At 52.2% G+C, this 69,116-nt stretch overlaps 4 protein-coding genes across 5 annotated transcripts; all 4 read left to right on the top strand.

Moving 5' to 3' along the window:
* Positions 1–10,646: 10,646 nt before the first annotated feature.
* PHEX (phosphate regulating endopeptidase X-linked) lies at positions 10,647–36,760 on the top strand. Its single transcript, XM_061549670.1, has 23 exons — positions 10,647–10,723; positions 17,985–18,053; positions 18,518–18,679; positions 19,335–19,421; positions 20,185–20,465; positions 20,709–20,777; positions 21,389–21,505; positions 21,764–21,847; positions 22,140–22,288; positions 23,107–23,200; positions 23,367–23,495; positions 23,606–23,707; positions 24,542–24,619; positions 25,950–26,053; positions 27,409–27,467; positions 28,666–28,720; positions 29,832–29,899; positions 31,162–31,292; positions 31,656–31,721; positions 32,589–32,693; positions 32,957–33,033; positions 33,763–33,923; positions 36,161–36,760. Exons 1-22 carry the CDS (start codon positions 10,693–10,695, stop codon positions 33,863–33,865), a joined length of 2,220 nt encoding a protein of 739 aa, XP_061405654.1. The 5' UTR covers positions 10,647–10,692; the 3' UTR covers positions 33,866–33,923; positions 36,161–36,760.
* A 479-nt stretch (positions 36,761–37,239) lies between these two features.
* LOC133341210 (AP-4 complex subunit sigma-1-like) lies at positions 37,240–43,498 on the top strand. Of its 2 annotated transcripts, none has more exons than XM_061549668.1 (5): positions 37,240–37,823; positions 41,174–41,260; positions 42,031–42,099; positions 42,734–42,745; positions 43,348–43,498. In XM_061549668.1, the coding sequence occupies exons 1-5, from the start codon at positions 37,683–37,685 to the stop codon at positions 43,477–43,479; spliced, it is 441 nt and encodes a 146-aa protein (XP_061405652.1). In that variant the 5' UTR covers positions 37,240–37,682; the 3' UTR covers positions 43,480–43,498. The 2 variants fall into 2 exon arrangements, with proteins under 2 accessions (XP_061405652.1, XP_061405653.1); XM_061549669.1 differs by having other exon boundaries at positions 42,734–42,792; positions 43,348–43,481.
* A 555-nt stretch (positions 43,499–44,053) lies between these two features.
* On the top strand, positions 44,054–51,274 carry LOC133341209 (ribitol 5-phosphate transferase FKRP-like). The gene is made up of 6 exons (XM_061549667.1): positions 44,054–44,487; positions 45,161–45,399; positions 46,468–46,566; positions 47,353–47,565; positions 47,976–48,294; positions 49,361–51,274. Exons 1-6 carry the CDS (start codon positions 44,064–44,066, stop codon positions 49,708–49,710), a joined length of 1,644 nt encoding a protein of 547 aa, XP_061405651.1. The 5' UTR covers positions 44,054–44,063; the 3' UTR covers positions 49,711–51,274.
* Positions 51,275–52,220: 946 nt separating this feature from the next.
* On the top strand, positions 52,221–63,456 carry LOC133341208 (G patch domain-containing protein 11-like). The gene is made up of 8 exons (XM_061549666.1): positions 52,221–52,432; positions 53,789–54,021; positions 55,703–55,744; positions 58,264–58,366; positions 58,895–58,985; positions 59,629–59,733; positions 61,146–61,236; positions 61,969–63,456. The coding sequence occupies exons 1-8, from the start codon at positions 52,374–52,376 to the stop codon at positions 62,022–62,024; spliced, it is 780 nt and encodes a 259-aa protein (XP_061405650.1). The 5' UTR covers positions 52,221–52,373; the 3' UTR covers positions 62,025–63,456.
* The last annotated feature ends 5,660 nt before the right edge of the window (positions 63,457–69,116 follow it).

The following is a 69,116-nucleotide window of genomic DNA, read 5'->3' as shown; positions in this document are numbered from 1 at the left end:
GTGGTAAGAGTGAGTGGTGAGGGTGAGTGACGGTTGTGAGAGGTGATTAGTGAGTGGTGAGGGTGAGTGGTGAGGGTTAGTGGTGAGGGTGAGTGGCGGTTGTGAGTGGTGATTAGTGAGGGGTGAGTGGTGAGGGTGAGCGTGAGTGGTGAGGGTGAGTGGTGAGGGTGAGCGGTGAGGGTGAGCAGTGAGGGTGAGTGGTGATTGGTGAGGATGTGATTGGTGAGGATGAGTGGTGAGTGGTCAGGGTGAGTGGTGAGCGGTGAGGGTGAGTGTTGAGGGTGAGTGGTGAGCGGTGAGGGTGAATGTTGAGGGTGAGTGGTGAGTAGTGAGGGTGAGTGGTAAGCGTGACTGGTGAGTGGTGAGGGTGAGTGGTGAGGGAGAGTGGTGAGAGAAAGTGGTGAGGGTGAATGGTGAGGGTGAGTGGTGAGGGTGAGTGGTGATTGGTGAGGGTGAGTGGTGAGGGTGAGTGGGGAGGGTGAGTGGCAGTTGTGAGTGGTGATTAGTGAGAGGTGAGTGGTGAGGGTGAGCGTGAGTGGTGAGGGTGAGCGGTGAGGGTGAGCAGTGAGGGTGAGTGGTGATTGGTGAGGGTGCGATTGGTGAGGATGAGTAGTGAGGGTGAGTGGTTGTTGTGAGGGTGAGTGGTGAGGGTGAGTGATGAGGGTGAGTGGTAAGAGTGAGTGGTGAGGGTGAGTGACGGTTGTGAGAGGTGATTAGTGAGTGGTGAGGGTTAGTGGTGAGCATGAGTGGTGAGGGTGAATGGTGTGGGTGAGTGGTGAGGGTGAGTGGTGAGGGCGAGTGGTGAGGGTGAGGGGTGAGTGGTGAGGGGTGAGTGGTGAGGGTGAGTGATGACGAAGAGTGGTGAGGTTGAGTGGTGAGTAGTAAGGGTAAGTGGTGATGGTGAGGGTTAGTGGCGAGGGTAAGTGGTGAGTGGTCAGTGGTGAGCGGTCAGGGTTAGTGGTGAGGGTGAGTGGTGATGGTGAGGGGTGAGTGGTGAGTGGTGAGGGTGAGTGGTGAGTGGTGACGGTGAGTGGTGAGGGAGAGTGGTGAGGGAGAGGGGTGAGGGTGAGTGTTGAGGGTGAATGGTGAGGGTGAGTGGTGAGGGAGAGAGTGGTGAGGGAGAGAGTGGTGAGGGGAGAGTGGTGAGGGGAGAGTGGTGAGGGAGAGTGGTGGTGAGGGGGAGAGTGGTGAGGGGGAGAGTGGTGAGGGAGAGAGTGGTGAGGGGGAGAGTGGTGAGGGAGAGAGTGGTGAGGGAGAGAGTGGTGAGGGAGGAGTGGTGAGGGAGAGTGGTGGTGAGGGAGAGTGGTGGTGAGGGAGAGTGGTGGTGAGGGGGAGAGTGGTGAGGGGAGAGTGGTGAGGGGGAGAGTGGTGAGGGGGAGAGTGGTGAGGGAGAGAGTGGTGAGGGGAGAGTGGTGAGGGAGAGAGTGGTGAGGGAGAGAGTGGTGAGGGGGGAGAGTGGTGAGGGAGAGTGGTGGTGAGGGAGAGTGGTGGTGAGGGGGAGAGTGGTGAGGGGGAGAGTGGTGAGGGGGAGAGTGGTGAGGGAGAGAGTGGTGAGGGAGAGAGTGGTGAGGGGGAGAGTGGTGAGGGAGAGTGGTGGTGAGGGGGAGAGTGGTGAGGGGGAGAGGGGTGAGGGGGAGAGTGGTGAGGGGGAGAGTGGTGAGGGAGAGAGTGGTGAGGGGGAGAGTGGTGAGGAGGAGAGTGGTGAGGGGGAGAGTGGTGGTGGTGAGTGGTGAGGGGGGAGAGTGGTGAGGGGGAGAGTGGTGAGGGGGGAGAGTGGTGAGGGGGAGAGTGGTGAGGGGGAGAGTGGTGAGGGAGAGAGTGGTGAGGGGGAGAGTGGTGAGGAGGAGAGTGGTGAGGGGGAGAGTGGTGGTGGTGAGTGGTGAGGGGGAGAGTGGTGAGGGGGAGAGTGGTGAGGGGGAGAGTGGTGAGGGGGAGAGTGGTGAGGGGGAGGTTGAGTGAGTGGTGATTGGTGAGGGTGAGTGGGGAGGATGAGTGGCGGTTGTTAGTGGTGATTAGTGAGGGGTGAGTAGTGAGGGTTAGTGGTGAGCATGAGTGGTGAGTGTTGAGCGTGAGTGGTGAGGGTGAGTGGTGATTGTTGAGGATGAGTGGTGAGTAGTGAGGGTGAGTGGTGAGGGTGAGTGGTGAGTGGTGAGGGTGAGTGGCGGTTGTGAATGGTGATTAGTGAGGGGTGAGGGTGAGCGTGAGTGGTTAGGGTGAGTGGTGAGGGTGAGCAGTGAGGGTGAGCAGTGAGGGTGAGTGGTGATTGGTGAGGCTGTGATTGGTGAGGATGAGTGGTGAGTGGTCAGGGTGAGTGGTGAGGGTGAGTGGTGAGCGGTGAGGGTGAGTGTTGAGGGTGAGTGGTGAGTGGTTAGGGTGAGTAGTGAGGGTGAGTGGTGAGCGTGAGTGGTGAGTGGTGAGCGTGACTGGTGAGGGAGAGTGGTGAGGGAGAGTGGTGAGGGAGAGTGGTGAGGGTGAGTAGTGAGTGGTGAGGGTGAGTGGTGATTGGTGAGGGTGAGGGTGAGTGGGGAGGGTGAGTGGCGGTTGTTAGTGGTGATTAGTGAGGGGTGAGTGGTGAGGGTGAGCGTGAGTGGTGAGGTTGAGTGGTGAGCAGTGAGGGTGAGTGGTGATTGGTGAGGGTGTGATTGGTGAGGATGAGTGGTGAGGGTGAGTAGTGAGGGTGAGTGGTTGTTGTGAGGGTGAGTGGTTGTTGTGAGGGTTCATTGGTGAGGGTGAGTGGTAAGAGTGAGTGGTGAGGGTGAGTGACGGTTGTGAGAGGTGATTAGTGAGTGGTGAGGGTGAGTGGTGAGGGTTAGTGGTGAGGGTGAGTGGCGGTTGTGAGTGGTGATTAGTGAGGGGTGAGTGGTGAGGGTGAGCGTGAGTGGTGAGGGTGAGTGGTGAGGGTGAGCGGTGAGGGTGAGCAGTGAGGGTGAGTGGTGATTGGTGAGGATGTGATTGGTGAGGATGAGTGGTGAGTGGTCAGGGTGAGTGGTGAGCGGTGAGGGTGAGTGTTGACGGGTGAGTGGTGAGCGGTGAGGGTGAATGTTGAGGGTGAGTGGTGAGTAGTGAGGGTGAGTGGTAAGCGTGACTGGTGAGTGGTGAGGGTGAGTGGTGAGGGAGAGTGGTGAGAGAAAGTGGTGAGGGTGAATGGTGAGGGTGAGTGGTGAGGGTGAGTGGTGATTGGTGAGGGTGAGTGGTGAGGGTGAGTGGGGAGGGTGAGTGGCAGTTGTGAGTGGTGATTAGTGAGAGGTGAGTGGTGAGGGTGAGCGTGAGTGGTGAGGGTGAGCGGTGAGGGTGAGCAGTGAGGGTGAGTGGTGATTGGTGAGGGTGCGATTGGTGAGGATGAGTAGTGAGGGTGAGTGGTTGTTGTGAGGGTGAGTGGTGAGGGTGAGTGATGAGGGTGAGTGGTAAGAGTGAGTGGTGAGGGTGAGTGACGGTTGTGAGAGGTGATTAGTGAGTGGTGAGGGTTAGTGGTGAGCATGAGTGGTGAGGGTGAATGGTGTGGGTGAGTGGTGAGGGTGAGTGGTGAGGGCGAGTGGTGAGGGTGAGGGGTGAGTGGTGAGGGGTGAGTGGTGAGGGTGAGTGATGACGAAGAGTGGTGAGGTTGAGTGGTGAGTAGTAAGGGTGAGTGGTGATGGTGAGGGTTAGTGGCGAGGGTAAGTGGTGAGTGGTCAGTGGTGAGCGGTCAGGGTTAGTGGTGAGGGTGAGTGGTGATGGTGAGGGGTGAGTGGTGAGTGGTGAGGGTGAGTGGTGAGTGGTGACGGTGAGTGGTGAGGGAGAGTGGTGAGGGAGAGGGGTGAGGGTGAGTGTTGAGGGTGAATGGTGAGGGTGAGTGGTGAGGGTGAGTGGTGAGGTTGAGTGGTCAGGTTAAGTGGTGAGGGTGAATGGGGAGGGTGAGTGCTGAGGGTGTGGTGAGAGTGAGTGGTGAGGGTGAGTGGTTAGGATTTGTGATGATGGTGAGTGGTGAGGGTGAGTGTTGATGTTGAGGGTGAGTGGTGAGGGTATGTGGTCAATAGTAAGGGTGAGTGGTGAGAGTGAGTGGTGGGTGGTGAGGGTGAGTGGTGAGGTTGAGTGGTGAGGGTTAGTGGAGAGTGGTGAGTGGTTATTGGTCAGTGGTGATTGGTCAGGATGAATGGTGAGTAGTGAGGGTGAGGTTGAGTGGTGAGGTTGAGTGGTGAGGGTGAGTGGTGAGTGGTGAGGGTGAGTGGTGAGGGTGAGTGGTGAGGCAGAATGGTGAGGGTGAATGGTGAGAGTGAGTGGTGAGGGAGAGTGGTGAGGGTGAGTGGTGATGGTGAGGGGTGAGTGGTGAGGGTGAGTGGTGAGGGTGAGTGGTGATGGTGAGTAGTGAGGGTGAGGGGTGAGTGGTCAGTGGTGAGCGGTCAGGGTTAGTGGTGAGTGGTGATGGTGAGGGGTGAGTGGTGAGTGGTGAGGGTGAGGGGTGAGTGGTGACGGTGAGTGGTGAGGGAGAGTGGTGAGGGAGAGGGGTGAGGGTGAGTGTTGAGGGTGAATGGTGAGGGTGAGTGGTGAGGGTGAGTGGTGAGGTTGAGTGGTCAGGTTAAGTGGTGAGGGTGAGTGGGGAGGGTGAGTGCTGAGGGTGTGGTGAGAGTGAGTGGTGAGGGTGAGTGGTTAGGATTTGTGATGATGGTGAGTGGTGAGGGTGAGTGTTGATGTTGAGGGTGAGTGGTGATGGTGTGTGGTCAATAGTAAGGGTGAGTGGTGAGAGTGAGTGGTGGGTCGTGAGGGTGAGTGGTGAGGTTGAGTGGTGAGGGTTAGTGGAGAGTGGTGAGTGGTGATTGGTCAGTGGTGATTGGTCAGGATGAATGGTGAGTAGTGAGGGTGAGGTTGAGTGGTGAGGGTGAGTGGTGGTTATGACGGTGAGTGGTGAGGGTGAGTGGTGAGTGGTGAGGCAGAATGGTGAGAGTGAGTGGTGAGTGGTGAGGGTGAGTGGTGATGGTGAGGGGTGAGGGTGAGTGGTGAGGGTGAGTGGTGAGGGTGAGGGGTGAGTGGTGAGGATGAGTGGTGAGGTTGAGTGGTGAGTAGTAAGGGTGAGTGGTGATGGTGAGGGTTAGTGGTGAGGGTGAGTGGTGAGTGGTCAGTGGTGAGGGATCAGGGTTAGTGGTGAGGGTGAGTGGTGATGGTGAGGGGTGAGTGGTGAGTGGTGAGGGTGAGTGGTGACGGTGAGTGGTGAGGGAGAGTGGCGAGGGAGAGGGGTGAGGTTGAGTGGTGAGGTTAAGTGGTGAGGGTGAGTAGGGAGGGTGAGTGCTGAGGGTGTGGTGAGAGTGAGTGGTGAGGGTGAGTGGTGAGGGTGAGTGGTTAGGATTTGTGATGATGGTGAGTGGTGAGGGCAAGTGTTGATGTTGAGGGTGAGTGGTGAGGGTGTGTGGTGAATAGTAAGGGTGAGTGGTGAGAGTGAGTGGTGAGGGTAAGGGTGAGTGGTGAGTGGTCAGTGGTGAGGTTGAGTGGTGAGTAGGAAGGGTGAGTGGTGAGTGGTGAGGGTGAGTGGTCAGGGGTGAGGGTTAGTGGTGAGGTTGAGTAGTGAGTAGGAAGGGTGAGTGGGGAGGGTGAGTGGTCAGTGGTGAGGGAGGGGTCAGGGTTAGTGGTGAAGGTGAGTGGTGAGGGTGAGTGGTGAGGGTTAGTGGTGAGGGGTGATTGGTGGTGGTGAGGGTGAGTGGTGAGGGTGAGTGGTGATGGTGAGTAGTGAGGGTGAGTAGTGAGGGTGAGTGGTGATGGTGAGTGGTGATGGTGATGGGTGAGTGGTGACGAAGAGTGGTGACGTTGAGTGGTGAGTAGTAAGGGTGAGTGGTGAGGGTGATTGGTTAGGGTTTATGGTGATGGTGAGTGGTGAGGATGAGTGGTGAGGGTGAGTGGTGAGGGTGAGTGGTGAATGGTGAGTGGTGAGGGTAAGTGGTGATGGTGAGTAGTGAGGGTGAGTGGTTAGGGGTGAGTGGTGGGGATGAGTGGTGAGGGTGAGTGGTGAGGGGCAGTGGTGAAGGTGAGTGATGAAGGTGAGTAGTAAGTAGTGAGGATGAATGGTGAGTGGTGAGGGTGATTAGTGAGTAGTGAGGGTGAGTGGTGAGGGTGATTAGTGTGTAGTGAGGGTGAGTGGAGAGGGAGAGAGTGAGTGGTGAGCGTGAGTGGTGAGGGTGAGTGGTGGTGGTGAGGGTGAGTGGTAAGCGTGAGTGGTGAGGCAGAGGGTGAGTGGTGAGGGTGAGTGGTGAGGCTGAATGGTCAGGGTGAATGGTGAGAGTGAGTGGTGAGTGGTGAGGCTGAATGGTCAGGGTCAATGGTGAGAGTGAGTGGTGAGGGTTAGTGGTGAGGGTGTTTGGTGATTGGTGAGTGGTGACGGTGAGTGGTGAGGGTGAGTGGTGAGGGAGATTGGTGAGGGAGATTGGTGAGTTGTGAGGGTGAATGGTGAGTAGTGAGTGGGAGTGGTGAGTGGTGAGGATGAGTGGTGAGGGTGAGTTGTGAGTGGTGAAAGGTATTGTCAAAGCCCACCGGGCTTTGACAATACCTTAGTATCTGTGTATATATGTAAGGTTATTAAGAAATATATTTTTCACCCGGGCAACGCCGGGTACTTCTGCTAGTTGTGTTATAAATTTTGGCACAGGTCAATCCCATTTGGCAATAAATGCACATTTTCGATGGGGACCTGATTACACGATACACACCTGGTTACAGCAAAAAAAGCCATGAAGAAAACAATGCCACGAACAGCTGTACATGGTCAAGTTCCAACTGGAAAGGTCGTGCATCAGCTCGGTACAACAACAGAATACGAGGCTCGTAGACTGCATCACATACAAACTGTTGTGGAGTGTTATGAGCTGTAATTCTACTTCAGCAGCCTATGGACTACCTGGAATATTTTTCCCGAGTAACCATTACTGTTGAATGGGCCTCGTGGTTTTGGTGGATGGCTCTTGCTGGTAAAAACTCGCAGCATTTGTTTAACAGGTTTAACTGCTGTTTACATTCGGAAAGTTGAGATTTGGCTTAAACATTTATGGAAAACACTCATCCAGGGGGCCTGCAGGCTGAGGTACTAAAGTGAACATTTCATGTATAGGCAAACTTGTCTGAGCAGTTAGGATCTGGTTAATAGTCCATTAAATGTATCAGAATCTGAATATATTGGATGAATCCGACGAGCTATTAAGCTCTTGGCACAGACGTCAGTAGGTGCGGGTCAATGCCACAACAACAACACGATAGGAAGGCAAAGTGTTGTGAAGGTAAACATCACAAATATCGTTCGTGAACAATTTGTTTTTTGGCATGCATTCTGCAATCTCCTGTGTTCCTCTTCCTGCCCCTCAACGTAATTTAATGAATGCACCTCCATTATTTGCAGTTTTTAACACGTCTTTGTCATTGTTTATGCTTCTGGTCCATATGACGTAGATACTCTGATTAAACACGTTTTTTTTACAATAATTGATGTATGGCTTTTTATTATTAAGTCAGTCCATACCGACTACATCTGTCGGTTCACTAGCATTCAAGAAAGCATGGTGGTGCTGCTGATGGGATACAGTTGAATCCGTTCATAGTTTGCTTGTACGGAATTGGTGCTGCTGAAATTACACTGAGAAGGCCTTGGAGTTGTGTCAAAAATGTAACACGTTCCTGTGGAGGGAGCTGGTAGGAACGTTGGGTTGCTCGGTCAACGGCGGCGTGGTGTATTCTGTAAATATTCCCGACTGTGAGGGCGGGCCACAAGCCGGCGTGAGTAGGTTAAACGTTGAGTTTTATAAGGGCACCACGGGGTGACCAGCCCCTCCCCACCCAGCCCCACCCCTCCCACAGCCCCACCCTCCCCACCCAGCTCCTCCCTGCACGACGGACAACAATCCCCTGTGGGCTGGTGTAACCAGGAGGTTCCTACCAGTAAAACATTTTACTTTGTGGAGAGAAATTGAAGTTCAAATGAAGATTGAGGACGGTGGAGAAGCGACGCTCACAACGGGTGGATAAAACCTCGCAAGGCGATGTAGTAGGAAGCACAGGCGATGCATCAGCCAACCATTGGGGGATTTTCCGCAACCTGTCCGCAATGAACCACGCCACGCGATGGCTGCAAGCGCACCTAGCGTGGCACGGGCGCTGTGTTGACGTCTCGCTACTTAGTGGCGAATGGCGTTTGTATGTGTACGTCTGTGTGAGTGTGTGCACGTCTGTGTGAGTGTGTGCACGTCTGTGTGAGTGTGTGCACGTCTGTGTGAGTGTGTGCACTCTGTGTGAGTGTGTGCACTCTGTGTGAGTGTGTGCACGTCTGTGTGAGTGTGCACTCTGTGTGAGTGTGTGAGCGGTAGTGGAGCGGTCAGCGCGCTTTGCTGTGAACCCGGCAACTCAAGTTCGATTCCCGCTCACGGCCAATCCCAGTGACTTATTTTAATCAGGCCCGTGCCTCCCCTAGGTTGACTCAGCCTAAAACGTGTAGCTGATGCGGTGTGTAAATATTTCTGCTTATGAGACAGGCGGCTGGGCGTGGTGCTGGTCACCCACCCTCTCAAGTGTCTCAATTTGGATTACAACAGCAACATCATCGCCCCCTACCGCGAAAACTTCACAGGACCCTCCTGAAAAAGATGTGAGACTCAGGCGTTCATGGTGAACAAGCGTCAAGGATCAAAATATATAGTTTAAATACAATAAGCGATGATCACGATACCGTGTGATATGTAGAAATACGGACCCTTACGATTATCATGGAAACCATGTATCTTACAATATGAGGAAGCTATTGGAGCTATGCACTCTAAAGTCTACATCGAAAACTCATGGTTGTGTGTTGCGTGTGTTCAACATCCGTACACATCGTAAAGAGAAGCCGCGGCACGATGATCGTGGATGCCGCGTGGGTCGCGAACATCGCGACCCCCCCCCGAGTCCACGTGCTCTGTGATGCCGCCGCCACGAAGCCGTTCGGCAGGCGCCCCATCCCCGACCTCGCCACCACCAAGCAACGGAGCCAACCCCTCGCCCCCCTCACCTGACCTCACATGAACACACCCGCACGCATTTTTCCCCACCCATAGAGCTGGAAGGGGAGATCACCTGATCGACCGGTTTTTATCCGAGAAACCCTTATCGGGATTAACTCTCACGGTTTCCGGCGATCAGGGAATTGGACGACCTCCCCCGTGCTACGTTGCGCCGCGGCGCTGCGACCGGCCTTAATATGGTGTGGTCGCGGCGTGGGGCATTCGGCCACCGCGGTTGAGGCGCATCCCCCCACACACACCCCCACGGGTCGACGAGACAGGCGGAGGAGGGACGGGGCGGCATAGTTTAGGGTGCGCAATTGATAGGGCAGGTGGTGGGGACATGCGGAAGCTCCGCGCTTAACTTCAGCAGCGCGCCGTGGTGATGGACGCCGCTGCATGGTGCGACGGAGCACGGCGCCATGCATGAGAAAGGAATAAATTAGAATTTACGCCGCACATTGATTAGCATGTCAAATGCGCCCGGAACCGCCGTGCGCGTGCAAGGCGGCGCGAGCCCATTGTTAGGGAAGGGCTGAGGGACGCCCTCCCGCTCGGAGCCGCATCCCTTTGATGTCGGGAGGATAAAAAGGGGGGGACAAACGAGAAATCGCTCTCTTCTCTCCAGCGCCAGGCGACAGGACGCTCTCCAGTCCAGCGACCCGAACGCCCGTGAGACGCATCGAGGCACGCTGCGAGTACGGGATCAACGAAGCGCCGTGGGCATCTAACAGGGAGTAAGGAGGTGAAGTAGGGTATCGTAAGCCGATAAATAGGGAATAGGTCCAGGGGAAGTAGGATAGGCTAGCCTCGTCGACTCACTGATTTAAACATTAATTACCAGGTAGCAGATAATAAATCATTAATAGCGAAGCGTGGCCTCGCGTGATCTTGTCGAGTAGTGTGAGCGTGTGGGTGCGCGTGTGTGCACAGTGGTTCGCCAGGTGAGTGAGCGCTGCGCGGAGCTGAGCGCGTGGGTGAGCGTGTGTGCACAGTGGTTCTGTAGTGCTGCGGCTCGCCTCGGGGGAACGCTGCGCAGAGCGGTGCGAGAGTGGGTGTCGCGTGTGTTCACTCCGTGTGTGATACAGGTGCGCGATCATAACGCGAGTATTCAGTGGTGAGTGAGTGCCGCGGAGAGCTGTGTGCGTGAGTGCGCATACGTTCGTTACGTGTCGGATACGGATGCGCATTTGTAACGTGCCGCACAGGGCTATAGACGGGCACACGCTCGCAGCGTGCGAGAGCTGTACGTCGCGGTGTAAAGAGGGGGAGTGTGGCGTTTGATTGATGATGATGATGTGCGCACGTATGCTCGCAGCGTGGGAGCGTGGCGCGAGGCTGTAACAGTAGGGGCGTCGTGTTCGAATGCCGGCGAAACCGTAGCGGGTAATAGGGAGGTGGGGTAACGTCAACGGAATAGGGGATGCAGGCGGGAGGGACCCCGGGGGCCAACGGCCCCCACAGCTCCGCCTATCGCGCGGGGGGGGAGGCGCGGGGGGGGCGGGAGGCGCGGGGGGGGGAGGCGCGGGGGGGGGGGGGCGCGCGGATCCTCACTCTGAGTCCAGCGGCGATGGAGCCCGGAGGGGACACGGAGTGCGAGGGGGGCTCGGCCAGGGGGGGCTCGGCCAGGGGGGGCTCGGCCAGGGGGGGCTCGGCGAGGGGGTCCGCGGCTCGAGCGGGCTCCTGTGCGCTGGGGGCTGCGCTGTGCATGGCGTTCGTCATCATCTTCGGAATCCTCGGTAAGGGACTCGGCGGGTGATGATGGTGGGAGGTGAGGGACGAGGTTTTGGGGTGATGGTGAGGTTGGTGGTGAGATAATGGCGAGGCGATGGTGAGGTGTCGTTGCTATTGCTTGTTTACGAGCCAACTCCGCGCGCCTTAGAGCGAAAGAGTTGAAGATGGAAAAGTTCAAATGAACGAATCGACCTCCTCGACGAGGATGGCTGCTGCGAGTTCCAGCGGTGAGGGGACTCCGTCTCTCGAGCGTCGCGTGAATGTCCCAGTCGATCGCTCATCTCACCCGCGTCCTCGCTCACCTTGCTACAATCGCGTGCTCTTCCATCCAGTCGATTTCAAAAGTTGTGTTTTTCCGATAAATAGCATGAAGTCTAACGGCGCCGCAGTGAGTGTAGGTGAGTGTTGACTCGGGGTAGGCGAGGGGGTGAGTGGGTGGGTGGGTGGGTGAGGAGTGTCACTCATGGGAATTGCCGCGTTCCCTGCCCGAGCAGCGCTCCTGGGGCCACTGTCTCCGTGCCCCGTGTCTCCGTGTCTCTGTGTCTCCGTGCCCCGTGTCTCCGTGTCCCTGTGTCCCCGTGTCTCTGTGTCTCCGTGCCCCGTGTCTACGTGTCCCCGTGTCTCCGTGCCCCGTGTCTCCGTGCCCCCTTGTCCCGTGTCCCCGTGTCTCCGTGTCTCCGTGCCCCTGTGTCCCCGTGTCTCCGTGTCTCCGTTTCCCCGTGTCTCGTGCCCCCTTGTCCCGTGTCCCCGTATCTCCGTGTCCCATGCCCCCTTGTCCCGTGTCTCCATGTCCCTGTGTCCCCGTGTATCCGTGCCCCTGTGTCCCCGTGTCTCCATGTCCCTGTGTCCCCGTGTCTCCGTGCCTCCGTGCCCCTGTGTCCCCGTGTCTCTGTGTCTCCGTGTCTCCGTTTCCCCGTGTCTCGTGCCCCCTTGTCCCGTGTCCCCGTATCTCCGTGTCCCATGCCCCCTTGTCCCGTGTCTCCGTGCCCCTGTGTCCCCGTGTCTCCATGTCCCTGTGTCTCCGTGTCTCCGTGCCCCTGTGTCCCCGTGTCTCCGTGCCCCTGTGTCCCCGTGGACTGCATTTACTCCACGTATAGTGTAAATGTAGTTGGCGAAATCAACCTTGAACGCGCCCGATCTCATGAGACGAGCGGTTTGAGGTGGGAGCGCGCGTGAACGGGCGACCACCGAGCGTGGCGGCTGTTCGAGGCTGCGGGGCGACGTTGTTGGTAGTGGGAGAGCAGTGGAGCAATTGTCCCGCACCATACTCCCTACCTTCACAACCCGCACAGACCAGCGTGGTGAAGTATGCTCAAAACACCGCACGATCTGCCTGTCGTGCGAAAGCCCTCACCCAGCAGGGGACTTACAAAGGGCTGTCCGTGTGGACGTCGTGTTGGTGATTTGCCTTCACCGTGGCTGCTGTTTGTGTGGACGGATTTGCTAGTCTATGGATTCCTCCCACACGAAATCCACGATGGATTTTGTGAGTTGATTTGTCGTCCATTTTTTTCCGTGGCATTCCAGTGTTTAAAGTGAGAGCTTGTTTCGAGAGCAAGATAAGTGTGCGTGGCTGCGGGACTGGTCGAGTTTTCGCATAACTCAGGGAAACAAGCACAGGCGTGGCCGCATTTAATAATTGTGTGAGCTCAAAACAAAGCATTTGACAAACCCCAATGGAAAAAGAACATACAAAAAAGGAAATAAAACAGAGTTACAAACACGAAGACTAAATAAAATAAGCACGGAATAATTCAACCTCCATGCAAGTAACGGTGCCAGGAAGATCCTCGCAAGAACCATTCAACATAGCCTTGGCAGCTGGCGCATCCAAATGAGGCGTCAGAGGAGATAGCGATATTGGCCCTCACCAAGTCCCATCTCGTCTTGTCCAATGTTCGAACTGATACGCGGCATCTCGCCTTCACAGAGTAGCCACAGAAGCCAGCGGACCCGTGCGCTGGGCACCCGTGCCTGGTCTGACTCGCCCCGTGCTCCCCGCTCCATTCGCTGCACGATTCACGGCTGTTTCACCTCTGGGTTTGCGTGGACATTAGACGGCTCGAGCAATGAATGACGCAACAATCACTATTCTCTTAAAAACTGACTTTAAACATTACAGGGCCATTCACCTCTCATCACACGAATCAATATAGTTCACACAGATCGCTTGGGAAGAGAATAACAGAAGCCATCAAGGTGCAAGAAATGTGCCCCTACCACGCACCACCACCAACCCTCAACAACACTGATTCAGCACTGGACAGGTTGTCAAATGGTGAACTGTGCTGAGATATAGTCGCTTACACTCGTCAATAACCGACCAGAGTCACGACAAAAGTGGCATTACGAACACAAATAAGCCGAAGAATTCATACAGAAACAAAATAACGTGAGACCGGCATGAAACCCCCCTTGGGGTTGAGTCTGGCATCAGCCAGCCGAACAGGAAGCCATCGTTCACTCCGCTGGTCCCTAGCCGATCGGCATCGCGGGCGATGCACGGAGACGCATTCCGGAACGACCCCGAGGATAAATCACACGGGGCCCGGCGACTCCCGCAGGAGCACCGGAACGGGCAGGAGCTGCGCGGGCAGTTCTCACACACACACGGTGACCTCCTGGCTGTGCGCGCCGTGCCCCCGTGCGGAAGGTCATTCGTTTGCTCTCTATGCGGTTCGGAGCGACGTGGGTGAACGTTGCGGGCGTTTGACTGCGCAGTCCGCTTCGTGGGTGGGTACTTTATGGGTCGTTTCTCCACATGTTCTGCTACAGACAAGAAGACCACGATCTGTACTGTGAATAGAAAGTGTTGTGGTTCATAAATACACATCTTCACCACGGTTCAGGGTTGTAGTAAAGCAACTAAATATTGAGATCACACCGCAATTCAAATACAGAATATGCACACACGTTTAACATGGGTTTCCTACGGGTTCTCCGATTTCCTCTAATAGCTAAAAATCAAACACACACTGTAGGTATTGGACAAACATCCCAATGCTGAATATTTACCTGAAAATGTCTCCATTGAGATGACACAGCAACAGCAGCAACATCGCCCCCAACTGCGACGGTCTGGCAGGACCCTCCTGAAAGAAGCGTTGAGACTCATGCTTGCCTTGGGAAACAAGCGAAGTATTAATAATAGTATAGAACAGTAATCAAGCAGCACTGAATAATGGATAATACGGAATCTTATTCATTGAATGCATTTGGTATTTTCGCCATCCTTATAGTGCAAGGCAATCACACACACACAGTCTGCCGGATGATCATAGTCGGGGCGATATCGCTGTGCGCGATCCCGATTGAGTGACTCAGTGAACACCACTCGAGGTGAGTCCAGGAAGCGATACACCACAGACATGTCAGCCGACAACTTCCACCGCGCACAATCTGCACAGATTATTCACGCGGCGATACCGAGCTCAGCTTGTAATGTGACCCCACATGCACATCCTGGGCAATGTCACCGTTGAGCCTTAATATGACATTCGACTTAAGTTGATATTTCACCTAATATTTTGCCGTATATTGTTTTCCAGACTATGTTTTTCCTCTCACACGCCAAGAGCAGTAGAAGAGCATCTGTTTTATTAATAAGCTCACACACGAGTGAACTTGGAAATGCAGATTCCATAATTTCCCAAAACAATTATCACAAAGTCTGAGCACACAATACAAGCCCCGGAGCTCTCCCATGCAGCACACACGCGCAAGGCTCTCCATCCCACAAGCGCACATTCACCAACACTCCTCCTCACTTCTCCCCCTGTGCCACCGTGCCCCTGTGGATCTCTTCACGCCCCCGGCAGACATTCTCATTTCCTTAGGCAACAGCCTCTGAAGGGGTGGAAATCCCTCTTGCCTTCCAGAACAATATCTCTGCGTTCGAAGCAGCGCTCGTTTTCTCCCGGTGGTGGGGTTCTGTCGGCATGGCTTCCTCCCTTCTGTGGTAGAGCGAGGAGTCAAGTGCGGAGCATCTGCGGAGAGCAGTTTAAGCCGTGGCGTTGCTAAATCAGTCATCCAACTCTCTCCTGTCCCCACCACACGATCGGCTGCGTCCGTGGTGGAAACTAGAGTCCTGCAAATGTCGCCTCGCCCGGTCCATCGGTGTCAGCTCCGTGCTTGGAGGTCGATCTTCAATATTGCTACTCGGCAGAAGCTCTCACGGTGTTCAACGTGCTGCGCTGGGTCCGATCATTGATGTCATCCCACCACCACCACCACAATCACGTCCGTCTTTGTCTTCCTTTTGCCCTTCAGCCTCCCCAAAGAGAAGGCGCGACGGCAGAGAGGCTCCCTGAGAGCCTCGCGCTCCACGCTGCCGAAGTCTCGCGCCAATCTGGGCCGTCCCATGATTTGTTAAACTTCCTTGTTCATCATTTTCTTGTCCATCCTATCCGCAAACATGCTCCTACAATTTAAACTCTAAAGCGCTTCTATCCTCCGGATGAATTGTGTTTTGTCGGGGACCAAGGCTCACATCCCGTTCAGTCCCATCGAGCACACGCAGCCTGGAGAGCGCGGAGTGGTGTTCGCGCTCAGACCTCGATGGCCATCAAGCCAGGTGTCCTGCCTCTCTTGAATGCCTCTTGATTGCTCGCGGCCCTGGAGACCGCGCTGAGGCCAGTGATATTCCACACATTACAACAAACCTAAAACTATATCCCATCTTGTTAACGTAACATACCCTACTTGCAATGTGAATAGAAAAAATGAGAATACTATGCAGTGAACGGCACCCGCGGCAGCATAATCGCGATGTCGCCTCCCCCTCCCTCCTCTCCTCCCCCCAGTATTGGTCACGGCAGCCTCTGTGGTTATTCCCCCGATGTTTCACTCAGACCCGTATTTTATAGAGAGGGGTCTTTGCTGATACATCTGTCGTTTGAGTGAAACATGTAAATTACAATAAAGTTCAAGTATTAAATCATACTCTTTGGTTCTTTCGGTAAAGTCACGTGGGTAGAAATAAAATAAAATCATATTTCTTTTAAATAAACGCATGCGTATTACAGCGCACGCATGAATGGTAAACTCCTGATGATATTTCACAAGAACCCCATTATTATTATTTTTTCTACCTATGTGACTTTACCGAAAGAACCAAAGAGTAAAGAAACCCAAAGTCGATTATTTTAAACTCCTGAGTCGACTCAAGACGCGCACGTGCGTTCAGCCGCCGCGTGCAGCTCACGCCGAAGTGGCTCCCACGGGCACCCGCACCCACCGCTGCCGGCCGTTCATCACTGAGTGCAGCAGTTATGCAATTACCGCAGCAATGCATTTAACAATTAAAACCACGTGTCTAGCGAAACTATCATCACGATCGGCGGCGGTGTCTCGAGCCAAGACAATATGCGCAATAAAAGTTATCAGCAGTGTTCATGAATTGCTGGGTCAACTATTTTTTCATGGCTCGCATAAGCCCTTGCCTATGGGAACAGCACGAGTTAAATTTGCCAATTGGCTTGGCTGTAGAGAAATGTTTTTAAACAATTCTGTTTTGTTTAAAATGTCAGGAGATGTCAAGGACAGGCAATCTGTTATTATAGCAAACACAGAACACGAAGTCCTACTCATCATCCAGAGTACCGACTCAGTGGAGCGGTTCCATTCCGTTCAGCTCCCACATCCATGCCGGGCGGAAGGCCGTCGACTGCCCATGCATTCATCCTGCACCGCGCTTGACCTCTTGTGGGCCTCACGAGCCATGTTTCCGGAGTTATAATGCAATGGCCGAGTATTACAGTAACGCAGGCTATTTAAGACAAAGTAAAAGAGAAAATATTTTCAAACATAAAACATGTTCAAAGTGGGTACACAGGAGGTCATGTGGACAGTTGTGGCAAGAGACTAAAAGGGCAAAAATAATTTCACAACTGTGACTCCCAGTTACCCTGCAAGAGACGACGGAACACTGCCGATGCGATTGTGCAAACATTGTCATGCTACACGTGTTCCCATAGTCAGGCAATTGTTATGAGTCTGGCTGGATTTCAACTGTTCAAAATTTCATGATCAGCCATAATTTATCCAATGCTACATAATGGCCTCCCCATCTCGTCGCCATATGTTACAGTCTCACAGTTCAACAATCGTGAGAGTTCATTAATATCAGCTGATTTCTGCACTTCGCCTCTGCAGTGGATCTAGTCGTGGGCGTCTTCTCTCCTTTAGCTGCCAATCTCGTCAGCCCTGACCGAATATTGGCGTCTAAATCTGGTCTTTTTGTGTCCCTGGATGTTCCTCGAAGCAGATGAAGGTCATAATGACATAATTACCTTTATTTATCCGGGGAAATCCTCACCAAATCTCACGACTTGTATGAGAGTTCAGCATTGGGGCCTTTGGGCAAATTTTAATCGTCACGGATTGGCTTTTGGAATTGAGACCAGAGTCGTTGGAGAAAGCCCACACATCCAATAGCTGATGACACCTGGTATTCCCAGGCAGTCTTTCATCCAGGCACTTGACTGGCTCAACCCGGGCGTGTGTACGGGGCTCTGGGGGGGGGGGGGGGGTCGGTGTGGGGGTTGTGGAGGGGTGGTCTGCAGGGTGGGTGTGGGGCTGATGTGGAACACAGTGAACCGGCCATGCATCATCTCCCTGTACGTTTCACTCTGGGAAAAACACCCCTCACTCTACCCCCACACCCACCCCGGGGAGTCACGGCGGCTCTGATTCTTTCCAAGAATTTTTTCGAATCAAATCACGCAAAGATTTTCGCTGGATTTTTTGTTCTTTTGTAACCGCACAACTTCTCCCTTCACCACAATAACATATTGACTATTTACTGTCCTTATCTTCCAAAACGCATGCGTTTGCGATTAAGGCTGTGTTCTTTTAATGGTCTAAACGCCTCGTGGATGTAATTGTGTATTCCCTTGTTCTGACATCACAACGCGGTTGTGTTTTCCCTGATTTCCTCTCAACAACAACTGCACAAAAATAGGAAAAGTTTAAGAATGCGCGCACAGAGGGCAGTGTAAACAACAACCCTGATAGCGTGGGGAGGAATTTCATCCACATTCCTTAAAAGGCACTGCGAGTTATTTTACTCTTCTCGTTATTGTTTTTACGTGCTATCCCACCAAGAAGGCCCTGTGGCCATTGTCAGCAGCATTCGGCACCGTCATCACAAATCGGGCATAAACTTCAGAGTTTTCTGTATTGGCGCGGGGCTCAGAGCACAGGCGCTTGCCTCGGCGCGCACGGCGCTCACCTTTGGGTGTAACGGCACCTTTTGTTTGTGTGCAGCTGTCGTCAACAGGTTAATCGTGATCGCGCCTCCAGACGTGTGCACCGCAGCGGAGTGCGTGGAGGCAGGTACGTGCCGGGGGAGCCTGCGCCAGCGTGAAGGGGGTGCGGGGTGAGTGGCGGGCCGGGCGGCACCTTGCCGAGAGACGCCCGGGGCCGAGACGGTGCCGCGATGCCGCGCGGTGCGTACGGCGTGCCTGGGTGGTGCGTGGCGTGAGTCCTGTTCAGATGTTTCGGGGACGAGTCCGGCTGCAGCTCCTCGGAGATGTAATGGTGGGGGGGAGGGGGGTAGAGATATTGTGTTGGCAGGGGGGGGGGGGGCTACAGCAGTGATTGACCACTAGGGGGAGAGTGAACTTTGGTGGTGCCAAGGGAACATTTGGGTCAACTCCAGGAGCTCCACAAACGCTGCTCCTATCTAGATTGCCTATAGCCACGATCCCTACAAGACCCACATGCCGGTGCTGTATACACGTAGAGCAGATCTCGTGGGGGGCTTGGCTGATGAGATGCCCGCCCGTCTCGGCGCGTAGCGGCCGCGGTGATGCAGAAGCTGGACTGGAGCGTGGATCCGTGCGACGACTTCTTCCGCTTCTCGTGCGCGGGCTGGGTGCGCGCCAACCCCATCCCCGAGGACGCCTCCACCCACGGCACCTACTCGCACGTGCGCAAGCAGGTGGACCTGAAGCTCAAGGGTGAGAGGCCACCGCTCGCCCGCCTCCTGCACAACCGCAGACATTGGCGGCGGTGGGGAGGCTGCGCGGTGGTGACGCTCGTGCCTGCAGCAAGCAGCACCTGGGTTCGATCCTCGAATCGGGCGCCTTTTGTGATGGAGTTTGCATGTTCTCCTCCTGTTCTAAATGAGTTTGCTCCGAATTCTCCGGTTTACTCCCGTAGATTAAATCATAAATTGAACTGTTTGGTTAAAACAACCGAATGCGGAAAACTTGCCTGCAAATTACTCAATTGGGATCACACGTAGATCACACGTAGATCACACGTAGATCACACTTAGATCACACATAGATCACACTTAGATCACACGTAGATCACACGTAGCAGCAGCATCGCCCCGGATGGCGAACACTTGGCAGGTCCCTCCTGAAGAAGAGTTGAGGCTCGGTGATGATTTCCTGGATAAAAGCGAGTAAATAAAACATCAAAAGGCGTCCTATTCTAGCCCAGTGATGACTCGTATCGCTTACACCATCAGGGTTGGTGGAATCAGAATTGCGGGTGATTGAGCATTGTGGTCCCTGAGTGAACACGCGTAACAATACAGGACAAACGAAGGCGGAAATTCTCTGTACGTAGTTGGTACTCGTGGCTGTCTGACTTGCCTGCTTGTAGAACTTCTGGAGAGGGGTGGCGACGAGCACACGGAGCTGGAGGCCATCAGACGGGCGAAGGTTATGTACCGGTCCTGCATGAACGAGTGTGAGTTCACCAGCAACACGTGCACCCATGGACGAGTGTGGTCGTCGTGTTTCTCCCTTTCTTCTGATTTCCATCTAATCGCTGTACTTTGCTTTCTTCTGTCGTTTTGGTGACCCGGGTCACTCTGGGACGCGTGGCTCTCTCGTGCTCTCTTGTTGAGTTCCCACCAGCCGGGCTAGAACCCCTTCCCCCCAAGTGCTTGCCCGTGAGAAACCCCTCTGTCTCTAGAGCTCGCCCCTTGCCTGTCAATGAATCCAGCATCCAGTCACTGGTTTCGACATTCTGGGTCCCATCAGCAAAGTCAGGCCTGCTGAATAACAGTGCGTGACACCTCGCGTGTGTCTCTATGGCCCACACGCTGCTGTCACTGCAGACCACGTGTCCCCAGGCCGGTGCCGCGCTGCAGGCTGCGCCATTGGCACCGATCGCGACGCGTGGGCACCGCGTGTTCATTCACACCGAGGTGGGCGGCAGAGACGTGGCCCAGTGGCAGCTCTCGCGCCTCACAGCAAAGACGTTCCTCGGGTTCGATTCCTGACCCAGGTTCCTTTCTGTGAGGTCTTTGTCTGTTCTCCCCCTGTGCTGCGTGGGTTTCCTCCCGGTTGTCCGGTTTGCTCCCTCAGCTAAACAGAAACACATCCAGTGTGAGTGGTCTTGGTCCGGCATCGCCATGCTGCCTTCACCGAGCCCACGCGAACGCGCCGCCGTCACCGAAGTCGACACCCACACGGCCATCAGAGCGGAGTGCATCTGTCCATTGCAGCCCTCATCGAGGATCTGGACACTGCACCGCTACTGCAGCTGTTGTCCCACCCAATGCTGCGCTGGCCGGTCCTGAGCTCGACCGTCGGATGTGGCGACTCAAGCGGGGGGCTCGCTCCATGCCCCCACCAAGAGCCCTCCGCAGAGGCGGCGCCGTGGGACGCGGGCGCCTTCGACCTGAGGGAGACGCTGGCCGTGTTGAGCAGAAACTTCAGCCACTCCATTCTCATGTCCCTGCACCTGGGCACCGACGACAAGAGCTCGGCGCACTACATCCTGAAGGTGAGGCTCGCGTGGTACTCGTGATGCACCACTCGCTTTGTAACAGTTTATTTCAGACTCCACAATAATGTCTTTCACCTGCACCAAACTGAGACTGTTTTGATTAGCCGCCTTTGCTGCTGATGTTGTAACGAGAGTCGGAGAGGAAACGCGCCTTTCCTTTCTCCCGGAGGAAAGCGATCGAACGTTGCCACTCCTCGTGTCCATCGCTCGTCACATCCCGGAATTTTTCTCTGTCCGCAGTTTGACCAGGCTTCGCTGATCCTTCCAGCCAGAGAGGACTACACCACCAACAGCACGCAGGCAGTCACTGTGAGTCTCGGAGCGGCGGTGCGGGGGCTGCGTGCCCACGTCTTGTCTGATGTTCAGGTCCCTCGAGTTCGCTGTGGCCTGCTTGTTCACCAGACCCTGGAGGAGCGAAGCGATGACGGCGGCTCCCTCGGTGGGCCCTGAGATGTCCTCTGTTCCGATTGCTCCTCGTGGGTCCCTCGTGGCCGGGGTCAGGCTCGCTCGTGTCAATGCAACTCTCATGCTGACCCACAAGGGAGCACTGTGAATCGCCTTCACCCAGTGAGAGTGAAGCCACAGTCGACGCGAATGCTTCGTGTGCGTTCGGCGTGAGCTCCTATCCCCAGCGCTCCAACTCTCACCCGCTCACAACTAAAATACGCAGCTAAATTAAATAAATGTATCCGTATAATTAAAATAAAACGTATGCATATTGATTTTGAAAGTATGTCGTTGCCAACATTATACATATACTTTACACACCTAAGCATTGGTATTAGTCAGCCGTGTAGTAAGTTCCGTCACTATTGCTTGAGGGTGTAGGGGTTTGTAGTGCCCCCCTTGTGGGCAGGACGCACACGAGGGGGTCGCACCCCTTGCCGCTGCCAGCCTGTTGGCGCGTGTGCGCCGTGCAGCACCGCCAGGCGCTGCTGCGCCTCCTGGTCGACATCGCCCTGATGCTGGGAGCCGAGTCGCGCACCGCGCACGAGGACATGGCCGCCATCCTCAACTTCGAAGTGCAGTTGGCAAACGTAGGTAGCCAGCCGGCTCGCGTAGCGCCCTGCTCCACGCACCCTGCTCCCACGCACCCTGCTCCCACGCACCCTGCTCCCACGCACCCTGCTCCCACGCACCCTGCTCCCACGCACCCTGCTCCCACGCACCCTGCTCCCACGCACCCTGCTCCCACGCACCCTACTCCCACACACCCTGCTCCCACGCACTCTGCCCTCCGCGCGTTGTTGCCGTGTCGAGCCAGGCAGCTGCCTCGGTGCCGTTTGATTTTTCAGATTTTGGTCCCGAGGGAGAATCGCACAAGCGAGGCTCTCTACAACCGCTACACGGTGGCCGAACTGCAGAACCTGCTCCCGCAGGTACCTGCCCTGCCACTCGGTCGCTACCCCCACGCCCACACGTGTGATCAGGGTACATAAATCAATCCGATTTGATTTTAATAAAATCTGAAATAATTTGAGCAAACACACACACACTCCCTTCGGCTTGGTGAACCCGTGTCAACACAAGACATTGGTCAAACACCCCTCTATATGCTCCTCCTGCCATCGCCTTCATCACCAGCTCGACTCACAGGGCAGCCAGCATCTCAGGTGGGCGTCCTACGCGTCGCAGTGTTCTCATGCGCAGTCTGCGGGGTGCTGCGTGCAGTTCGATTGGCTGCGCTTCATGAAGGCTGCGATCGACACGCAGGAGAGGCACCCGGAGCTCAACGCCCTCAACTCCTCCGAGCCAGTCCTCGTCGGCGTGCCGACCTACTTCCAGAGCCTCTTTGAGCTGCTGGGACACACAGACACGCGGTGCTGAGCCAGCACATCTCAACCCAACACACCACAGCACACCCCTACCAACCCACCACCCAACACACACTACCACAGCACACCCCTACCAACCCACCACCCAACACACCACCACAGCATACCCCTACCAACCCACCACTCAACACACACCACCACAGCATACCCCTACCAACCCACCACCCAACACACACCACCACAGCATACCCCTACCAACCCACCACCCAACAAACACCACCACAGCATACCCCTACCAACCCACCACCCAACAAACACCACCACAGCATACCCCTACCAACACACCACTCAACACACACCACCACAGCATACCCCTACCAACCCACCACCCCAACACACACCACCACAGCATACCCCTACCAACCCACCACCCCAACACACACCACCACAGCATACCCCTACCAACCCACCACCCAACACACACCACCACAGCATACCCCTACCAACACACCACTCAACACACACCACCACAGCATACCCCTACCAACCCACCACCCCAACACACACCACCACAGCATACCCCTACCAACCCACCACCCCAACACACACCACCACAGCATACCCCTACCAACCCACCACCCCAACACACACCACCACAGCATACCCCTACCAACCCACCACCCAACACACACCACCACACTATCACCCTGCACCTACCAACCCATCAATATGCACTGACCAGCGCAGCCAAGTATGATCCAAAACCCATATGGCCAAAACAGACGTGGATTTTCAGAGTCATAAAATAAATAATGTAAACGGAATATCCAATATGACGAAGCGTGTGATCCTTGTGCCTTCAGTGTTGTGGCGAATTACGTGGTAGGACGGCTCGTGATGAACAGGGTGCGCAGTCTGAGCCAGAGGTTCCTGCAGAGACACCTGCAGTTCCACCAGGTGAGCCTCGCCCCAGCTGCTGCAGAGTCCGGCAAGCGCCGTGTTCACTCAGCTGCCGCTGTGCCCATTCACTTCACGGTACAGCTGCCAACACAACATCGTCCCTGCGACGCTCGCGGTGGTGATGGGAGTTGCGGCACGACTGATGTCCTCCCCGCGTCGGCAGGTGGTGATCGGCACGCGCGCGGTGCAGGCGCGCTGGGACTTGTGCGTGAACCTGGTGGAGGCCATGATGCCCAGCGCCGCAGGACGACTCTTTGTGGATGCCCATTTCCAAGAGGAGAAGAAGGAGCTGGTAGCCATGCAGCTCACACTGCCGGTGTTACATTATTGTTTTCTCATCAAAATTTGCTACAATGTAGTCGGTGGAATATGTTTGTGTGTCTGTCTTACGCTTGTCCCCAGATGGAGAAGCTGGTCGATGGGATTCGCTGGGCGTTTGTGGACATGCTGGAGACCGAGAACACCTGGATGGATGTGCCCACCAAGCAGAAGGCAACTGACAAGGTGCTGCACGTGAAGCCACCGCCAGTGCGTGGACGCGCTTCGGTCCGAGTTGCCCAGTGGCACTGCGATAGAATGACGTGAGGGTGGAGTGGAGACAGAGAGAGGGTGGAGAGTAGAAAGGGTGGAGAGGGTGTAGGCAGAGAGAGGGTGCAGAGGAGACAGAGAGAGGGTGGAGTGGAGGCAGAGAGAGGGTGGGGTGGAGGCAGAGAGAGGGTGGAGTGGAGAGAGAGAGAGAGGGTGGAGAGTAGAGAGGGTGGGGTGGAGGCAGAGAGAGGGTGGGGTGGAGGCAGAGAGAGGGTGGAGGGGAGACAGAGAGAGGGTGGAGTGGAGAGAGAGGGTGGAGTGGAGGCAGAGAGAGGGTGGGGTGGAGGCAGAGAGAGGGTGGAGTGGAGGCAGAGAGAGGGTGGAGAGTAGAGAGGGTGGAGGGGAGACAGAGAGAGGGTGGAGGATGGAACAGATGCTACAGACCCATGAATAGAAGCCACATTGAGTGATTAGGAGGGCAGTGCACCTATTATTATTATTCTACATCTGTATTTAACTTTACTTTAATTCCTAGATAATCAAAATTAATAAATAAGGAGTTGTATAATAATATGCTTATTGTAGCCTGTAGTGTTGCTGTGTACACGTCAACACGAGACACGTGTGCGTTGTGCTGCAATGTGTGTCCCGTTACATTGTCTGTGCCCTGTGGTGTGCCCTGTGGTGTGCCCAGTGAGGTGTGTAACCTGTAATGTGTGGAACACAGTCTGCCACGTGGAACGCGTGTGCCTCACCCGAGTGCTTTTTGGCCTTGAGTTGCACGGGCTGCGTGTGTGTCTGTGCATGTAGGCTGATGCAGTGTTGGCCAGGGTGGGATATCCAGACTACATCAAGAATAATACGTACATCAATGAAGAAGTCAAAATGGTAATGTGGTCTCTTATTCTGTTGTTTTAATTTGATGGTGCGGTGATCGTTAGGATGTCCTGTATGTAATAAAAACATCCATAGGGGTCATGTAGCCTGAACCACAGGCCTCAGTGACCTGCAACTCTGATTCCATCAGCCATGATGGTGGCAGGGTAGAGGTGGGAGCGGTACAAGGAATAACTGGTCGAGAACAGGATGACTTTTGCGGTTTTACTTTATGTGCGTTTACCCACAAAATCCTCACAGAGTATCAAGACTTTTTCAGGAGGTTCCTGCCAAGTTTTCGTACGTAGCCAACCGTGCTTATCGAAGGTGGCAGGAAACTGCGGCACCCAGAGAAAAGCTCATGACACACACGGGAAGAACGTACACACTGCTCACAGAAAGGGACCCGAAATCGAACCCAGGGCCTTCTTTCTGTGAGACACGAGAGTTAGCACTGCGCCACCCTGACGCCCAAATAATGGCGTGTGCAGGTGAGTGTGATGGCGTGTACAGGTGTAGTAAGTATTCAGGAGGCTTTGACGACGGGGTCGGAGGCACACTTATTTATTAACACCAACTTGTGCACAGTAACGGGTACACACAGTACTTAAAGGGGTATCGTCCCCTTCACTCGGCTAACAGGGAGACACAACATCTAACCCCGCTAACCTACGCCCAAGTCCTCCACTACGGAGCTAGGGGAGGCTACCTATCCCAGCCCTGGTCAAGCTGGGATCCCGGCACCCTGAGTCTCCAGACCGGCTCTTATAAGAACGTCAGTCTGGGCTCTCGGGGCCACGCCACCGGCTTGCCCTGGTCGGCCCTGACAAGGACAGCGAGCCAGGGGAGCTCCGGGGCCTATTCTAGCTGGTCTTCAGTCTTTGCTGGTTTAAGCTACTACTCGACCTCGAGCCCTCCGGCTCACCAACTTTTATAGCACTCGGCCCCCGGGAGGAGCCCGTGGGGGATGCAGGTGCGGACGTCGGTGTGAGCACCTCCTCTGTGTACGGCCCTAACCACGCCCCTTGTGTTTGTTAGCCATCCGTGCCCATACACAATTACACCTCTACACAGGTGAGTGTGGTGGCGTGTACAGGTGAGTGTGGTGGCGTGTGCAGGTGAGTGTGATGGCGTGTGCAGGTGAGTGTGGTGGCGTGTGCAGGTGAGTGTGATGGCGTGTGCAGGTGAGTGTGGTGGCGTGTGCAGGTGAGTGTGATGTGCAGGTGAGTATAATGGCGTGTGCAGGTGAGTATAATGGGTGTGCAGATGAGTGTGATGGCGTGTGCAGGTGAGTATTTGTAATGGCTTGTGCAGGTGAGTGTGGTGTCGTGTGTTTCCTCAGCTGCGCTTGAGGGAGGATGATTACTTTGGGAACGTGCTGCAGCTGCTGCAGAACATGGCTCAGCACGACTTCCACTGGCTGCGCAGACGCGTCTCAAAGACAGAGTGAGCAGCAAACATTCCTCACCGCACACCCCTCACCACATACCCCTCACCGCATACCCCTCACCACACACCTCCAACCGCACACCTCTCACCACATACCCCTCACCGCACACCTCTCAGATCTCACCACACACCCCTCACCACACACCCCTCACCACATACTCCTCACCACACACCCCTCACCACACACCCCTCACCGCCCTGCAGAGACGCGTGGCTGCCGTTGCAGCTGTTCGCCTGCGTGGGAGGGCGGCGTCCTGTCCCGTCACAGGGAGGCCAGACACCAGCAAGGGCGTAGAGGCACCAACGCTGAGCGGTTCCACATCGGGCCGCCCCATTCCATTCTCATGGCCAAAGGCTGTCGATTCCAGGAATCTGATTCCCTACCTCTGGGCTCCCTGGATCAATTCTGCTACGCGTGCCCCTTAGAACGAGCATATAATTTGTGGCGACAAATCTAGCCAGAATCAAATCTCTCATTCGTGCGACGACTCTTGGCCTGAGCCAAGCGCGTGTCGTGACTGTGGCACGGCAGTCGGTCGCCACGCTCGAGGTTTCTGAGCCACGCGCGGCACAGTCAGGAGTCTGCAAGACGTGGGGGCACTCATCACACACTTCCACACCTCCGATTAGAACGGTTGGCTACGTACGGTGCGATAGAAGTTCGGCATACTTACTTACACACTTCACTCTAAGGGGGGCAGGGGCACACTTCCTGGGAACCTCGTGACGTCTGTGGCAGGGAGGTTGTTTACATGCTTTGGATATCTCTGCTTGACTATTCCTCACTTTGCTGTCTCTTCAGCTGGCCTGTGGACTCTGCAGTGTAAGATGTCACATTCTCTCTACACTATTACACAACGGCGGCGTGTCCAAATCCACCCTCATGCTGTCATTGCTTTCTCCCTCCTTGTGCTGGCTGTGCCATGAACACCGTCATGCGCTGCTGCTGCCTGAGCTCTCTGATCACTTGGGCTGTGTGTGTTGTATTTAAGGGACACATGAATCACCTCATGTCCAGATTTGAAGAAAAAATAAGAGGCAAACAGGTTCTCCGGTTTTCCCCTGTAGACAAAAATCATACAATGTAACTGGTATTAGCCAAACATCCCAATAATTAAAAAAATACCTGAAAATTACTCAATTGGGATTACACACAACAGCAGCAACATCGCCCTCATCTCCAAAAACTTGGCAGGACCCTCCTGAGAATGAGTTTTGGGACTCAGTGAGGCTTGCCTGTGTAGATGAGCGTAATCATGCCAAAACGAATGCGAGTGGGGTTAGCATGAAGGTGAGTATGGATTTTTAAAGCGGTTGTTGCGTTTCAAAGCGTGGTGTTGTCTTTTTGCCAGGTGGTACACCAACCCCACGACTGTGAACGCCTTCTACAGCGCCACGACCAACCAGATCCGTGAGCCTCGCGGCAGCACACGCGCGGCAGCACACGCGCGGCAGCACACACACGTAGCAGCACACGCGCGGCAGCGCACGCGCGGCAGCGCGCGGCAGCACACACGGCAGCACACACGGCAGCACACACGCGTGGCAGCACACACGGCAGCACACACGCGCGGCAGCACACGCGCGGCAGCACACACGGCAGCACACACACGCGGCAGCACACGCGCGGCAGCACACACACACGGCAGCACACACGGCAGCACACACGCGACAACACAAACACGGCAGCACACACGGCAGCACACACACACGGCAGCATACACGGCAGCACACACACACGGCAGCACACACACACGGCAGCACACACGGCAGCACACACACACGGCAGCACACACACACGCGGCAGCACAAACACGGCAGCACACACGGCAGCACACACACACGGCAGCACACACACACGGCAGCACACCCATCACCGTTGATATCGCTAACAAAGCTTGTGCACAGCAGCAGCGCTCACACAGCGTCCCCACCTTTGACAGAGTCCAATTCGCCTGGCAAACCGCGCACACGCGCGCCCCCGGTGTTAAGGAATACACGAGGAGCTGAGAGGAAACGCATTGCTCCTGGTAAAACACGATTTACTCCTTGTCCCTCAGGCGACAAACCTTCTGGGCCAATGTGTCCCAGCAGCATTGCAGCGTGTGATCCCTGTCCTAGTTCGAACTGCCCCTGTTTGACGCACGTTCTAGCAGAGAGCACTGGGTTGTGGGATATTCGAGCAAAGAGCACTCGATTAGAGCTGTGGAAGTCACTTTTTACTGTGTACACGGCGTCCCGTGTAGATCTGTCCATTTTTTAGCGTTGAATGGTTCACACAATTTGTAGAGTAAACATCGGGCAACCCAGCAGCAGTTGACCGGCCTGACTCTGCTGATGAGAGCCTGAAGGTCAACACCAATCCACAGTTTACCTGCGTAAAATTATCTTGCTGGGAAAAATTACTTTTGATTTAATGAAAAAAAGACGATGGTACACTGCTGCCACCAACGAGGAGTGGCAGCAGCTCACAGGTGATGCGGACGCTGCTGCTGCGCCTACAATCCAACATTGTCAGAGTGACCGCGTGTTTGGAGCTGGGAACACGGCGGTGGTGTGGCATCGTGTGTGGTGGTGGTTTTGGGTTGTCGTTGTATGTGTGCGCGTAGTGTTTCCGGCAGGAGAATTGCAGAAGCCCTTTTTCTGGGGAGACAAATACCCTATGTGAGTATCAGCGATGGGGCAAGGTGTACATCACACACGCACAAATTCGACAGCGGCCCTGTTCGCTCAGAGCCCATCGAGGGCCCAGGAGAAACTGCGACTGTTGTATTTCTATCACGTAACCAGGTGCCATTCGCGGCACCAACCACGGGAGACTGGGAAACAAGGAAGCAGGAAGGCATGAGATTACCAGCAGAGATGATCAAGGCACTGGGATAAATATGAAGGAGAGATTTGATTGATGCACGCACGAATATTTATGCACCATGAGAATGGCGTGCAGGCTTCACGACATGCTTTGTGAACCCTCTACAATGGAAGGCACGTGATGTGGTGTGTCTACGGAGTGCTAAGCAAACTGATTAATGCCACATGTTTAAAAATATCATATACATGATTCTGGCTCAGAGAACTGAGGCAGAAGCTTCAGAAGTGGGTGCGGAATGAGAGGAACCTTCTGGTGGTGAGTGTGACCAGCGAGAACACACTTTTGAGAGTGTGATCGATGATTGGAGAAAATGGGAATCGACTGGAGAGACGGCAGCCGGTGAAGTCATTGCATAGGGGGCAGCGAGCAGTGGCCAGAGTTGCAGGTGGAGAGTCAGATGAAGGTGTCGCGGGAAGAGGAGTGCGACAGGGATGCGCCCCGTCCCCATCACCATTTAATAGACGTGAGCAGCAATGGTGAGGTAATCATGGATGCACGTTGAGGAACGAAGGAGTGAAAGTTGTGGCAGACTTCTAAAGCGTTTCGGTTTGAGGTGTGAAATGAGGTTGAGGCGCTGAATGTAAACAATCATCGGGACAGAAATAGAGAGTATTGAAGAAGCGCTAAAGTTGGGGAGCGGGAGGAGAAGTCTGATTGGATCAATTCTAGAAGACAAAACATCTGGACTGGGCATGCAGCTGGGTATGTGAGGGCCTTCGGAAGGAAACTCTATAATGAAGGACCATCATAACAACATTCGCGAGGTAGAAAAGGGATAGCGGTGCTTGGCAGCATAGAGAATAGAGGATAGAAACACGAGCATCGGGGCAGGCGAGTGTCGGCACGGGGGGCTCGTGCGTGCAGTGAGCGTGCGCACTGGTGCTGCTGTGGCTGGGCTGGCAGGTCTCTGAGCTACGGTGCCATCGGAGTCATCGTGGGACACGAATTCACTCACGGCTTCGACAGCAATGGTGAGAAGAGGTTTCCACGCTCACGGTGACGGCACCACACGCATCGCCATCAGCACCATCGTCTCGTCGTGGCTGCTTTTACTCAACACTAAAAGCGATAGAATGCACAGCCCAGCGGCACGGCAGTAACAGATTTGGAAAAGTATTTCTCGTCGCTTTTTTGTGGCGGCAGGGAGGGGCACAGTAGTGACGCTCGTGCATTCCCAGCAAGACGTGCCGGGGTTCAACTCCCGCCTCGAGTGCCTTTCCGTGTGGAGTTCTCCCCCTGTTCTGCAGGTGTTTCCTCTGGGTTCACCCCTGTTACCTCCTATAGCTAAAACACCAACGTATCACTGGTATTGGCTATACATCCCTTTGCTGAAAATGTACCTGCAAATCACTCAAGTGGGATCTCATATAACAGCAACATTGCCACCGACTGAAACAATCTGGAAGTATCCTCCTGAAAACGAGTTCTGAGACTCGGTGAGGCATTGCTGAGTAAACGAGCGCAATAATGATGTTCACCAAGTTATGCCTGAGGTCAATGTTGGAGGGAGCTCTGGAGGTGATTTGACAGGAGAGTTCTAAGCGAGAGTGGGGTTGCACCGGGTACCAGCGTGGAGTCCACTGCTGTGTGTCACCTTGTTGGTTTCGATTTAAAGCTTTCGTGACTGCAGGGATTCATCTTCTTGGTTCTTTCGGTAAAGTCACGTAGAAGGGAAGTAATAAAATAATAAAAATAATAAAAATGAAACATAATAAAATAATTCTCACGACGTTTCGGCCACAACGCAAGCAGCCGTCCTCAGGTGAAGACCAGGTCTGTCGGGGAGACAGCGTCTGAATGAAACACCACCACACTTGGAGCGTATATTTAAGCTGGGTTGGAAGGGCGCCTTGATAAAATGATTTGCATATCAAGAGGAATTTTGCATATTTATGGGAAATGCAGGTATGTGATTAGTACTACTTGTGAAATGCGTAGGAGGTGGGCGGGGGGGTTTCAAAGTCATATTATGCCCGTGCATTATGCAGGATTAGCATCATCAAAGGGAGGGGATAGGGGTAGCATTAATAAAGGAAAGGAATGTTAATAGTATGTAGCTGCAGTAACTAAACAACTAAACAACCGTGTTGGTTGTTTTGGGTGAAGCCAGGAGAGGAGCTGTTGTGAGGGCCAGCAGTCCACAATTGTTCGGTGATGAAGGGAAGCCTCTCTCTGGCCCTGGGGAAGCTTCACTTTCTCAAGGAACTTGATCTGCCACATCGTTTCATTGCAGGAAGGAAATACGACAAACATGGCAACCTGCACCAATGGTGGAGCAACGCATCGATTGCGCACTTCTCTGAGAAGGCGCAGTGCATGATCGAGCAGTACAACAACTACTACTGGAAGGAAGCGCAGCTGCCTGTGAGCAACCACAGACCATCCGCCATAGGCAACGCATTCTTTGCCTCGCCACAACATGCCTGCCTCGTCGTCACCACCATCCTCATCATCTACTGCTGGACGAAGGTCCCCAGTGGTCACTTCATGTGTGCAGTCGAGCCCTGACTGTCAGCGCCGGCGATTGGGGAATCCTCTCGCCGATTCTAAAAGTGTTGTCTGCCCATGACCTGCCGGTCACGGCACCGCAGACCGCCTGTAGTCAGCGGGGAGGAACTTTCGCGTCCCCGATTCCCCGGCGTGTGTCTGTAGCTGACGCAGAGAGCGCTCGGTGTGATGCGCCCTGCGAGGACACGCGGTTAATCGGCTCTGTCCTGCGGCGTGCAGCTCAAGGGCAAGAGGACACTGGGAGAGAACATCGCCGACAGTGGGGGAGTTCGAGAAGCCTTCAGGGTAAGGACCCACGACACGGGGAGACAAACACATCCGTGAGTCTCGCTATGGCACAGCGATCCCCGGTACAGGCAAGGGCAGCAGCCAGGTTCTCACAGAACAGGGAGGGCACTCGCACACAAACCACGTGATGCTGACTGCAGGATTATCACTTCGCTCATGTGCGGCCACATTTTCACTCTTGCTCATGACTGCTTTTGTTATTATTATGCTTGCTAACCCTGGAAAGCCTCAACGATTGACTATACTCTTCTTCAGGAGAGTCCTACGAAGTTTTCACAGGGTCATGTTCCTATGCGTAATCCCAACTGAGTAAATTTGGAGGTATTTTTTCAACATTATGGCCAGTTACATTGTTTAACTATGGGAGGAAACCAGAAAATCCAGAGGAAACCCATGCAGAACGATGGGAGAACATACAAACTCGTCACAGAAAGGCACTCGAAGTCGGTAATAAATCCTGACCCTTCTTGATGTGAGGTACAAGAGTTACCAAGTGTCACCCTGCCATCCTATTATATGCCCTCGAGCATTCAAACACAAGCATGCTAACAGAGACACTTAAGATCAGTCCCCTATCCGCAAACCCACGTGAGTCCACAAAGCTCCAGGAGTTGAAGCAAAAGGTGCCCTCTGCAAGACGTTGTGCCTGGGAGCATGTGGATGGCACACATTGATACCAGTACGCATAGGTGTTCCTATATTGACGGGATTTACAGAGGACTGATGTTTAATATCAGTGCGTACGATCCCCTGGTGCACTGTTCCTGCCTTGCCAAGCAGCCCCCATCCCTCCACCCTAGGAGCCGAGGAGCGGTGATTGTGTGTGTCTCAGTGTCTTGTGCTTGCGTGCTTGCGTCTGTGTAGGCGTATAGGAAATGGATCAAGGACAGCCGGGGTGGGCAGGAGGAGCCTCTGCTACCTGGACTCAACCTGACCCACAACCAGCTGTTCTTCATCAGTTACGCACATGTATGGGCACATGCACGCACCATCTTCATGAGATTACTCCCCTTTTGTTAGTGGAATCCTAATTACGTCGTGATGACGATGCGCCATGCCAGCCTTTATAGTCTGTGTGCTACGTGGTATGCGGGATGTGGTACATGGTGTTAAGTATGTGGTACATTTATGCGGTGCGTAGTATGTGGCATGTATGTGGCATGTAATTTGATGCGTGCCGTGTGTGTTGCGTGGCGGTAACTGTATCACTGTGGTGGGTTTGGTGTGTCCAGGTGCGGTGCCAAGCACACCGGCCTGGGGAAGCCAGGCAGATGGTGCTCGTCGGGGCTCACAGCCCTCCGGAGTTCAGGTGACGACAACGTCGGCCACGCTGTTCACACTTGTGCCCGGGCCATAGGCATCTTCTGCGTGAATTGTCCTCGACATGGAGTCTGAACGCTGGCTCAGCGCGTTGTTTTAGGGGTGGACTGCCGTTAAAATCTCACCATTTCTGCTGTTGTGGTAACTTTAAATTGACTTTGAGGCCAAGTTACACCCGTGAGAAATAATAGTTATATTGTCTTTGTAATATTTGCCCAATATTATGATGGCTGAGATTATGTGGAAGCCGCTTGATCACAAGAACATCTTCATGTTAAACTAGAATCGAGGTGACTATACCATCAACACCCCGGTGGGCTTTGCCTTGCTACATGACCGACGTCCGCTGGTGAGCATCGTGACGTTGTGTCGGGGTGTATGTAGTGGTGGTGCAGTGAGGGCAACAAGCACTGTACTTGAAACCTGGCAAACTAGATTCAATTACAGATCACGGCAAACATCCGTGATACTTGAAATTATTATTGCGTTCTTCTAGGTCGACTCAGCCTAAAACGACTGCCTGTTTTGGTGTGTGAATATCAGCATTGAAGAGACAAGACGGCCGGGCGTGATTCTGACCATACCACCCGCTCAGTGTGCCATGCCAGACTTAATAGGTGCTCGCTAACAGCACTTGTCTATGTGGGCTACACGGTGGATCTCTGTCTCTAAGTTTGTGTGTGTGTGTGTGGCGTGCTGGTGCTGTTTGTTTCTGCAGAGTCCTGGGATCGATGAGTAACTTTCCGGAGTTTGCCCGCGCGTTCCACTGTGCGGAAGGCAGCACGATGAACCGTGGCAAGCAGGCGTGCCGCGTCTGGTGAAGCAAGCGCGGGACCGGTCCCCCATCCCCTAGGGACTGCACGGACATTTCCAGCCGATGTATGCAGACTTGTTTAGGGGAACCATACTCAATGACAAACCTCCCCAATAAAAAAAATCAACGAGAAATTAGGATTTATTTTGTGCAGAGTGCGAAAAGAAAGCTGATGTGTTTTTTTTGCACATTTCCAACACGTCACTATATTGCACGGTTTAAATGTTCGGCAACATCCCACATTAAACACCGCAGCTCCATTGCTTCTGTTTGGCTGGGCAGAGACTGGGGCGATCTGAGACCTGACCCTTGCCCTCCCCGCTTGCATGGATAACCGAGCCCCACTTGCCAAACTAATTCCAGCAAAGATCCAGGAAAGAAATATGATTAGCCTATAACGCAAAAGAGGAATTTTAGATTTAAAATAATAAATTTAACGCACATGTAAAATAAGTAAGAAAAATTAGTCACTTGTCTTCATAAAGACAGATGAATAACTTTTTTACAATTAAACATCTCATTACCGTCTTAAATAAAATGAATTGCACCTTGCTAAATTATATTCTCTCATTGCCATGACAACGACCCACGTGAGTTGGGGCCAAGTTGAGCAGAGCCCTGGGAGCCCAGTTTTGCACCGGCTTCACTCCACACAATGCACAATTAGTTTAACATTTCAGAACTATCACTCTATTAGTCGTGTTTTACATCTAATAATTCACATATTAAAAAAAAGTATTTACTAAACGTAGAGGATTACACATTGACTGTGATTGCATATCCCTTCGAGGGAAACGCTCAAATACGTTGTGCTGTGTTGAGAGTGACGACGTGTGTGTGTTTTATATAAAAAAAAGACATTTACAAACATGTTTTATTTTTATACATATATGGCCTAAAGAACCACAGGCAGTATATTGCTCAAGGTCGACGTGTAGCTTTAGCTCCACATCACTGTCAGCTGTGTAATTATTTGAATAGTGAGCCCAAGCTCTTGGGCGTACAGCGAGTGATATCGTGCATGCCGTGTGAGAGCTTGGAGGTGTTGTCCAAATCACCGACGGCTGCGCTAAACACCACCTTCACCACCTCCAGCTCGTGTTGACACCGGAGTCGGTGACCGTGCGCAGGCGTACGGTGAGAGCAGGTGGAGAGTGTGGTTCTATTCTCTGCTCACGTGTGATGGGAGCAGCAATGTGTTTAGGAGCTCGATGCCAATGTCGAGGACTGCTAGCCACGTCGAGAGGGCTTTAGGAGAGAGGGTTTGTGTAGTTTTGCTATTCTAATATTGAAGGGGCACAGACCAGTTTTACCATATGGTCCACAGTGTGGACTGCATGACCACAATCGCAATACTGTTGCTTGTCTTACATTTTTCATTTATGAAAGAAATTTGTGCATCGGCGTGTTTATGTTCTGATGATGTGGGTGATGGTTACGCCAGTGTCTTCGGGGAGTGTCAAAGCCAGGAGGGTACAATGGGTCTCAGATGAGGTGTTTATTCTGGAAGTCCTCGTTGTTCCACTGTTCCTCTTGATCTTGGCTACATTCTAGCGTGATCTCAGAAGGGGGAGCGGTACCTGAGTAGGTGGTCGGTGAGGTACATTGTTGAGGTCTTGGTTGATGGGTAGGTTGTCCGTGGCGAGATCACGTGTAAGCTCCCGTGAGGTTTGCAGAATGTTTGTCACAACATGGAGCCAGGCAGGGGGTTGGTGTAGATTTCGGGGTTCCGATTGTTTGTGTGTCTACACGCAAGTTTTGGCGTGAGGTCTGACCGCAGTGGCAGCAGCCCAGAGGGCCGGACCCGCAGGGCTCATGTGCGTTGGCGGTGTGACAGGCGGGCAGCTACACGGGCTGCCATTGTCGTGGGAACAGTATCACGTGAAGAACGCACACATGATGTAGCCTGGTCTTGGATAAATATTCCAATGCTGAAAATGTACCCGCAAATTGACTCCATTAGGGTTACACTCAGCAGCAACATCGCCCTCGGTTTGGTAAACTTGGCAGGACCCTCTTGAAAGAAAAAAAAGTCTTCAAACGTGTAGAAGCTATTCTGGGTAAACACGCTTCATAATGTACGTGCATGGGTGGTGATGCCTTCAAACAGGTGACTTCGCAAGCATTTCGTATTCTGACAGGGCAGCTGTACTATGTTGTCGAGGGATACGCGCTGAATATTCACAAAAGTAGCCGAAGGATTATGGAATATCTTGCGAAAAGCGATTGTACAATCCAAACTGGGTTTTAAAGAAAACGAATTAAAGTTTAGACACATCGCTGCTCCTCGCCTCATTGGCAGAAGGAGCGCGTGAATGGTGCCCCCCACGGAGGGCAACGGAGCGACTTGAACCCTCCGCAGGGAGCGCCTCGATGGCTGGCGGGGCTCGTTCCTGGAGACTGCACGGAGCTCTGGGATCCAGTGGATCTGTGCTCTCACATTCACACCACTCGGTGATGAGTAATCGTGGGTGTCAAATTCACACAATTTAAAATCCACATGCGGTGATGGTTGATACTTTTTCGCGCAAGTTTATTACGAATGAGTAAATGCTTAAGTTACTTTTTATCCAAAGACTGCAATGCGATATATGTGAACAGTCACCGCGTGCTTTATATCTGTTTTGTGCGATATTAAACGTTGTAAAAGTGATTTTTATTCTTTCGTCAACAGTAAAACATTATTGATCAATGCAAGAGTACAAGATTTAGCAGAACATTAAACCTCCAATCTACTTATATTGGAATGCTATTGTGTTAATACTCGTGTAAAACATTTGAGAATAAATCAGATTTAACCAAGGTTAAGTCAATTAATTAACAATGAGATACCCCTTTCAGATGTTGTCAATGGGCTTCTGCACAACGTGGACACATTCCACACTTTAGCGATGAGGGTAATCGGTGGTCGAGGTGTGCAGTGGCTCCTTGCTCGAGCAAGCACGTCAACCCATCGTCAGGATGTAATTTAGATCGAACACTGCTGCAGCGTTTGTCCACCTCTCCTGCGGTGTCGTGCGTACGCACAAAGCCTGGAAGTTACGTCCACGCTGGGATGGCGGTTGTGCATTTAGTTTAGTGTCAACCCATTGGCTTCTTGCATTAATAAGCCACGTTTCCCAAAATCTAGATACCACCTTCAAATGACACTCCGCAATGTATATTGGGATTATTAGCTCTGAAAATCTTGACTTAGGCCTAAGTGAAATATCTTTGGTGTTCATGACCAAGGAGGCTGCATGCAGGTTGCTGATAGTAGTGATGATGATGTTGGTTTAGAGTTGTAACTGGCGCCGTGGAGCAGGTGGGGAGTAGAACACCGACTGGGCTGCAATGCCCTCTGATGACCACAGCGCGGCGCTCACTCGCCCGTCACTGCCCCCGCTTTGGGCTTGCGAGCTCTCACGAGATCGGGCACAAGCGTGACACAATTGTGTAAACAATGAATTGTAATTTATTATAATGGACGCATAATAATGGACTGTATTCGTTGAGCTTTAAACGTGACATTAAACTTGAGCGATGCCGAGGGCCGCGGTGCGGAGTCGCCGCCGTGATGCTGGTTCCGGGGCCCCTGGCGGCGGCTGGGCCCTGAGACACGCGGAGACGCTGGGAGACTCTGAGAGACGCTGAGAGACTCTGAGAGACGCTGAGAGACTCTGAGAGACGCTGAGAGACTCTGAGAGACGCTGAGAGACTCTGAGAGACGCTGAGAGACTCTGAGAGACGCTGAGAGACTCTGAGAGACGCACGGAGAGACGCACGGAGAGACGCTGGGAGACGCTGAGAGACTCTGGGAGAGGAGGAGGAGGCGGCGGCGCGTGATGATCCGCTTCGTGCTGCTGGTGAACGCGCAGGGCCGCGTGCGCCTCTCGCGCCACTTCGAGCGCCTCGGGGCGGCGCGCAGGAGGCTCGTGGAGGCCGCGGCGGCGCGGGCCGGGCTGGGGGCCGGAGACGGCGACCAGGTGCGGGGCAGCAGCAGCAGCAGTGGGGCCAGGGGCAGCAGTAGGGGCACGGGGCACGGGCAGCCGTAGGGGCACGGGGCAGCAGTGGGGGCACGGGCAGCAGTCGGGCCAAGGGCACGGGCAGCAGTGGGGGCACGGGCAGCAGTAGTAGGGGCACGGGCAGCAGTGGGGGCACGGGGCAGCAGTAGTAGGGGCACGGGCAGCAGCAGTAGGGGCACGGGCAGCAGTAGTAGGGGCACGGGCAGCAGTAGTAGGGGCACGGGCAGCAGTAGTAGGGGCACGGGCAGCAGTAGTAGGGGCACGGGCAGCAGTAGTAGGGGCACGGGCAGCAGCAGGAGGGGCACGGGCAGCAGTGGGGGCACGGGGCAGCAGTAGGAGGGGCACGGGCAGCAGTAGTAGGGGCACGGGCAGCAGTAGTAGGGGCACGGGCAGCAGTAGTAGGGGCACGGGCAGCAGTAGTAGGGGCACGGGCAGCAGTAGTAGGGGCACGGGCAGCAGCAGGAGGGGCACGGGCAGCAGTGGGGGCACGGGGCAGCAGTAGGAGGGGCACGGGCAGCAGTAGTAGGGGCACGGGCAGCAGTAGTAGGGGCACGGGCAGCAGTAGTAGGGGCACGGGCAGCAGTAGTAGGGGCACGGGCAGCAGCAGGAGGGGCACGGGCAGCAGCAGGAGGGGCACGGGGCAGCAGTAGTAGGGGCACGGGCAGCAGCAGTAGGGGCACGGGCAGCAGTAGTAGGGGCACGGGCAGCAGTAGTAGGGGCACGGGCAGCAGTAGTAGGGGCACGGGCAGCAGTAGTAGGGGCACGGGCAGCAGTAGTAGGGGCACGGGCAGCAGCAGTAGGGGCACGGGCAGCAGTAGTAGGGGCACGGGCAGCAGTAGTAGGGGCACGGGCAGCAGTAGTAGGGGCACGGGCAGCAGTAGTAGGGGCACGGGCAGCAGTAGTAGGGGCACGGGCAGCAGCAGTGGGGGCACGGGCAGCAGTGGGGGCACGGGGCAGCAGTAGGAGGGGCACGGGCAGCAGTAGTAGGGGCACGGGCAGCAGTAGTAGGGGCACGGGCAGCAGTAGTAGGGGCACGGGCAGCAGCAGGAGGGGCACGGGCAGCAGTGGGGGCACGGGGCAGGGCCCGCGAGACTCCGCGGCGCCTCCACCCAGGCAGCTGTGAAGGGGCCACCAAGGAGGGTCCGGATGGCAGCAGTCGCGGTGGTGGTCACCACCACCACTACCACTGGTGGTCACCACACCACTACCACCACTGGTGGTCACCACTACCACCACTGGTGGTCACCACACCACCGGTGGTGGTAGTGGTGGTGGCGGCTCACTGCGAGAAGGGCCCTGTGGGTTCGCTCCCCAGGCTTGGGCGCCTTTTGTGCGGAGCCTCTTCTCCGGTTTCTGCTCTCGGCGAGACGCTTGCACACACACAGTGGGGCCGCAGTGCTCTCCAGCACACCGTGTGCTGCACGGGTAACGCATTGGCATTACTACTAACCTTACTAGTTCTCTGTGTTGGGTGGTGGCGGGTTTAACGACACATTTCTATTTACGCGATCTTAACCAAACAATCCCTATATTATGAGTGAATTGGCCAAATATACATCCGAATGCTGAAAATAATGACACATACAATTACAGTACCTGCAAATCACGCGCACAGTAGCAGCGTCGCCCTCTGCTGGCGAAACACGGCGCGGCAGGACCCTCTTGACAACGATCTTAAAACTCGGCGAGGCTTAATACAATAAGTTGGGCAAAAAAACTAGTTCTTCAATGCACACACTTTTATTTGCACTTACAAGTAGAATGTACATTAATTTGACCCCAGAATTAATCACATTCTATATGTTTAATTTTTTTATGCAACGAGTTTTTTTGTTAACCAAAATATGTATATGTTAGTCTTGTAAAATCAATGTGTATATTACATGTTCATTCTAAGATCTCAATCCAGACAATAACAATCGTAAATCATTGTCCAGAGGCCCAGGATCGGCGAGCCCTGGACCGGTTCTTTGAATGAAATCTCAATTGTCAAGAAATATCAGCTCGTTAGGCTTCGTAGATCCGAAGATATTCAGCGTCAAATATATGAAAGAATATAAACAGCAGCACAAGTTAAATAAAAGTGTGTACAAACATCCGCTGTCGAGACGGAGCCCAATCACCTCCAGTATATAAACAACTCGCCTTTAGCCCGTCCAAGGACGGGTGCAATGCAGTAAATGTGAAACTTGCAAGCGAAAATCAGACCACGACTTGATATTCATTGCATCCATTCGTGTGCAATTTGTAAGGGCGCGGTGACACAGACTTCATTCATTTAAAGGTTATAATCCCTTGTTCACCACGACGTCCTTTTTACTTTGATGTCTCAACAACAGCGTGACGGAGATCGCGTGACGTGAGGGCTCTGCCTTTGTAGTGAGGGTTGTAAGTGACGCCGAGGGGGGGGGAGTGACGTCAGCCGCTAATTATTATGAATGGGGGAGGGGGTGTCCATTTGGAGGACGTCACCTGCTCATGAATATTAATTAGGGGGTATGGTCGATGTTGAGTGGCGTCACGAGCATTAAGGACAGACATTCCAGGGTGATGATAGGTATGCTCGTATATGGATAATGCATGTACAGGCATCTTGTCTCAGTGTCTCCCTCGCAGTGAACCTGCCAAGAGAACCACAACTGAGATTACACCTTCAGACAAAAGCGGTCACGCGCATTCACCTGCAATATGTATACGGTAGATTTAAAAGGGTAATGAGAACAGTTCAGAGGGCAATGATCAGGACCAGGGTAAACAAACAAATCTTGTTTGCACAGAGTCATGGCAACAGTGAGAATTACCAGGTAGTACCAGTCGGCCAACCCCTGTCTCAGAGTTTCCTGTCCCAGTAACTCCTGGTACCCGAGTTTGCCAGTGAGGGGGCCCAGGGCAACTGAGCAATGAGAAGTTGTCAGAAATTCGAGTGAACAACTCAGTTCCACTCATTCTTTTAGCTGCAAGACGCCGCAGTCTTGCGAATGTTTGTTTCTGACAGGCAGGGGTTTTCCTATCATCTATCAACCTGCCGCCCAAGGGCCCACAGAAGAAGCCTCCACGAGGTCACAAAAAGTCCACCAGAAGATTCTTCTGCCATGGGAGGTATTGCCTCAGTAGGCAGCCTGAACTTAAAGGAGGGAAGGCAGGTTGTCAGGACGCCAGGGGAAATTTCTGGGATACGGGGAGATACGGAGACACGTGTGGGGATGATTGCTTGTTATTGATGCCGGCTGCGATTGCACTGACATTGCTCGGAGTGTGCGGGCCTCCGCGGTGGGTGGTGATGCACAGGGTTGTGCCCATGGCTGTTGCAGTGCTCGTTCGTGGACTACAAGGACTATCGCCTGGTGTCACGCCGCTACGCCGCGCTCTACTGCATCGTGGGCATCGATTCGGAAGAGGTGAGCAACTTCCCACTGAGTATTCCTCATGCACATCCCGCTACTCCCACCGCCGGCATGGGCTCTCGCTCGCACCGAACACCACCCCGGTGCTGCAGCCTGTGTCCTCAGTGCTGGTTTGCAGCTGCTTTTATCCAGGATTTAAAACCCAGGATGTGCATCATTGGTGAGGTGGCAGGATAGTGCCAGAATTTAAAAGCAAAATGCAATAATTTTAAAGCATTCATTTCACGCCTCCTTAAGCTGTCTAACTCTGCGGTGATATATTGCCAACAGGGGATGTGAACAATGCCCTGATGAGTAGGCATTCGCTTTAATGATGCGTGGCTGCCGTGGTGCGTGTGGCTTGTAAAGAGCAGTCTGTGATCTCGTGTGTGGCCAGAGGAAGTGTTAACTGCGCGGTACCCGGCGAGGATGGAGTGAGTGTCCGAGTTCCGATGGATATCACTCACCAACACATCGCTGTGTCTATATGAGGCACCCACACTAAAGATATTTTCTTTAGTGTATCTACGTGACTTTACCGAAAGACCCAAAGAATATAAAGATAGGCTTCCAACAGTTTTGCATATGGGTTGAAAATATTAATAGGACACTTGCATTATCCTGGCTTATTCTTTCATATCTTTCAAATCACCAGAAACTTCACGAAGAGGCATTTCAGCGCCAAGTATCTACTAATCATCTGTATTGGGTATCAGAGTGCGCAGCGGTATCACAGTGACATTGCGCTGCGTCTCTGTTCATGCTGCATGGCTGTGTTGTTTCAGAATGAGCTGGAGATCTACGAACTAATTCACAACTTCATAGAGACACTGGACAAGTACTTCAATCGCGTGGTGAGTGTCTCACTCAGCCACGCGGCAGCAGCAGCAAAAGCAGAGAAAGAGCATACCTACTATTGAAGGGAGGTTGGTTGAGTGTTTATCCAGAAAGCCTTTATCCCTGGCGCAGGGAACACATGAAGGGGAGCAGAGCGAAAACAGGGAGGGCAATCTTATAGTTGGTGTGAAAATGGATTGGGAGCCAGTGGAGAGATTTAAGGGTTGGGCTGATTTCGTATTATTTAAGAGTGCAAGTGGCAGCAGCATTTTTGATCTTTTGGAGTTTGGAAGTGAGGAGTTTGGGGAGGCTATCATGGAGAGAGATGCAATTGTCAAGCCAAGAGGTGATGAAGACAATCTTTAGAAAACCAAAAATGTAGCATATTACCATGGGCGATCTCACAGTAAATATTACCAGTGCTTGAAACTGCTCTTTGATACATTAATTTCAATTAATTCTCATGCTGATGATATAGACGTAGAATAGTGTAAGAATACTGAATGTAGAATTTCTATGTTGTGTGACTGGGTCACATGAGCGCTGCAGACATTTTAGTATCCACATGCTTGATAATGATTTCTATTTTGTAACTATTTGAGTTGGACAGTTCAACATTGCACTTCTAATGCTGTTGTCTCATCCTTTCAGTGTGAACTTGCCGTATCCTTTGAAGCTCACGATGCTTTACGAGCAGTAAGTTCTGGCTGGTATCAGAAGCACTCCTGTTTCGGTTGTGTGCTGATTTTGTTCGTATAACCGATTATGTGGCATGCTCAAGCACAAACTTAGTAAAGCCTCTAGGGTTGCCAGTCTGTTCGTGTTGTGGGAGTTTCCACTGCAGCATGTGAATAACGCAACGTGCGCATACACGGATGCGAGTGGCTGTAGGCACGCCCGGAGAAGCAGCTCGGTCGTAGACCCAGGAGCTGTGCGTGTTTGTTTACACGCGTGTACATCAATGACTGGTAACGCGGTCGTGTTTGTGTTACTCAGTAAACACTCAGCTATTTGGATGTTCACGCTTTTATGTCTAATGTCCCAGATAACCTGATAACTGACGTAACTGTACAGGAACTGTACAGGAATGTTTTAAAAGCAACTGTCGATCATGGCTGTGAAGTGTAAGGAATACAGTTGTTTAATGTTTATAAACCTTGCCATGTACTTGGGAAAAGCTAAAGTGGTGGTGAGGGTGGAGGGAGAGTATGGCCTGAATACTGTCTGTGAAGTGCCTAGGTGAGTCCTTGACACGGCGACGCCAGATCATGTTTAACCTGGAGAAGGTGCACATGGTGTTGGACGAGATGGTGGTGAATGGGCGCGTGGCTGAGACGAGCCAGACTCGCATCCTGGCTCCCATCTACTTGATGGAGCGTGCCGACCAGAGCCAGTAAAGGCCGCGGGGACGCGAGGACGCGAGGTGCGGGGGATACGGCACGTGACCGGCTGTTGCCGTCCTGTGTGGAGGACGCGGCGCTGCGAGCCGACCGGAGAGGCTTCTGCAGCGACTGGCGGCTCCTGCCCAGTGGGGCCAGCGTGACCGCTTGGCGCCCGGGGAGGGAAGCGCCACCACCTCTTACATTCAGCGAGCGTCAAAAACCTTACCCATAGCTCACGTTTGTCAGCTGTGTTGAACTACCAGCATGCAACAACCAGCATGGCCTGGTATTTTTTTTCAAGTGGATCTCAAATCCAATTCGCACCGTCATGAGGAAAGTGCAAGTGTAGTATGATTTATTTTGCACACCCCCATTCTCCGAACTGAGCATCAAATGTTGACAATTTTACTTGTCTGACTTAAACCTTACTTCAAAGTGACGTGATTACAAAACCTCGTACTGTAATTCATACTCGGCTGCGAGCTGCCGATGCGGTGAGGCGAGGGTCCGTGCCGAGCGCGCCGTGCGCACAGCCGCAATCTGCTTGGCTGTCATCCTCGCTGCCCAGCCGAGCACACCGCCTGGCGTCATTTGCCACGATGCGCGTGAGGGTTTGCCACCTGCTGCTGGCCCTCGCCATTTCTCTCAACCTGCTCTTCATGTATTACTTCATGAGAGAGAGCGGTCGAACAAAGGCGGCGCTGGAAGGCAGGGGCGGCGGACGGGCCGGGGCGAGGTCAACCGCCAGCCGAGGCCTCCCCGTGCGAGGGACCTCGGACACGCCGAGGGGCGGGACGGCTCGCCAGCACGGCGAGCGTGGCCAGCGCCGCGAGGGGGGCGGCCCCGGGGGGGCCTCCGGCCCGCCGAGGCGCCCGGGCGTGGTGGTGCTGCTGCGGGAGTTCGAGGAGTTTGAGAACAGCGTGGGGGAAACGGCGCGGGGTCTCCTGGCAGACGGAGGCCCCGAGCGGGAGGTGCTGGTGCTGTCGGACCGCGACCCTTACCCGCCCCTCGCCCTGCCGCCAGGTGCCACCGCGGGCCCCTCCTTGCACGGGGGGCGTTGTGGTTTGAGGCTGTGTTCATATCGGTCGTGCAGACTCGCACAGCAGATTCCGGCCTCCTGTTTGAAAATGGAGTCGGATTCTCTTTGTGAATACAGTAGATCCAAATTTTACCATTTGTACAAGCCCTTGCAGTGTGCTGCAGTATATATTCACCCTCTACAAAGCTTTTGCATAAACGTCCTAATGTTTATCTCCAGCACTCTTCATACAAAGGGTGAAGAAATTAACGTGTTAAGTCACGTTTCTGTATAGGCTATGAAAAGCTGGGCCTGAATTTCAAGAAATACGATTTTAATGTATCAAAACTAAAACCAGTGTTTCAGTGTGATGAGTACCCACAAATGGGAATATTCAGTCGGGGTCTACCATATAGCACTTGTACTATTCAGCCAATTGCTTATTCCCTTCTCTTGGTAGACCTCCTGTGAAACCAAATGTAAAGCCAAATAGATTGAAGCAATGTATTTTTCCATAAACTGTCTCCGTCTCCTCGTATTTGTATGTCCTCTGTATTGTTTTGTCGCTCTGTTCTCTGCCTCCGTCGGCCTGCGTCGTTGTGGCCGTCGGCCTCTAGTTTTGTCACCGCCCGTGCCGGGGCTCGGGTCTCCAGGCCTCACCGGCTGCCATCCCTCCAGGAGCACGCCTGGTCGCGTTGTCGGGCCACCCTGAGCGGGCCGTTGCCGAGGCCAGCCCCGAGCGCCTGCTGCGTAGGGAGGCCGTGCTGCTGGTGCCGGACGGAGTGGCGTGGTCCGGCGCGGGAGGTGCGGAACTGTTGCGGCGCCTGCAGGAGGAGCTGGGCCGATCTTCGGGCAACGTGCGCATGGTGGCGCTGCCCGTGCGGGGTGATGTCCCCACGCGCTGCCTCGACCTCTCGGTGCGCCGCCTCGCGCGTGACCCTGCGTGCTCGCGGAGTCAAGTCGAGGGACGAGGCAGAGAATCCACAATGGGGCACGGCCCCGCTCATCGCGCAGTACTTGGGCAGGAGAGCGTGTGCAGGTGTCCACAGGAAACAGCGTGGAACGCTTCAGCCAATCGGCCTTCCAGATAAAATTACTGCATTGCCAGAATATATTGATCCAGTAGACATTGATGATTGATTCAATTATATTTTAGGTGATAAAACAATCCGGCATGCTTAGTTATTTGTTAAATATTCACAATGAGATAATACCTCAAACATCGCTGCAGCTTCATCTGAGTTTCCATCACAGTGAAAGAACGTTGAAAGGGGCGATGGTCGCTGGATGTAGAAGGCTCAGCAGATGACAGATTTTGCTCCAAATATGTTAGAATGAATTAAGCAATTAGAATATTCAAGCCCATAAACAGATTACAAGATCACCACCAGCAGACCACATGGTGGACTGATTCAATCGGTGAACCCGTGCCCTTGGATGCCCAATACGGAACGACTGGGCGACACCAGTGCCTCCCACGCACGGCCGGCTTTGCGCGTGATCGGTGTTGCTTCTGGAATTATTTGCCTTCGTAATTTTTTTTATTTTTGGGGATCCTTTCCGGTATAGCCCAAATCCTAGCTTTGCCAAGTCTGGCTTCGAGAGGTTGTACATTACAAGTTGAATGAGCATATGATGTGTGGCAGTGGGCATGCGTGGTTGTGTGTGGTGCTACCTTCAGTCAAAGTGTCTCGAGTGAATAGCCTGGTGCAGTGCTCATCCTCATTATTAGGCCAAATACAGGCTCTCAAAATCCAATCCTTCCATTTGATCAGCCCCAATGGATTGATGAGCCAAATCAGCCCCAACTGGGGTTTCAGCCTGATTGTCAAACATTCTGGTCACATTGACACCCAGCCAGCTGTGCACAAGGTGTAATGATTACATGCTTGTGAGTGTGTACAAATGTATTGGCATGCGCTCCTTGTGTGTGTGTTAGGTGTGTCCAGCTGTGTGGATGTGCGGACATACGTGTGCCTGTACAGGTGAGAGTGAGGGAGTGGACAGCGGAGTACCGGGCGCCCACGCGCGCTGACGAGTGTGATGCTCTGACTGGTGATGCCGTCATCTTCATCCGCACGCCGGTACTGACCGGGCTCGAGCCACACACCGACTTACACACTCCCCTGGTGCACGAATACTCAACAGCGACTTACACACTCCCCTGGTACACGAATACTCAACACCAACTTACACACTCCCCTGGTACACGAATACTCAACACCGACTTACACACTCCCCTGGTACACGAATACTCAACACCGACTTACACACTCCCCTGGTGCACGAATACTCAACAGCGACTTACACACTCCACTGGTGCACAAATACTCAACACCGACTTACACACTCCCTTGGTACACGAATACTCAACAGCGACTTACACACTCCCCTGGTGCACGAATACTCAATACCGACTTACACGCTCCACTATTACTCATTACAAACCAGACATGAGCCACACACAAAATTCAACACTTGCACTCACCATAATACACTTTACTGGTATATGTCTACACTTGGACTTGGCAACTCACAAGGGCACATATGCCGAGCTTGGTTTCATCGACTGTCGGGGCAACCTTTGTTGATGAGCATCTGTGCAATCAAGCGCGCCAAGCTGTGGGGTGATGTCGCTTGGACCCAGCCCTGCCACTTTCATCTCCCATTCGCTGCCATTGACGTACCGCATGAAGTATTCCTTTAAGGCCGAATTTACCTACTTGAGGCCCATACCCAGTTCAGTTACCACTTCCCGCTGTTGTTGTGCTCGTGGGGAGGTGACCTGCGACGCTTTGTGCCCACGGCCTACAAGGCTACGCGAGATGCGTACCACGTGTGATCTCCGGTCCCTGCGCGTGCGTGTCCAGGACCTGCTCGGCGTATCGCTCCCTTGGGCCCGGCCCCTGCACACGGCGCTGTTCCTGCAGACGGCGCTGCGGGGTTGGCGCGTGCGGCTGCTGCGCGACGTGGCGCCGCTCGCACGCCACCCCCTGCTGACCGACGCTCATGCGCAGTGGAAGGCGAAGCAGCGGCGGCAGGCGCGGCTCGACGCGCTGCACCGGGACCTGGACATCCGGCTGGTACCAATAGTCGACCGCTTGCAGAGCGCTACGATGCTTGTGTACACTGAATGTGCAACACATTCTCTACGGGCCCCTTGAAGTATTTTGTTTTTTGTCAATGCGCATGTTCGAGATATTGCACATGAGCGCACATCATCTACTACACCCAGATTCATCAACTGCTGCTGCTGTACAATGCTGGGGTCACACTCCTATTCCCCTGTGAGTCCCAGGCAGATGCCTATGTCCAAACTGGCTCAGGAACCGCTGCATCCACGCGGAGGGAACTAAGTGTGTGCTGCCGGGGTCCGCTTGCTGCCGGGGTGCGCGTGCCGCCGTGGCGTGCGTGCCGCTGTGGCGTGCGTGTGTGCCGCTGTGGCGTGCGTGCGTGCCGCTGTGACGTGCGTGTCAACGTGTTCGGTGCACAGGTGCGCGACGCCGCGGGCCAGGAGACATGGTTTGGCTGCAGCAAGAACACGGCGCGCTGCTTCGGCTCGGTGCTGGACGACACGCCCGAGTATCTGCACCGCGGCCGCTGGACGCCGCCATGCTGCCTGCGCGCCCTGCGCGCCACGGTGGCACGCGTTGTGGGCGAGCTGGAGCGCGCGGGGGTTCGCTACTGGCTCGAGGGTGGCAGCCTGCTCGGAGCCGCTCGCCACGGCGACATTATCCCTTGGGACTACGACGCGGATCTCGGTCTGTACCGCGATGACATCACCAAGTGCGAGCTGCTCAAGCGGGCGGCAGGTGCGTGGGTGTCCCTGGCTGTGTCCCTGGTGTTGTGCACATGCCGTTGTGGTGTACGAACGTGGCAGAGCGCGTGTGTGTAATTCCAAATAACACAGGATGAGATGTTACTATCCTTTGTGCAAGCACTTCCAAGAGTTCATGAACAGTGAGCCTGGTGAAATTTGGGGAGCGCATCGTCAGTAGTGACCCTTTGGTTCCTAGGGTGTTTCGGCCTTTCATACTATACACCCTCCCCAAAGGCGGCCAGCGACAGGGTGATCAATCCTACGCTTGCGTCCCATTCCCAATTAGTCATAGGAGTTGCCTTGTTGTTGGTAGCCAACATCCCATGGGACTATGCATGGCAGGGGCGTCCTCCTCCCTGAGTCAAGCATTGTTGACTGCATACCTCCTGGCCCTCTCACTTTGGGGCCCAGCTGGGGTCTTTCCTCTTCATCCAGAGCCACTGACTGCTGCCTTCTGCCGCCTCCGATACAGCTTTGATTGCCGAACGCTGGCTCTGGCCCTTAATTCCCAGGTCACTAAGCAGTCTGGTTGTAGATGTTGCCACAACACCTCTGCAGCCCACCTCCACTGGTCGGACTTCTGTGTTCCAGCCATGATGCCGTGCTTCGGCAGCTAGATCGGCATAGCGCAGATGTTTTCGCTCATAAGCCTCATCTACTGAGTCCTCCCAGGGTACTGTGAGCTCAATGATGAAGACCTTCTTGAGTGAACGGGACCAGAGCACCACGTCAGGTCTTAGGGTGGTGGTTGCGATCTCCGGAGGAAACACAAGTTGCCGGCCAATGTCAGCTGGTGTCAGCTGGTGTTGTGCACATGCCGTTGTGGTGTACGAACGTGGCAGAGCGCGTGTGTGTAAGCATCCACAAGGAAGTACCCTGTGCAGTGTGTAAACATCAACATTGGTGAGACAAAAGTGGCTCGGCAAGGTGCTTGCCTCCCACCCCCTCATGCGCCGTGCCGGCCTTTGTAGGTGCTACTCGTTAACAGCGCGTTCCCTAAAATTCTGATAAAGGCTATACCGGTGGTTCTTTGTCTTTGTGTGCGCCCGGGTTCGTAGCACTGGGCCCCGTGGAGGACGAGGAGGGGTTCGTGTGGGAGCGCGCGCGTGAGGGAGACTTCTACCGCGTGCACTACAGCCGCACCAACCGGCTGCACGTGGACCTGTGGCCCTTCCACTCCAGCTCGGGCACCATGACCAAACTCACGTGGATGCAGGGCCACCCGCAGGACCGCGAGTTCCCCGAACACTTCCTGCAGCCACTGGAGCGCATGCAGTTTGCCGGAATTCTGGCGTACGCTCCAAACAACCATCGACGCTTCCTCGAGCTAAAGTTTGGCCCCGGAGTGATTGAGAATCCAGAATACCCCAACCCAGCTAAAAAGAGACTGGATCAGGACAGTGCATGATCAAGGCTGAAAGCGATCATCTCACACTCACCAATGAGTGGAGTCCCTCTCTCGTGTGTGGAATATCTTGAGGTTATAGATTATAATTTGTTGTTGATTATAATTTTGGTGTTATATTTTGACTTGTGGTTTCACTGTCAATCCTTTTAGTGCCTAGAGACCTGCCGTGTAGGTACGGCGCTACGTCTATCGTGTATGATGATGATAGTCATTGTTTCTCAAGAATTCAAACTCGGCATTTACAATTGCATTTGCATGGGTGAGAATCTGGTTGACAATGTTGCTTGTTTGGATTGTAGGCATTTAATAACTTTTTAGTAAACACAGAGTGCTCTCTTATTAAGAGTTGAACTTTGTGATGGTTTTCTGGCCCTTGGGTTACAATAACAAGCTAAACATTTCCCTTAAAAGATTGTTGTTGAACTCCAAATCCAGTGATTAAAATTCCACATTCCTATGATGGGTATATGTTTATTCAATGGTACAGTAAACCCTCGCGATGCGCAATTTCTGGATTTGCAAGTTTGGAATATTGGCGAGTTACTAAATATTTACTAATTCTCTATTGGCTACTCGACGAACTCCAGGATTTGCGAGTGTACGTGCCAGGCCACCGACATCGGGGAGATGCATGCAGAATGTTAGATTTGAAACTGCGAAGATTAGACACACCCCCTCGGCTGCCTGCGTTGTCCTCCGTCTCGTAGTAATCCCGCTCTGAACTCACTACTGTATTGTGCATCTTAAATGTGTACTCACAGTCCACTCGTACATTTTGGTATAAACGAGTTGTCCGCGGGACGGATGTGGCTCACGAGCTATCGTTTGGACGGCCATTACAAACCGGGGCTTTCATGAAATGCCACATTGGCACTGCTTGAAAGGCTGTAGATGCCCGCTAAAGCTGGTGGCTGATGAGGTCGTTTGTAGGAAGCATGTTGTTTTAGTCGCCCTTTTATATGAAGGACAATTAACAAGTTTAGTGCAGCCAGTTTAACTAAACTATGTAAAACTAGGGTTATTCCTCACAACGCAAATTATAACCAGGGTTAAGCAGGTACATTTTTTTCCCTATTCAAAATTGTTACATTTAACCAATATATAAGCGGGGTGACCCATCGGATGTGCAGACTTGGTGTGTGGTTGCTGGTGTGTGCCAGTCTGCACCCTGCGCTGCAACGCAAGTCCGTCCTTGTCATCGCTCCACAATATTACTCTCCGTCAGCCGTACGCAGCAGAAGAAGACCGCTCTTATACCAAAACTTGGTTCGAGTGATGAAAATATTGCTTGCCACGTTTTGCATAAGAGCTGATTGTTTCCCATCATGTTTGTAGCGAGCTGCATCGTTGACAAAACGTTCGTGTCAGCTGTCACTGCAGCTCATTCCACGATTCACACTCCTCTCCAGCATCAGCCTGGGCAGCTGACGTCCTCCGGCGAGTCGCGGGCGTGGAGAGCCCCGGGAGTCAAGTGTATTGGCCACACTCGTCTGGTTTCCCACATTTGTGTCTAATCTCAGATTTGGTTTAAAAACTGTGAAATAAACGACCAGGGCTTGTGAAATACTTTTCCGTGTTTTATTCTGGAGATGTGTTCACGCCACTTTACCACGCGCCACCAACTGCTTTTTTTATTTAACACGCAGGTGGCTTTTTTCAGTAAAATGTACGATGTATAATTTACTTATTGAGTAAGGCCACGTAATTATCTGGCCAAATCTTTGTCTTTAGGCACCCTCCACCACCCGACAGCCAAACAAATGAACTTTCCGCATGTACAAACATTACAGCTCATACCAGTGAGTTGAACAACAATCACTTTAGTATCCAATTGCTAAATTTACTGCAAATAATTAAATTACTACAAACTTGATTTTAAGCTTTCGTGACTGCAGGAATCACTGTTTCTTTCGGTAAAGTCACGTGGAAAGAAAATAAATTCAATAATAGAATACGACGTTTCGATTGCAACACAAGCAACCGTCATCAGGTAGAACTATATTTGAGAGACAAAACAGATAATGAGACACACAGACAGACACACAAGCAGAAAGAGACGCACAGAGAAAGACAACATAGACACACAGAGACCCATTGCCTCTGTGTCGAGGCCTTAAATACTTAAATATTTGTGTCTATGTTGTCTCTCTGTGCGTCTCTTTCTGCTTGTGTGTCTGTCTGTGTCATTGTCTGTGTTATGTCTCTCTCTCAAATGTAGTTCTACCTGATGACGGTTGCTTGTGTTGCAATCGAAACGTCGTACTCTATTATTTATTTTATTTTCTTGCCCCCCCGCCCGGCGTATGCCCCTCCCCCCCGCCCGGCGTCTGCCCCTCCCCCCCGCCCGGCGTATGCCCCTCCCCCCCGCCCGGCGTATGCCCCTCCCCCCCGCCCGGCGTATGTCCCTCCCCCCCGCCCGGCGTCTGCCCCTCCCCCCCGCCCGGCGTCTGCCCCTCCCCCCCGCCCGGCGTGGAGGTAAATCCTCTGGCCTGGCATGCGCGGCGCGCCCACCGAGACTACTGCTGCTGCTGTGGCCGCGATGGCGTCGTGAGGCCCCGCGAGCCGCCTCCTCCTCCTCCTCGTCGTCCTCGTCCCTCACCGTCTCCTCCCCTCGTCATCCTCGTCCCTCACCGTCCCATCGCAGCCTTCGCGTCCGCCTCGCCATGCAGGGAGGAGGCGGGGGGGATGAGGACTACATGTCGGCAGCCTTCGTCGAGGCGGGGTGAGCGGCCCGCAGAGAGCGCGGCGACTGCGCCGTGAGGAGGAGGAGGAGGTTGATGATGATGATGATGTGGCCACCCCTGTGGTAGTCCACTGCTAGATGGAGCCCTCCCTCTTCGCGGTGTGAGTGCGTGCGAGTTGTTTGGCCATACTGCAGCCCGGGGCCGGCTCCGTATCACTCGCCACTTGTGTTAGCCGCGGCTGGGAGTCGAACTCTTCAGTGTTTGTGGCTGTTAATAGCGGAGTGCGCGGATCACTGCGCCGAGTTCGATGTTTGTGTGTCTGGGTGTCCTGCACCCGGGTCGTGGTGCCTGCGAGGATGTAAAGACGATTTCCTTGCGAGAAATGTCACCTCGGGTTGTGAGGCAAACAGAAATGTTCACTCTGCGAAGACTCCCAGCCACCGGGGAGACCCTGGCCAGGTTCAGGCTCCCACCTCTCTCGGCCCACGACACAATAATCCACTTCTACTTGAGCCTCAAACTTAGACTTGAGCCTCAAACTAGGCCTGGCCCATGGCCTTGAAACGGCCCTCGACTTCATTTCACATTTTAGCCACAGTATCCGGGTCCTATGTCGGAATACTTAATCCCGCAGTGAAGCAGACGCGCATATTATGGTTAGTGCACCCGCAGTATTCATCAGGGCGACCGAGGTATTCGAACCGTACACCTCTGCATGGGTCTTGTCACCGCCCCGATTCCTTAGTGAAGGGGGATTGTGTCAACACAATAGCACAGGTACATACAGAAAATCTAGACTCGCGTTAAAAGTGATCACTTATCAACCTTTATATATTGTTTACAAAGTATATGACGTGATCACTTATCAACCAGTGCAGCAGGAAACAGGATTACCAGTTTGCTTGGTTGTAAACGAAATTTGAACCTTGCATGGCCCAGTGGAGTTCTCTGACTCTCTGAATCTCAGCAGGTGGCATGCCAGGTCTCTTGACTCTGGACCTGGCATCCATTTGAATGGCCATGCACACTCGAGTGTTGTTAATGTCCAGGATCTACTTCCCTACATGCTCATCACATGGTAGCAATGTTATCATTCGACAGTGGTACCGATTTTATTGACCTCAGGAATGATCGGCTGAGTCAACCCTTGACTGGGATTAGAAATGGGAACCCTCTGAATGAGTTAAGCACAACAACCCATTGCAAGTCAAAAGCTCTTATTACTGTTGCATCAACTGTGCTCAATTATATGTTTATATCCATTGGGTAGTAAATAATTACGTGCGTCCGTTATAATTGGCATGAAAGCACGCAATGTCATTTTCATTTAGATTATCACCCAGCAGCACAGCTCTGCGTTGACTGCATCTGTGCGCATCTCTCATCCCCACAAGGAAGGACCAGCGGCCAGGGCTGGTGGTGTCGCACGCGGTGAGGGCACAGCGGCGCCTGGAGCGACGTCACAACGAGCTGAACGCGCAGCACCGCGCGCGGCACGTGCCGCGAGCCGTGGTGGAGCAGCAGAACCGCGAGGCGGCACTGTCCTCGGCGCTACCCACTCACAACCGCGGGTTCGCCCTGCTGCAGCGCATGGGCTACCGCGCCGGACAGGGGCTCGGCAAGTCCGGTGAGCGGCACCGGGGGCCCGCGGTACGCGCCGGTATCGGTCCGCACGAAGCAAGGATTGATAGCGGGAGGCAGGAGAGGTCTCGTATCGTAGCTGCTCACCCTGAGCTATGAATGCCCTGATAGGGCATTGCCTTTGTGCTGTTCGCCTTTTGGCATTCTCTTGTCTAACACTTTGAGACTAGGCTCTAATTGAAGCTGTCTCGAGTGTGGACCAATCCGTTTCAAAGACAATGCATATATTATCAGAGCATGTTTTTGTTGCATGTTCACCACAAATACGTGTGGTTAATGCAGACAGGATCCCTTGAAAAAGGTTTCTGTTTGGTGTTTTAACATCTTAACACCTATTATTGGTTCTTTCGGTAAAGTCACGTAGAAGGGAAATAATAAAAGAATAAAAATATAAAACAATAAAATTCTCACGACGTTTTGACTGCAACACAAGCAATCATCAGGTGTGAAATTTTCTTGCTGTGGATTTCACACCTGATGATGATTGCTTGTGTTGCAGTCGAAACGTCGTGAGAATGTTATTGTTTGAAATTTTTATTATTTTATTATTTCCCTTCTACGTGACTTTACCGAAAGAACCAAGAATATGAATCCCTGCAGTCACGAAAACTTTAAATCAAAATCTTAACACCTGTTTTATTGCCAGAAAGGGTAAAACCTATTCTTATAGGTAGGATGATGATGACTGCACGACCGATAGTCTTAAGTGTCCACGAAACAAGCTACGTGCATTGAAGTGAACATCTGCAAGTAAAAAACAGAGAACTGAGAATCTGGGGAATGGTTCTGGTGAACACTGGAGTGACACTGGAGTGATACTGGAACCACTGGGTGTTGAAAGCGTGCACGAAGGTTCACCCACCCACAACTCGCCACACCGCCACTCACTTCGTGTCATCCTGGTGAACATTACTGCAGCCTTACAGAGCACATGTACAGACCATCTGTTATTCCACTCATGGATGAGGGATCTCTCCACACCTTCCGGGCTGTGGGGGTTATTTGTCCATTCTTCAGCATGCTGGTCAGTTTGGGTTGAAGGCGAGGGGCACATGTATGTTGGAACATAGTACAGTACGTTAATTAATTTTGCTACACTGCACTCTCATGACAAAGCCCTGCTGCAACTTTCTTATGTTTTATGAATAGCGGTCGCTCATCCAACTACTACTGTTATTTTACCAGGTGAAAGCCCTCTTGAGCTATGAGCTCTGTTTTTGAGGCAACGTGGCCACACATGCTAGTGCATCGAAGTGGCTTATTCTAAGTCGGGATTTATAGTAGCAGCCAAATAATCAAAATGCATGTTTCTAATGTGGAGGGAAAAACTGGAGGACCCGGAGAAAAATCTTTGCGAACTCAGAGAGACAACACGCGAACTCCAAATATACATGCGTCAGGGTCGGGATCAAACTCGCATCCTCCTGTTGTATACCATGCGAGGGAGATAACATTTCCCCACATGTCATGTGACACTGCACGGACATCACTCCTGCAAGCTTGTAAATTGCCAAACTCGCAACGGAACTACTCGATTCCCTCATCATCACACTCATCGTCACGAGGCGTGTTGGTGTATTTGACTTGTGCGATCACTCTCCATGCATGTAGATATGTTATAATGGCAGCTTACAGGTGATTTTGTTTTTCTGTCTTTGATACCACAGGCACTGGCATCACGGAGCCTATCCCAGTGCAACCCAAAGCAGGTGAGTGCCGATTGCGTTTGCTGCACGGTTGAGCCACTCTTGGCCATACGCACGCTTAACTCTGTGCGTGTACCCAGGAGCAGCAGCATGCAGGCCAGGGACACAGTGCTGCCAGTCCCATGTATGTTCCTGATGTGGTAAATTAAACCAGAACAGGGGAAGAACATAGAAACTCCACACAGACAGGAGTCAGATTCGAGAATTAAACCTAGGCCCTTCTTGCTGTGAGCCACAAGTGTTGCCACTGTGACACCATGCCACCTTAATCTACAGTTGTATCAATGGAGATTGGAGTGTCGTGCCAAACGTGTCGTCTGAAGTGAGGGATTGTGTGGTAACAGTGGGTGGTCGAGAAAGCTCGGGCAGAGGTCGACTGCAGGGAGCCCGGCTCGTGAGCGTTGGTACGGAGCGCGTTGCGGAGTCGGAGTTTGTGTAAGGGAACTCGTGGGGTAACCCTTGCCATGAGGAACGTTTTTGTTGGCGAGGGAAATCGTGTTGGGAACTCATGAAAGCTCATTCAGATGACGTGTTTCTTCTGAGGGAGACCCTGGGGTAAAGAGAAGTGCACGCACAAAGATTTTGTAACAAAATCGGCACAAATCAATGACAATAATAACGGTCACGAGGTCTAACGGTGGCCAAGTCTGCGGATGCCATGGTGATTCTTTCGTTGCACAGTCGACACTCGCCCCCATCCGACCCAAAAATCAATTGTGAATCACTAGCCCTCTGCTCTTTTTGTTTTCAACCACCTGGATTTATATTCGGCTTTGTCTGAATAATGGCATTTATGGTTTGACCGAGATACAGGGATACTCAGGCAATCTGAAGGGGAGAGAGCGTCTGTAACAATAGTGCAAAGTGAGGATATTCTAAGGGCAATTGCATTGCAGCAGCTATGGTTTTAGGAGAGACTTAGAATAATCAAAGGTTGCACATGTGTGCGGTACATATACATTTATACATTCACTGGCATGGGTCTGCATCGTGCTCAAATTGTACGAATGTTATTTCAAATGCCTGACCAAAACCATGCTACCAAGAGAAGTTGAGTGGACAGATGTCTGAGCATGTAGGTATGCGATTTGTGTTGGGGATGAGTTCGGAGGTGATTTCATTTTCTTTATAAGGATTTGTATTATCGGCGCTTTAACTTGCAATCATCTCACAGCTGTAGGGCTGACCTCACTGACCCTACGCACATATCAGTGTTGGTGCTTGCAGAATAGAAAATGAAACATAAATCTTAGGCTTACCAGAAAGCTTGGATGATACCAAAATAAATGATACACGCACATAAGGTATTGTTTAAGTGCGCAAAGAAGAATGGAGAGATGCATGCTTGAATTTACACTGAGAGATGGACAAAGGAATATGTGGAACAGTGAACAAACGCGAATCGGAGACATCGTATTGACAATACAGAAGTAAATGGGCTCCAATAGGAACCATCGCTAGGTGGGTCAATGGCCGATGTGTGAGGACGATCAGCACAGAGATGGAGCGATGACATGGGTTTCTGCGCACAAGTGAGATGATGGTAGCAGCACTGGACCGACCGCGAGGGATGGCGATGGTGTGAGGAGACCTTCATCCAGCAGTGGAGAGACATTGGTTCATAATGATAGAGCTATTTGAAGAGCTTATTGTAACACGTGGACATTAGAAGAGCAGTGAGATGCCATTGGTTTTATTTTCCTCTGAATGAGAAAATCCAAGTGATATTTATCAGAAAATAGGTTGCAAATTAATGAGCAACCACAAGTATTGTGGCAACATATACAATGGGTGGTGGCATGGCTGCAATCAGCGTGCATGTTTGTGATGATGACCCAAGTGGTAATTCACTTGAGGATTAAACTTAGCCAGCATTGCTTGTGTGGAGAGGTTGGTTGTGTGTGACAGGCAAGCAGGATGTAAGGACGAATATCAGCAGTCATAGGGATACATTTGGCAACAGTGCTCTCAATAATTTCTGATGTGTTGAATTTCTCAATTGTGTGCCCAATGGGTGCCAAAAATGTTATTGGACTCTTATAAGGCGAAGAAGATTCGCGTTGGCCGTACCTTATCAGGCAGATTCCTGATGGAAGGCGAGATTAAGTGGGAACACCCGGGTTCAAATCCCAACCTTACACATGAAAGGTCACGAGGAAAGGTCACGTTTTTTAGGACATGCAGGGTCTGATAATGGTTGCCTTGAAGGAAGATTGACAGACTGTCACAAGCGCTTCACATTGTTGGAGAAATACATTTGGCAAAGTGTATCCTGACGTTCATTTGTAGTGCCATGGGCTGTTGATAGGGAGTGGTGTTTCAGCATGGTAATGCACCCCCACACTCAGTATGTGCTTTGATGGAATTGTTGGGAGAGTTTTGATGGGATGTTCTGAAATGTGGCAGAGCCCAGACTTAGTGTGTGTGGTTCTGCTGGTGGTGCGTGTGTGTGTGGTTCTGCTGGTGGTGTGTGTGGTTCTGCTGGTGGTGTGTGTGGTTCTGCTGGTGGTGCGTGCGTGCAGATAGGGGTGGAGTGGGCCGGGAGAAGGAGAAGGAACGACAAGTGGCGGAGCGCCAGCGGCGCAGGCAGCAGCAGCAAGCCAAGTGTTCGGTGGAGGAATACAGGCACGCACTGTGTGTGTGTGCTCACATCATCAACATCAATGAAGCCGCTTATTACTTCGTACTTAAAGAAAACTCTTTGTTCTACCAAATTCCGCCACAGGGTGTCTGCATTTTTTTTTTATTTATCACGTCTCGGTGCACTGTCCAAATCGGGGTGTTCAATTACAACTATGTAGTACAGCAACCATTTGTGATGATACATTTAACTGTAGGCAAAGATCAACAAGCACACCCATGATCACGCTTTAGTTTAGTTACTCACCTGAGCTGTTTTGGTGGGGCCACAGCGAGTGCTCTGCCTTAAACTAGATTCAAGAGTCCACCCTGTGACGTGCAGGCAGCTCTGCTTTTCTACTTGTGGGGACGATGCTTCCAGTGCTTGGGATTGCACAGAGAACGTACGGTGATGTGGGAGGGGTGTGATAAAAGACTCATGTCCCCTTCTTTGTACGGATAGGCCTTGCGTGGGCGGTCGTTGCATGGGTGCGCTTCACGTGACGTTGGTGCGTTCTGCGTCCCGCGGTGTAGGACGCGCGTGCGCAATAAGCTGGAAGATCGCCAGACGGAGGAAGACCTCCGGAAGAGCCGGGGAGCCTGCGAGCAACTTGACCAGCAGAAGGTACAGGGGTCGGCGTGGGGCACGACAGGCGGCTCCTGGAATCGGGGCGGGGGGTCGCGTCGTGGGATTGTGGTTCCTGGGGCCTCCAATGGTTCTGTGCAACAGAGAATAGTTGAGCGAGGGAGTCCCCATCGCTGTTGGTAGGTCAGCTCGCAGGCAACAGATAAACAACCATCTGTGAAGGCACTTGTGTCAACTGTTATTTGAGAATTCGGTGTCCATCGCAGCGTGGAAGACAGTACGTCTGGCACAGCGGTATTATACGAGCATTCTCCTCTTACCAACAAATCTGGACACATTATTCCGATCCTGAATGACGACCCTAATTCATTGAGGTAGTATGCCCAAGTAAAAATAACTTAATGATGATACGATCATGAGCATCATTCAAGGATCTGAAATATACATCTGAAATTGTGGAACTGCCCTGTTACCAGTCATTGCTAATAACGGGAATTAATGAAATGCACATTTATGAATCTTTCGGATTATATTAGTTATACTGGTTAAAAAAATTTGCAGTAATAATGACAAAAATAGATGTGGTGCCTGCGTGTGCTTTGTGTGAAGCACGCCGTGAACCGTACGGCACACGAGCGTGTTAACACATGTGCTCTCCGTGTCCCTTGCATGTCGTGAGCAGGGGGTGAGGGAGCCACTGGAGCCCTGGTTCTGGATGCAGCCTGAACCAGACGAAGATGAGGATGACGAGGACGATGAGGAGGAAGATGATGACGACCAACCCAATGTGAGTGTTTCGTTGCAGGCCGTGAGCCGCTCCCTCCTCTCACGAGCGTGGAGTCCATGAGCCGAGGCGTTTGCCGATTCGCAGCTCCAGAGTGATGTAACGGGGCTGTGCGTGGCGTATGTGTGCTACTCTCGCGTGCTACTCTCGTGTGCATGCTGGTGCACTCTAGATTTGAAGTTTTCGTGACTGCAGGGATCCATACTCTTTGGTTCTTTCGGTAAAGTCACGTAGGTATAAAATAAATTAAATCGGTGATTTACCGAAAGAACTAAAGAGTATGCTGGTGCACGTCACCCGACCTTCACTTCATCACATTTAATTTCCCACTGCAGACGAGTGGCAGACCCACTACAGCCAAATCAGTAATGCTGCTCAGCTGGGACTACACGCGCTGCCAAGGTGGAATATAAGCTTAGGTTTGACAGTTGATACCAAATTGCTTATATGGACCTTCAATACAAAAGCCACGTTGCCACAATCCAGTAAAGTGACTTCCATTGTCGCCTATCACCCATATCGCCTAGCACCAGTTCCTGGACAGTTTATGACCAGAGGTGGCCAACTGTTACTGCTTCCTCTTGTGTTTTTGTATTAAACAACAAGAGTGATTCTCCTCCTCCTGAGTGAGCATATTATCCACTGTCTGGCCAGATGATATGTGGTTTTACGTGTAGTCTCTGAACCCCTGAAAACTGGCAGTAAATATGGTCACAAGTACTAACATTTTAACCTCATGGCGCTACCCCGGCTCTCGCATAATGTCCGTGATGCAGTCATTTTTAATCTGTTGATGGCCTGCGATGCGGCAATCGACTCATCTTGACGAGCTGTACTCACGATGCACTATGGTGCATACAAACGTTCAGGGTTTCAGCACAATCGTGCTTGCTGCGTTTCAACATTGTGGAGTAGCACTGATTTCGGATTGATTGGTACCCCAGTCGTGGAGTTTAGTACACCCCTGGAAAAAAGTGTCCCAGAAATAAAATATTTAATTTCCTCAGCCATTTTAAGGATCAGCCATTTTAAGGATCATTATACTGGTGCTGCAACAGTGCAGACCACAAACTTCCTCTCTGGTGAGGCCAACAAAGCCATGAACACTGCCTCCTACCATCACCGCGGCCCACAGAGAGAGCTGTGCGGGAGAGATGAGGCAAATGGCAACTTGTTTCACCCTGAAGATGTTTATCTCCATGACAATTAGCAGAGCCAATCATGATTTCTGGGTAGGGCATTTGTCGAAATTGAGTGCATTGATAGGGAAACCTGCGCACTTGGTGAGGCACAGGGCTCTTGAGAAGCAGTGGCGTGTTCAGTGCAACGACACCTGACACAAATTGCTCCAGCCTTCAGGAAACGGGCGCTGGATGTCATCTGACCCACGACTAACAACTGTTGTGCCCATGCAGCGTTTGCAGAAGCAGGAGATGCTGCAGAAGCTGACAGGCTACCTTCGGTCCGAGCACTTCTACTGCATCTGGTGCGGCACTTCCTACGAAGGTGCGTGCTGCACTCGCTTGCCCAAAGGGGTGCCAATTGGGCAGCTCACCATAGTCTCCACTAGCACATACCTTGGTCACTCGGACTGAACCACCGGTACATATGTTGAGGGATAACACTGATTTGTTACTATGTGGAATTTCTAGTCGTGCAAAATACCTTTGATATCGTCCCCCTGCAGTGTTTGAAGTAGTAGTCTCATATCTGAGTAAACAGAGGTCCTTCCTTGTTGGCTGATGTTTCAAGGAAACTACCTGCAGGAGGTAAAGTCAGCCTCTCCAAATGCAATCAAGTAAAGGGTTGGCACTCCTCTTCATAGGCAGCCTGGAGCCAGCACTGCAAATGCCACGTTCCCATAGCAGGGATCAGTCTGTATACACGTGTACCACTGTTCACCAGCCACTATGCTCTTCCAGTTGACCCCCAGGGGATAATAGCTCGAGGCAACTCCAATGAGGAATTTAATTCTCAACCTTTGCAACTGTGATGCAATTTAGCCACAGATCAAGGTTTAATCAGACTCAAATGCAGTGTCACATGTCATAAATCCCTCGTGTTTTACGATTCCCTTATGTCATAAAAAATATATATAAACTCCGATTTTAATTGAAAGTTTTTATCGTCCTCGGTGAATATCCTTAAGTAAAAAAATTATCCATTTAAATTAAATGTTCTACATTTTATCACCTGGACCACAACTAAATCACCAGTGACATTGTGTTTCCCCATCAGACCGTGACGACCTGGACTCTAACTGCCCCGGAAGTACTGCAGAGGACCACAACTGATGGGTAGAGTCAAGATCGTTGTCCTTCCAAGTTTCGCAAGATTATTTTTGAAGCCGCGTGAATTCTCATCTGAAGACTGCCCAAACTTCACCCCCTTTTTCTTCCACTAGATGGAGAAAGTCAACACACCGTATGTTAGAGTAAAATACATTTTCTGCAGTGTCGTGCAGTCGTATTCACTGTGGCTGCGCTGTAGATTTACAGATGAACAGGCATGGCCACCATGATTGGAAAATGTACCGCGAGGGCTGGCGCCAACTGGTTTGTGAAGACAACTGTACGTGCGCATGTACTGTACATGTAACCACAGCCTCCTGTGTCAACGCTGGAAAGCTATGGTGCCCAAATTATATTATTTGGGTCTTTCTGTAGTCACATAGATGGTTCTAAGAAAATAACCAAAAACTACGTTCCGATCACAACAAGCGATCGTCATCAGGAGGAAAGAGGATGACGTACGCGTGTGTTGTGATCAGAACGTAGTTTATTTTTATTTTCTTTGAACCATCTACTTGACTTTAGTGAAAGACCCAAAGAATATTGAGTCCTGCAGTCACGAAAGCTTTAAGTCAAGATTTGCCCAAATAATGTTTTGTTTCAGTGTGTAAATACCATTTTTTTTTTTATTAAACTTTAACTTAAATAGTCTGTGTTTCATGCTCATTGACATAAACCATCTGGGGCCTCTGATGTAGTGCAAAGCCTGTGGCAACATTTGAAATCCCTCTAATCCTGTGCATGCACTTGCTGCGAGTGTACATTATCCATGCTCATGTTTACATTTCCCTTTTTTAAAGTCATTACCAATTTGCCATTGTGAAGTGGCTGTCGTTTATGGACAATGTGGCTTGGGATTTCTCAATTTCTTCCCAATTTTCACCGGCCTTGGCTTGGACATCGCTGGGGAGTTGTGTACCACCTTTAATGTGTACCACCTCAATAAGGAAAAGAAAAGGCACAGAAATGCCACCCAGTAAAGAGGCGGCTCCTCTCCTGGTTCCCATTAATCCAGTTGGAGTGCAGCACAGCAGCTGCTGCTCGTTGCAAAGGTTGTTCAAATCCTGTGGCCACCCCAATTAATACTGTGGGTGTAGTAACCAAAACATACGACGTGCCATCTGCGTCAGTGGACATTAAAGATCACTGTCATTCATAGGCATAGGCCAGTGTGCCTGCATCGCGATCAAAATGTTAAAAGTTCACACCGCACATGACGCAAGTGGAATATACAGTTCATAGCAATCGTGCCAAAACGTGGCCAGGGCCCTCCTGAAAGAGAGTCCGCAACGGTCCAAGTTGGACCATTCGTCACTGCGCTGCCAAACAAGACGTGGAGGCGGCTCTAAACAGATGGGATGCACACAGCAGGGAGGCCCCTGTTGGCCAGAGGAGCGGTCCCGATGGAGCCGCTGCTGGGCGCGCCAGGCCTCGTCGGTGCTGCAGGGCGGGCTCCTGCTGCAGGGCGGGCTCCTGCTGCAGGGCGGGCTCCTGCTGCAGGGCGGGCTCCTGCTGCAGGGCGGGCTCCTGCTGCAGGGCGGGCTCCTGCTGCAGGGCGGGCTCCTGCTGCAGGGCGGGCTCCTGCTGCAGGGCGGGCTCCTGCTGCAGGGCGGGCTCCTGCTGCAGGGCGGGCTCCTGCTGCAGGGCGGGCTCCTGCTGCAGGGCGGGCTCCTGCTGCAGGGCGGGCTCCTGCTGCAGGGCGGGCTCCTGCTGCAGGGCGGGCTCCTGCTGCAGGGCGGGCTCCTGCTGCAGGGCGGGCTCCTGCTGCAGGGCGGGCTCCTGCTGCAGGGCGGGCTCCTGCTGCAGGGCGGGCTCCTGCTGCAGGGCGGGCTCCTGCTGCAGGGCGGGCTCCTGCTGCAGGGCGGGCTCCTGCTGCAGGGCGGGCTCCTGCTGCAGGGCGGGCTCCTGCTGCAGGGCGGGCTCCTGCTGCAGGGCGGGCTCCTGCTGCAGGGCGGGCTCCTGCTGCAGGGCGGGCTCCTGCTGCAGGGCGGGCTCCTGCTGCGTCGTCACCTGTGCACTCTGCACTCACTTCAACTACTTACCACACCCTGCATGAATCCTTACGCAAAGTTCACCACTTGAAAATTTATGATTCTAAAATCGTCATCACAAATTTACTTTAAGAATCTTAAAGCTTTATTGCAAACCGAAATAGATCACGATTTCATTTCTATGGTATGGACTGCTGCTTCAATGGAAACTTAGATAATTACTCGTCCACTGTTTATATAACTTTCAAAAGTGACGGCATCTTACATGCTGGGCTACTCACGTGTGTTGACACTGATGGGGAACCTCTGATCGTTTTGCATTTCAGAGGCATTGTAGGAAATCTGTTCCACTAATGTAATACTTTAATCATTTTTTCAACGGGCATACCTCAGTTCTGTTTTTCACCGTTTTCTTTTTAGTTTTTTTTTTTTTACCAGCGGCGATAGTTACAAGTTTAATAGATCTAGTTTAACACTTGGTATACGCTTACAAATCAACGCAATGATCGACAGTTGTGTAACATCAATAATGCTGGCAGCTTTGTTTTTAAATGGTTGAGCATGGAAATGCTGATTTTGAATGTTGCAAGGCGATTTCCTAGCAATATCGGCAAAGACGTGTTTATTCAGCAGAGGATTAAATGGCTGATGACTGTACAGTTTACGTTAATCCCTTGCCTGCCAAGTATGGATTGAGAAAATTGACGAGTCGGCAGAAGGCACTTGGTTATCCACTAGTATGTAAGTACTGCAGCCTAAGACAAAAAAACTAAGCAACGTTTAACACATCCCAAATAAATGCGAGTGGTTTTCTTTTCTAAGTACAAGCCGTGTGTGTGGATTGCGTACGGACTGCAAACACCGTCGAGCAGCGCATCACGAGCGGTGGCCTTCATGTCAACGCCGATTGGCTCGTAGCTGCATAGAGGCTGCTGGTAATAAGACGAAAGCAGAAATTAAAACGGAGCTCTGCTTGAATTCCGAGAACACGGGCGTAGGAGGGATGCCGATATTCATGGCGGAGTGCGCGTGTCAAAGTAGTGTGGCACGAAGTGGGTCAAGCAATTCATAGGCGGCGAAGCGTTACCGTCAAGCCTCGGAGCAGGAGACGGACAGGAGCAGTTAGCCTGACTCATACGGAGCAAATGCCCGAGGCCGACCAGGGCATGGGAGGGGCACGGTGGTGCATTTGAGATTGTTCACCATCGCCTGGCTGTCACTTCTAGTTTTATATTATTCTAATAAGGGGCATTCATTCAGGTAGCTTGGGAAACTAATTGGATGGACACCTAATTATACTTCCGTCCCAAAGAATATTCAACTCAAGAACAGGCTGTCAGGTTCTGTTTTTAGTTTCTACAAATGAATTGTCAGATGAGATCCTGTTACAGGCATGGTGGCAACAGCAGTTGTCACGCAGTACGATGAACCCCGCCATCGACCCGAGCTTGATTCCCAGTCGAGGTTAACACCCGTGGCGAGCGGTATCTGAACTGGTCCCGAGGACCCCCCTTCATTGTATAGAAGCGGAAGTAAATGAGAAGCGTTCATTCGACACAGCGCTCCGTGCCAGTGGTAGCCACTGGGGCGCAATCATTCCGTAGTGGACACGGTACCCTGCGTGAGCAGAGTAGGGGATTGTGAATCGCCGAGTTGAGAGAGAGAGAGTCTGTGACAATGCAAGGCCACGATTAAGCGACGAGATGACGACGCCGCATGCCCGAGTTGAACCGAGGGGTGCAAGGGGGTGGATCCCCCCCCGCCCCCCACAATGCAGGCCTGCGACACGGAGACCATCAAGAAGCTGAGGGCGGGCACCGAGTGGGGAGTCCACGTGGTTACCCACGACACAAAGGGCGGCTGCTCCACGTGGTCCCCCCGCTTACCGCTCGCCACAGCCCCCAACCCACCACCACGCACCAGGCGTTTAGAAATTACTCCATTTATCGAGCGCTTATTTGTATAACTTTTTAAGGGTCTAAAGAATGTATCACATACCGCGCAAAATATGAACCTTACGGCGAGACCCCGGGGTCCCACAAGCCCCCGGCTCTCGCATAAACATGAAATTATAATGTCAACAAAAACTTTGCTCTTTTTCACCAATGGGTTTGAAGGATGGTGGCAAGTGTTGTCTTGTTAAACTATGCCTTTACAACTGAAAACTACTTACATGCAGCACCTCTATTTAAATACACTATCGAAAAAATAATTTACACCCCTCTGTCAATCATCGTGTTTTTCAGTGTGGATTGTGAACACACTTTGTAAACAGAAGGTAAAATAGAACGCGTTTCTAACGCGATGTTCATATTGTAGCGAGCGTTTATACCAATGTTACTCTACAGAGTAGTGGGTCGCCGCTCCTCTTATGCGCATTGATACGAGCGGTATGTGGGGACTATGGCTTAACCGCAAAAAAAACCTATCTGCACAGATGCATACGTACAAGAGAAGTATTATCAAATGAGGAATTAACGGTGCAACGCATCTCATCTGTTAAATATCTGCAGGTATTAGGATTGTCATCGATCGATCCTGGCTGCAGACATTGGTAGGTCACAAATAATAATGAAGATAAGAGAGCAGTTTCACTATTATGCACACCGTTATGACAAATGAAGGACTTAAGTGGTGTAGGCAGTTTGAGCAGCTTTGGATGAGACTTGTGATCTTGCCCGTACCCGAGCATGGAGTGCAGCATTCGCTTGTTCGGCTCTTCTGCGCATTCGTCCTCGCCGCTGCGCTTGGACACGACGACAGAACGATCCGCGCCAGGCGGGTGGGACGGAGTCGCCAAAAAGCAAATTAATTACGATTTTGACATTCGTTCATTCGGGACCCCGGGGTCCCGCCAGAAGGTGCATATGCACAACGGCAAATTCTACAAGGTTCCGCTCTGATGCCACCACTAGAGAGCATATCGAGCTCCTTCTGCTTGGACATCTGATGTAGAGCTTTCGACTGACTGTGGCTCTCACCTGTTCTAGAAAAGCTGGGAAGCTGCACTTTGAGTGTTGCCCAGTCTTGGCTTAGAAATAGGAATATCTAAAACCTAACCTTATAAACCGAGTCTGTCAGAAGTGCTTTAACCTAGGCCTGTGACAGTTTGTATTTCAGAGTTTTGAACGGTTCGGAATCCAGTACTAAATCTGTTTTTAAACGAAAACTAATATTTTTATTTAAAGCTTTCGTGACTGCATGGATTAATATTCAAAATAATAAAAATTAAACATAATAAGATATGTTTTATTTGTATTATTGTATTATTTCCCTTCTACGTGACTTTACCGAAAGAACCAAGAATATAAAACTAATATTTTAGAATTTGGCGGTCCCACAATTCCGGCATACATATTTGAAACATTTTAAGACAATAAGGCTGTGAATCTTGATTTGACGCTTTCGTGACTGCAGGAATCCATACTCTTTGGTTTTTTCGGTAAAGTCACGTAGGTAGAAAATGAATCACGACGTTTCGGGCGCAACACAAGCGTCCGTCATCAGGTGGGAAAGCTTCTCACCTGATGACGGACGCTTGTGTTGCATACGCATGCAGATACCCACAGCACAGCCAGGCATGCGCGTCGTGGATCAGTCGGCCCAATTCCATTCACAAGTCGCTGTTCAACGTCTGTGGGCGGCTGCCCCAGTGGTACCGGTAACGTCTGTTTGGTTATTAGTTATGTCAATTACAAATGGCCGAATACAACTAACAATGACAATTTTAGTACGCTCGTTTTCCCAGATAATCCTCCCAAATACCATGCACTGGCTACGTACATACAGTGCGAAAGTAGACGAAGTATAAATACACGAGAGTAGTTCAACATGCATGCCGTCTCAAGCATGCAATAATTATCTGCTTTGGACTTCTGGTGGCTACGGGCAACGTGCCTTCTCAAAAGAATTCAGAGGAAAAAACTCGTGCTACGAAACCCCCCAGGAAACAATGATTATGGATACCATTTTGCTTTACGAATCCACTCGTCACATTTCAGCGACCGATGGAAGTCGTCCTGGCAGAATCACAGCGGACATCGTGTTTGCTTACAACATTCACATGCGATCCTGTAACGAGCGAGGTACATTATCTGGGTTGTGGCTATAGATGGGGTACAAGTTTACCCCCCCCCCCCGACTCCAAAGTGCTGAGGCGAGTGGGAGCATTTCGACAAATTGTGCCAAGCCGCTTGGAGTCGTGTCACCAGAAAATGACGTGGCAATACCAAAGTAATTTTGACCGAAAAAACACTTCGCTATTGCATGCATCGCCTTCATCCGGTATTAACGATGCATTACCACTGCCATCATCCCCCACTAATCTGGCACTAAACCTGTACTCATGCTTAATGTATACATTTAAAATGTATGGATTTAAAATGTATACATTTACTTGCGGCTGTAGACGTGTTCAACACGCATATCAGGGTAGAGATATTCCTTTTGGTAACTGACCGGTGTTACCATGGTTATTATAAAACACATTTGCTTCCTTTACATTTTATCGCCACAGCAATAGGAAATATTCATGCACGTAAACGTGAGGAGACACGTTGTGAATTATATCATTTTAACTTAACTTTTGTGACGGCAGGAATTCAAATTATTTTGTTCCTACGGTAAAGTCACGAAGATAGAAAATGATGAAAAAATAAAGTGAATAAAAATAATAAACAAAAACACTAATGTAGACTGTAGCCTGGTTCTTAATCAGAGCTTACTGGCGGTCTATAATGTAGACTTAATCCTGGTTCTTTCAGTAATAAATATAAAATAAAAAACCACGACGTTTCGACCGCAACACAAGCATCCATCAGGAAAGCGAGGGGTTAGCCTCTAAAGGCGAACTCTTTATAAAGGTTTAGAGATGATGGGCGTAGCCCAAGTGTGTCAGCAGCGTGGGCGGGGGAGAGGTAGCTGATGTTAATGTCGGAGAAAGACGAGCAAGTACACCAAAGGGCGGCCAGGCAATCATTGCACCTCGCTCCGCACACCCACACTGCTGATGGTGGATGTTGACAAGAACACAGAAATCAAGTCATGACCCAAAGTGGTTGATGACATCTTTCCAATGATTGCAGAGTTTATAACCATCCTCTCG

The sequence above is a fragment of the Lethenteron reissneri genome, chromosome 11 (genome assembly GCF_015708825.2).
Source record: "Lethenteron reissneri isolate LAM-NWPU_2019-01 chromosome 11, ASM1570882v1, whole genome shotgun sequence".
NCBI classification, from domain to species: domain Eukaryota; kingdom Metazoa; phylum Chordata; class Hyperoartia; order Petromyzontiformes; family Petromyzontidae; genus Lethenteron; species Lethenteron reissneri.
The sequence above is the reverse complement of the archived record's forward strand: the minus strand, read 5'-3'. Positions and strand labels throughout refer to the sequence as shown.

Coding starts and splice junctions, on each gene's coding strand:
- PHEX (XM_061549670.1), top strand. CDS start 10,693: ATGGCGTTCGTCATCATCTTCGGAATCCTCG. Junction 23,201..23,366: donor GACACCTGCAGTTCCACCAG/GTGAGCCTCGCC, acceptor CCGCGTCGGCAG/GTGGTGATCGGCACGCGCGC. Junction 23,708..24,541: donor AGCAGAAGGCAACTGACAAG/GTGCTGCACGTG, acceptor CTGTGCATGTAG/GCTGATGCAGTGTTGGCCAG.
- LOC133341210 (XM_061549668.1), top strand. CDS start 37,683: ATGATCCGCTTCGTGCTGCTGGTGAACGCGCAGGGCCGCGTGCGCCTC. Junction 37,824..41,173: donor GGGCCGGAGACGGCGACCAG/GTGCGGGGCAGC, acceptor TGGCTGTTGCAG/TGCTCGTTCGTGGACTACAA. Junction 41,261..42,030: donor TGGGCATCGATTCGGAAGAG/GTGAGCAACTTC, acceptor GTGTTGTTTCAG/AATGAGCTGGAGATCTACGA.
- LOC133341209 (XM_061549667.1), top strand. CDS start 44,064: ATGCGCGTGAGGGTTTGCCACCTGCTGCTGGCCCTCGCCATTTCTCTC. Junction 44,488..45,160: donor GCCCCTCGCCCTGCCGCCAG/GTGCCACCGCGG, acceptor CCATCCCTCCAG/GAGCACGCCTGGTCGCGTTG. Junction 45,400..46,467: donor CGCGCTGCCTCGACCTCTCG/GTGCGCCGCCTC, acceptor GTGCCTGTACAG/GTGAGAGTGAGGGAGTGGAC.
- LOC133341208 (XM_061549666.1), top strand. CDS start 52,374: ATGCAGGGAGGAGGCGGGGGGGATGAGGACTACATGTCGGCAGCCTTC. Junction 52,433..53,788: donor GCAGCCTTCGTCGAGGCGGG/GTGAGCGGCCCG, acceptor CATCCCCACAAG/GAAGGACCAGCGGCCAGGGC. Junction 58,986..59,628: donor AGCAACTTGACCAGCAGAAG/GTACAGGGGTCG, acceptor TGTCGTGAGCAG/GGGGTGAGGGAGCCACTGGA.